The 72,089-nt window shown below is 40.6% G+C and overlaps 1 protein-coding gene and 1 pseudogene across 2 annotated transcripts; both read left to right on the forward strand.

Annotated features, from left to right (window-relative positions):
- The first annotated feature begins 6,988 nt into the window (after positions 1-6,988).
- LOC308564944 (small nuclear ribonucleoprotein-associated protein N pseudogene) lies at positions 6,989-7,695 on the forward strand (annotated as a pseudogene). The gene has a single exon. The product of its transcript is annotated as a small nuclear ribonucleoprotein-associated protein N pseudogene (transcript).
- Positions 7,696-21,647: 13,952 nt separating this feature from the next.
- On the forward strand, positions 21,648-57,401 carry MMP20 (matrix metallopeptidase 20; the record flags this gene model as incomplete). Its single annotated transcript, XM_081153665.1, has 10 exons — positions 21,648-21,770; positions 27,541-27,788; positions 31,444-31,592; positions 33,668-33,793; positions 34,587-34,748; positions 36,562-36,703; positions 44,214-44,350; positions 44,955-45,111; positions 56,150-56,253; positions 57,301-57,401. The coding sequence occupies 10 exons, from the start codon at positions 21,648-21,650 to the stop codon at positions 57,399-57,401; spliced, it is 1,449 nt and encodes a 482-aa protein (XP_081009791.1).
- Positions 57,402-72,089: the final 14,688 nt, after the last annotated feature.

Raw genomic sequence — 72,089 nt, forward strand, 5'->3', positions numbered from 1 at the left:
CTGGAATGCTGCATTGGGGGGTGGGGACTCTGAGGCCATGTCCAGACTAAGAAAGACTTTTGTGAGAAAGTAGTTATGTCTTCCATGAGGACAGTAGGGGAAAGAATTGCAGCCTTCTTGCCTGGCATTGCAGGCTCAGAGCCTCTAAAAGCGTATCCTCGACTCAGGCCCACCTCCAGCACGTCTGGAAAGGCCCCCTGCCTTCCCCTGGCTCCCCGTCTGTAGCTGCTACACTTAATGCCGCAGAAACAGGTTCCATGAAGAGAACGCGGCAGTGATCAAATCAGATCTGAAAGGTGTATACGCTGGATGAGAAAACCACAGTATCCCAAGCTTTTCAAGTTTATCCAAGTGCATAATCTCAGATTACTGAATATGGGCAAAAAAGAGCAGGGAGTCTTCCCGCCCGCAATCCAAGGACTATATTGGGCATCGGTTTCCACTAAATCTGAGGATAATTGTAATACTACTTTCAGGGAGTTTGTGAGAAATAAATGAGACAAAATACATAAAATGCCTAGAATATGACATGGCACATGACAGACCTTTAATAATATTTACCTATTATTATGAGGATGAATAATTTATTATCTTTTATTCCAACAATTTATGTGATTTAAAATTAGGCTATAAAATTAATGATTAATGCAAAGCTCAAGTCAAATCAAAACTACTTTTGAATAATCCTTAAATTATCAAACCTGAGGATTTGGAAGCTCTCTTTGCTTTACAGGTGAGCTCCCTTTACTTAGAGCCAGGGGAGGTCCTGTTTAAATGTGATTGGGGGGAAGGGAGAGCATTGAAGCTGGGTGCATTTAAGAAAGCTGGCTATGCCCCAGTCAGGGAAACTCAGAGGCAACTGCTGCAACATATTTAATTGTCCCTCTTAATATTCAACTTCATTTCCCTAAATAACAAGCTTATGCCTTTATTTCTTGCTTTATCTATTTCATACAGTATCTACTGACTTCTGTCAAAATCGGATTTGGCTCTAGCACACTCCCAATCCTCCTTCCCCTTTCCTCCCTGCACTTCCTTTTACTCATATTACACTTCTTTTTTTACTAAACCAATACTTTACATTTTTGATTATGTAAATATTGTTTACTTCTAAGTCAAAATAGTTACTATGATTCAATCTCCATTTACATACAACTTTCTGTTCTTCCTAAAAAGGGTTCTCTTCCTAAATGTTAGTTATTGCTTTATTTTTCGTCGCTGATTGGATGTGTGCCTATCAATAATTATCCAAATCAAATACTATCCAGCCATTTGATTTAATTTAATTTTTCCTCCCTGAGGGTGAAGCTCTCAGTCCTGACCCAGCAGGTCTCTAGCCTTGCTCAGCTGTTATCCTGAAACTTCCCTTTATTTCTTTCTGTATTGGCTCCCCTGACCCCTGGGTGCCGTGACTTTCTCTTTACTCTTTTACCCTGTCAATTTACTATATCATCCAGTAACTTCCTGAAGGAGGGTACGTGGAAAATAGATTTTTTTGACTGCTTGATTTATATATCTCGATTGATAGACTGGTTGAGCGTAAAAACCTAAGTTAAAGTCATTTTCCCTTAGAATTTTTAAAACATTTCTCCACTGTCTTCTAAAGTCCAGCGTTCTAGCCATTTGAATTCCATCCTGTGACTGTGATCTCTTTTTTCTACCTTTATTTGTTTTGTTGAATTTTGAGGTAATTTGCCTTGATGGGAACCTTTTCACATTTGTTGATCTGGGTAATTAATTGGTGGACCCTTTCAGTCTAAAAATTCTCAGCCTTTAAAAAAGGAAAATGTTTCTATATTGTTTCTTGGATAATTTCTTACTCTGTTTTCACAGTTCTCTCTGGAACTCTTGTTGATTGGATGTTAATTCTCCTGGTGTGGTCTCCAATTTTCTTATCTTTTTTCCTCCAATATTTTTACATTTTTATATATTTATTCTGTTTTCTGGACAATACCCTTCACTTTATTTTCTTTTTAATTAATTTATTTATTTTTAAATATATCTTTATTGATTTCAGAGAGGAAAGGAGAGGGAGAGAGAGATAGAAACATCAATGAGGAGAGAGTCATTGATCGAGCCCGCAACCCGGGCATGTGCCCTGACCGGGAATCGAACCCCGATCGCCTGGATCCCAGGTTGATGCTCAACCGCTGAGCCACGCCAGGCCGGGCCTTCACTTTATTTATTACTTTATTTATTACTGTATTTTTAATAAAATGGACTAATTTGTTTTATCAGTCAGGGTACTTAGTAGGAAGCATGAGAAGCCAACTCTGACTAATTAAATAGAAAGGTAATATACATAAAACATTTGGGTAGCTTATAGAATATATGTGAGACTAAAGAGCAGATTTAGAGGCTACAACAACCAGGAAACCCAATTACTTTATAAGAACTTATTCAGTAGAGAGACTACTTCACCACTGCCAGGCATTGTCACCACAGCTTGCACTACCAATGCCACCAACACCGGATGCTGAATGCTGTCACTAGAATATTTTCCAATTTACCCCTGGAAGCTGGATGTAGCTGCCACCACAACTTCCAGACTCGGCAGAATGGATCTGTGTGGTATCTGAGCCTTCCTGTCACTAGATGCTAATTCCAGGTATGGAGAAGCTGACCATGCCCTAGTTGTAAACAAATGCTTGACATTTTCAGTTTCGATATTAGAGGCTGATTCAACCTCATAAGTAGGGACATCGGTATAGACAAAGATTATTACTGATTTTCAGTGAATCCTGATACATAATCGGGAAACCTCCATCTATGATAAGCTTATAAAGATCCAGACAAAAAGAAAATATGATGACAACTCAGAGACAATAATATGGGAAGTGTTTGCAGTACCCAACATTTACTATGCACAATGCATTTACTATGCATAATGCACGGGGCAAGAAATCTACTATTCCACTCTGTGCAAGGCCCATCAATGGGGGAATGAATAAAAGAAAAATAGAAGTTTTAAAAAACTGAACTGCCTCAGCCTTGGCTGGTGTGGCTCAGTGGTTAGAGCTTCAGCCGGTGCACCGAAGAGTCACAGGTTTGATTCCTGGTCAAGGGCACATAGCTGGGTTGCAGGCTCGTTCCCCAGCCCCTGTCAGGGTGCACGCAGGAGGCAACCCATCGATGTGTCTCTCTCACAATGACGTTTCTCTCTCTCTCCCTCCCTCACCCCTCTCTACCTCCCTTCCACTCTATCAAAAAGCAATGGAAAAATATCCTGGGGTGAAGATTAAAAAACAAAACAAAACTGAACTGACTCGGAGTTGGAAGGTACTTTTATATTTTTTTTATGGGTTGATTTTGAGAGAGAGAGGAAGTGGGACAGAGAAAGAGAGAGAGAATCATGGATGTTGTTGTTCCACTTATTTATGCATTTATTGGTTGATTCTTGTATTTGCCCTGACTGAGGATCAAACCCACAACCTTGGCATATCGGGACAACTCTAACCAACTGAGCTACCCAGCCTGGGCTAGAAGGTACTTTTAAGGTCCAGCCTGGTCTGCTGAATATTTACATTGGCAGGGTACACATTGCCTCCACTCTTCAGCCAGCTCCACAACTTAGATCTTACAGTGAGCTGTTATCTACCCCTTCAGAACTCTTTCCCTCCACTAATTCCATTCCAGCCCTCTGAGGTCACACAGAACAACTTTAAGAACCCTGCAGTTATTCAAACAGAGCTATTATGCGCCTCCACTTGAGTCTTCTTTTTAAATAAGTTTACGTTCCATATATAATATGTTTTGAGTGCCTCTCACCTTTGGTTGCCTCTCTGTAGAGGTTCTAGTTATGACCATTTTGACATGTGGGCTCTAAAACTGGTCACAATGGTTCAGGTGTGTTCTGATCAGTGCTGAGATCAATGATTCATCTGGGCTGACACTTCATCTCCTGCGGGATGGTTGTTCAATCCCAGAACACATGCAAGGCAGGAATCTCTTGTCCCATAAGGCTGATCACTCTAGCTCTAGACAGTGCTTATTTGGAAGGAAGTTCTCAAAGAAACCAAGGAACTCCTGCTCCTCATGCTCCTCACTCAAGATCTTGCTACAGCCCCCAATTTCACTGATTAGGATTAAATCTTGTATAATATTAACTGCAAATATGATGGAAGTGGCATGGCATTCCATCTCATTTGTCCATTTTACCTTATTTATATTTTTCAAATTCATCTAATTTTTTCCCTCCTCAGTTCAGAACGCCACCATCTCTCTATTGGGTTAGTGCTACATCCAGTTGCTGGCATCCCAATGCCTGAGTTTTTCACATGAAGGAAGAGGCCATAGTAAGCCCTCTAAAATATAATTAGCAATGTTATTCCCTTTCTTAAGACCGTTAGTGGTTCTCCATCACTCTAAATCTCCTTAACATGACTTACAAGGCCCAACATGACAAAAACCTATACCCTGCTTCACCTTCGCCCTTTACCCCCCAAGCCTTGTGCCTAATGCCTAAGACATGCTGAACTCCACAGGTTGCCTCAGCATGACCATGTCCTCCTCACCTTTGGGCCTTTGCACTTGCTGTTCTCTTTTCCCGGAGCTCTCTCCCTCTGCCATTCTGTCCTCTTGACCTGTCCTTCTCAAACTTTAGGACACCAGCTAGCTCCCCTCCTCTGGGAAGCCTTCCTGACTCCCCACCTCTAAAGGTTCCCCTCCCATGCTGCTCCCTTGGCATACTGCATGGTACTCCTATCATCACATTTATCAAAAGTCTTTCTCAAGACAGCAGGCCAGGAAGTCCTCAGCCAAATGATCGAAAGTTGGTACAATCTACATGCCTTGAATGGACCAAAGAAAATCAGTCAGACAACCAGCACATACACTATTTTAACCCTAAGAATCCTTCGGCTTTGAAGAGTAGAGAAAAAGGAACAGCCCTGCTCTATAAGACTGAGAGTAGAACAAAATAGGTATGGTGGAAAACCTGGAAATCTGATGGAAACAGACAAAGATTTAAAAATAATGACAAAACATAGTTTGCATTGAAAATGGTGGTATTTGGCAAATCCCAGGAACTGAATCACCAGCTCTCACCGGTCCGTGAATGCTGCAATCTGGAGTGGGCTGGCCTTTTTTAGAAGCCCGTAATCAGCTCTGAGTCTAAAACTAGATGATGGGTGTTGACCTGAGCAGAGAATCAAAAAAAGAGGAAAGAAACAAGGTTATATTACGTCTTTTTGGAAAGGAAGCGCTATGGTGAAAAAATGAAGGGATGGAGTCATTTCTATAGAAGAAAAGTACATGAGCTGAAGAAAAATCAGTCACCAAAATCCCTGCTTGGGAAAGCACTATATCTGTCTTGAAATAAATGCCTTAATTAACCACTCCTGGTCAAAGGTGAGAATCACCTGCATCCCATAGGTTCACGCTCTAGAAACAAGAATTGGTTGCTAAGCTGTTGTGTAGAGGGGAGAAGTGATGAATTTAAAGTTCTGTTTGAAAAGAGAAAGAGATCAGAGACTGAAAACTCCCAGAAGCAGCAAGAAAAGGAAGAGCTGGGGAGAACAGATATATCAGGTGGTTAAATCATAACCCAAAGAGACTTTTAAAAAATATTATTTATTTAAAAAAAATGCTTGGACCTCTATGTTTCCTTCTCTTCTGGTTATTTTAAAGAAAACTATAGGGTAAGCAAATGTGTGCAGAAGTTTAAACTCATGTTTCCTTAAAGACAGAGACTAAAAGACCTTTTGAGACCTTCTCAGTCCTGTGATTCTATGACATTTCATGGAATCAAGAGCATGATTAAAACTGAAGAGCTATAATAAAAACAAACTTTAGGTGTAATTATAATACCCAAAAGTGCCTGCTTCGTCTCTTTTGTTGCTGCTTCTTGTGTTTTTCACCTAAACAGCTTCAAACTGCAAATTAGCACTTTAAAAAAGAAACTGAGTTCTCAAAGGAAAAAAAAAGTAAATACTTCTGAATTTATAACATGATTCTGGTTCTAAGTCAATATTTTTACTGCTGCTATAATTTATTCAATACAATGAATATTTGCTAAAACTGCTCTCTGCAGTTTGCATTCAATCTTATGGGGATGGGGCATCAAAGATGCATCAAATGTGATTGCTTTAAGGAACTCAGTCTAGTTTGAGGGACACAAATACAATAAATAACCCAAATAAGAGGAGATAAGTACAAAAGTGGAGTTATATGAAAATATTACCTAATAAGAAATGATTATTTAAGACATGGAAAAATGCATCCACTGCACATCTTAAACCCTGTGCTTTGTGGTACTATTATATCCTGGTTTCCTTCTTACCAAAACATATCAACTGTGTCAACTTAGCCTTGTGGAGACAAACAACAAAACTATGACAGTAGATGATAATGCCAAATGAGACAAAGAATAAAGCCCTGGACTGGAAGTTGGGGTACGACTCCATAAGGACTACCAGCCGGGTGGGCAGGGTATTTTGCAGTAAGCCAAAGTGTGGCTCCACCGGTCAAGGGGTCAAATAGGGTTAGAAGAGACAAAATACTCCAGAAAGAGCCAACCCGCAGGAGGAGCTCACATCAACTATTTCATTCAGGTGAAGTCAGGCTACGATGAACATCAAGGAGAGGAAAAGAAATCATGAAAGGGCAATTTGCCACTTTCTCAGGCTGGTGTGTGGGAGCAGAGAATGACTCTGGTGTGAGTATGGTCTTGGGGAGCAACAAATGTGATTGCTTTGGATCATTTTAGCCCCACCAGCTAAGTCATGGTGTCATACCCAGCACTGTCAGCTTGACCATCAGCTGTACCTGTGGTGGACTTCCAGGAGGAACGGAGGCAGGCACCCTTACCGAGACACCAAGAGGTGGTTAAAGCTGATTCCAAGTGAAGAACCAGGCTGTTTGGAGCTTCTACCCGAGTTTGCATTGTTTGTAGCAGAACCTATGTCATACCTTTTATCTGTAGCCTTCCCTTAGGTCTTAAGGATTCTGAAACTTTGTTGTGGACGCTGGGTTTGGTGGAACAGCAGTTATGACTGTGGGAAAGAGCAGCAAGACGCTGCAACACATGGACAATAGAATGAGATGTATCTTGTAAGACGGCTGAATCTTCATGGGCACCCTTAAGGCTTTTGACAATCATATGAACTTGATCCTCTGTGACTGTGATGAGTTCAGGAAGATTAAGCCAAAGATTGTGGAGCAGCCAGAGTGTGAAGAAAAGCAGGTTTTCTTCACACTCTGACTGCTCCGCGTGTGGGGAGAACTTGGTGTCCATGACTGTGGAGGTATCTCCCCCCAGAGATACTGGCATTGCTCGTGTACCACTTGCTGGAGCTGCAGAAGGCTCTAGGGTTGACAAGGCCCCTGGCAGAAGAGTACCACTTGGTGTTCCAATTCCCCAGGTTCCCTCTGGATTAGCAAGTCGTGTTTGAGGGGTTGGGGGAACCATCCCAGCAGGTAATGACTCCACAAGGAAGAGGCACTGTAGCAGCTGCTGCAATTGCAGCCACTGGCCCCCAATTCAGTACCTACCAGGTTAGGGGACTCTCCCCACCTGTGGGTTGAGCAACCCCACCTCCAGGCATTTTGACTCCTCCACCCACTGGGTTTCCCCATGCTCAAGGGACACCAACAGGCATGTGCCCCCCAGGAATGAGAGTTCCTCCACTAGGAATTAGAAGTTCACCCAAGAATGAATCTACCAAGACTCTAATCCTAGAGTCTACTGATCCTTAGTGATTAGTGATCCTTAGTCACTTTTTTCCTGCAATGTGCCTTCTGAAACTATGTAGAGTGTTTGCAAGTTTTGTCCCCTCTTTGCTTCACTAATATTCCTAATAAATGCATAGACCAATTAAACTGTAAAAAAAATAGAAAGAAGCTATATACCTTCATTCATAATTAATGATTGATATCTGAAAGACTTTCTGGAGAAAAATAAAAATATTAACAATCTGAAAACACAGCTGAGCTTGCTTTCCTAATTAAAAGTATGCGTTATAATTAGTGTGACAACCCTACACAGAAATCACTCCTGGAACCCTTTCTTTCTCATTTCACTTTTTACTCACTCTTTTAAATAAAAGTTAGGGGGTTGGGGAAGGACTGTGAATTTTAAATGACACATGCTAGACTTTTAAAAAATTCATTGTTCCAAGGAAACAGGAACAACTACTTTAAGAAATAAAAGAATCAAAACCATGAAATAAGAAATCACAAAGGCTGTAACATACAACTCTATGATAACAGGTCAACCAGTTCTGAGGGAAACAAAGCCAACTGCCATGACAACATGAAAGATAATATTAACAAAAATTTCCCTTGAATTTAATCTCCAGAAGAAAGACAAAACAATTCATTGAGTGAGTGCGTATAACTTTAGCTAAAGTCCAAGTAGCCATTGTCTCTACAGTGACTTGAAGAAAAGACCTATCTTACAATAAGTTAATGTGTTCTGAGTGATTGATTTTCTCCTTAGTAATAGAATAATCATGCCTAAGGCCAGAAATTTTGTTTTAAAACAGCAATAAGGGAAATGAGACATGATAAATTCCAAAAACTTCTCACATGATCAGAGCAAGAAAAAGATGACAGATGACTAAAAAAAAGTGAAAAAAAGGCCCTGATGCCCCCAAAGAAGCCAGCACCTGCCCAGGGAGAACCCAGCAGCGCTCTGTAAAGTCAGACTAGAGGCAGAAGGTGATGAGAACCTGCAAGCAGCTTCTTTTTGCTTGCCAGGGGCTCCAGGTTCCCAGGAATGCACATTTTCAGCAGAGCCAAGATCCTATTCTTCATACTAGAGTCAACAGAAGAAGGTAAACATAAACAGGAAAAGTCAAGCAGTTAACACTGAAAGCGCTGGCAGGGTCACAACCTTCAGTGTTTACCCCTCACTCCCAGGCACTTCTGGGCACAGAAGACCCGCCTGTCTTCATCTGCCTCAGGGCTTGCCACTCAGCTCACCATTTAGGCTGTAGGAACACTGGGTTGTAATGTTGTTATGTTCTTCCCAAACCAGGCCATCTCATACTGTCCCGCTTCCTAAAGTGCTGCTACTTTTCTTTTGTCTGGTTCACTGCTGCTCATCCCATCACACTCAGGAAGCCTCTGACCTCTACAATAACCTATGACACCCTATCTCCGCTCTTGACCCCTGGTTCTAATTGCTCTTTTGTGTGACTGTCCTAAAGGACAGAGCTGAGTCATGTTTGCTAAGATATCACTGGTGCCAGGCACGTAGCCCTTTGTTAAGTGAACGAGTAAAAGGATATTTGTAAACTTTAATCAGCTATTCTTTCAACTTTTACTGGCAAAAATTTCCTAAGCAATGTTTAGAGATGGTGGGGCTAACCTGGGGGAGAAAAAAAGGAAATCCACAGCGAGCCCTCTGTTCTCAAAGAGAATGCTTTTTAATTGCGGAGTGGTTGGGTGGGAGTAGGGGAGATAAATTTAGGATATGTTTAAAAGATTGAGAAGGAGAAAAGTATGAAAGAAGAAAAACAGAGCGTACTCTTACAACTACTCATTAAGCTGTTCACATTTGCTTAGTAGTTCTAAGCGTGTTTGAAGGCATTCAAGTCAAAAGGGAGTGATGTGGAGAGGCTTCGCAGATAAATTGTAGCTTATGGTTATAATAATTACTATGTGTGATGTTATAATTCTATGTTACATACAGGTACATAATATATAATGCTATATAATATATAATATGTAATGGTATATGATAATAATAAACATTATCCAGCACTTTCTCCTCTCTGGGGAGACATGGCCTGGAAGAAGTTTCACTCAAAATACGTATTTGGAAGGATAGCCTCCCAGTAGCTGCATGGCTGCTCTAAGCACACAATGCAGTAGGTGCCCACTCTGTAGAGCCTATGGAGACAGAGTCAAGTGGAGATTCCAGGAGACCATTGGATATATCTTAAAAGAAAAATCTTGGTTAAAGATAAACATTTAGGTTTCATCAGCATACACAATATGCGGATCCTGAACAACAGTAATTGATGAAGTTGTTTCCAAAGAGAATGCATAGAAGATGAGAATACATAGACAATACGCAAATAAGATGATTAAAGATGAACCCTGAAGAGAACCAACATTCAAAGGCCTGGGTAAGGAAAAGGAAGGAGCCTGAGGAGCACAGGAACATGGGCAATGGGGTGTAATAAACTAAAATGTTGGGGTGAGACCGCGTTAACTGAGCATGATAATGGTAGATCTCCGTATAAAATGTAGTCATCATTTTCTTGTTTTTATTATCTAACCTAATAAAATTTCTGAGATACTTATAAACTCAGAGAACAAATAAATTCATTATTAAATTTTCTCAATTTGGAATGACTTCTTCTAGGTACATTTAAAATTAGATCACAGTTCTGACAGTTGTCATTTTTATTGGGAATTTTAGAGGTCATCCTTTCTCAATTGGGGCTAGACCAAGGCTAACCTAATATTTAGCCTGAAAATTTGGCACCCTTTCAAATTTATAATCTTTCAATATTTCTTCAATACTTATTTAAAGGAGATAAGAAAAAAACACACCCATGTTTTCTATGAATAAATATCATCTCTTTTATGTATAAAATGAGATTCATCACAGCACTTAATCACAGAACTTACTTATTTGGACTCATCTTTTATTTCAGTTTTCCCCTACATAATTAAGGAAAGCTAGAGTTAATTTGCGTGGATATGGTTTTACAGATTGTTTGTAATATTTTTTTTATTTTTATTTTTTCTGGCTTGAGTACTGTCAAAATAGTTTCTGTTTTTCTAGAGTGTTTTTATTCTCCTTGGTTGAAACAACAACTTAATTTACAACTAACTTTTACATTCTTTCACTAATTCCCCAGAGCAACACTGGGAAGTAGGTCCTATTGTGCGAGTCTGAGTCCTGTCTTCCAGCATAGCAAAGGGATCCTGAATTATTTTAGGTGACCATTTTTTAAATGCTTATTTTTAAAAAATATTTCATTTTGAAGCAGTTTTAAACTTACAGAGAGGTTGCAAGAATACTAAAAAGAACTCACCCAGAGACCTCATTCAGGTTTTGCCAAATGTGCTAGTAATGGTCCTTCAAAAATCCCGTGTGGCACCTGATTGCCACAACCCTTTAGTTTTTGTCAACCTGGGTGAGCTCATCAGTCTTTCCTTCACTTTCACGACCTTAACATTTTTTAACATTATAAGTGGCTCTTTTACAGAACTTCTCTTGATTTGGGTTTGTCTGATGTGGCCTCATAAACAGGCTCAGGCCCGGCCGGGCGTGGCTCAGCTGTTGAGCATCGACCTAGGACCCAGGCGATCGGGGTTCGATTCCGGGTCAGGATACATGCCCGGGTTGTGGGCCCTATCAATGACTCTCTCATCATTGATGTTTCTATCTCTTTCTCTCCCTCTCCTTTCCTCTCTCTGAAATCAATAAAAGATTTAAAAAAATAAAAATAAAAAAATAAACAGGCTCAGATTACGTACTTTTTGGCCAGAATATTACAGAAATTTTGTTCTTTTCTTGGCAACCTGTTGGGTGGCACAGGAAACTTACTTATTCCGTTACATGGGGTGGTAACTTTTTGTTTTATCTTCACTCAAGGTTATATATTTTATTACTTCTAGAGAAAGAGGAAGGAGAGAGAGGCGTGAGAGAGAAACATTGACCAGTTGTCTCCCATGTGCCCTGATGGGACCCGACCCGTAACCTAGGTAGGAGCCTGGCCAGGAATCAAACCCGCAACCTTTTGGTGTACGGGAGGAGCCACCCAGCCAGGACGGTGGTAACTTTTGTCCTTGTTAATAATACGTATTTTGTGGGATTATACTTTGTAACTATGTAAAAATCCCTTTCTCCACCCACTTTCACACACGAGTTTTAGAAGCCCTTGATGTTTCTTGCCTGGATCAATGATCACAAAAATGGTTAGTTTCTAAAGCCATCGCTCTTTTTGCATTTATTTATTAGTTGGCTTTCTAGTAAAAGGAAGAGCTTTCTCTTCTCCCGGTGTTTGTTTATTTGTTCATTTATATCAATATGGACTCATGGGCTCCTCTTTTCTTCAGAAGACTATAACCCATTACTATCAGTATGTATTCTGATGCGCCGAATGTCCCGGGTTAGCCCGGAGAAGGCTCCAACAGCAGGCTTGTGTCCTTTTGACCTGCCTCCATCATTATTCGGTGACTTCCTCACTACCTGGCACCACGAGGTATTCCAGGTTCGCCTTTCAATTTCCCTCCTGCAGCTCTACAAACTGCCTTTTCCAAGGAGCCTGGCTCCTTTGAGTGGTGGTGGCCGCCAAAACCTGGGTGCAGGGTGTGCGTGTTGGGCCTCTGTTCCCAGGCCCTTTCGCCCTTTCATTGGGCACTCACAGGAAATATGTATATATACAAGCCCATGCACACATGCCCATTTGGCTCCATATTTATTTCTGTATATATGAGTTTACACCAATACCCTCATTCCCATTCTCTCAAGGGTCATTGTAGTTTGCCTCCTGTCCCAGCCTGTCCCTCTGTTTCCTGAAGGTGAGGAACCTGGCTCCTGTAACCTCAGTCCTCTCTATGTGGCCAGTCTCTTGATCCTGCCAGGCTGGTGCCTCTCACTGCATGTCATACCTATGTCCTGACCCCTGCTAGGGGCTGCCTTCCCCAGGTTACCATCCCCGTTTGGCCCTGCTTAAGGGCCTTTTGAGAGGAGGAATGGAGGGAGAGAGAGAGGGAAGGAGAGGAGGGGGGAAGAGAGAAAACTCTAGAGGAAAAAATGGAGACTTCAAAAGAAACTGCTGGGCAAACTATCAACTTCCAGAAATTGCTGATTCCTACACCGGAATAGGTCTATAATTTAGTGAATTGACTCACTAAAACGATTAGGCAAGTGGAATGTAATCTAATGAGACCTTTGACATCCCAACCTTACACACGCAGCTGTTAACACATATACTGCCCAACCTCAAAAGCCCACATTGGCCATCATTGCATTATAGGCCTGAGATTTTACAAGAATAAACAAAATGCTAACTATGTTGACACCACACTTGTCTTTCACAGTCCATGATCTAAGATAAACACAGTCGTTAGCCCTCGGCCCGGACTTCCTGCACCCCATCCCTCGGTGACCCCCCCCACCTCCATCCTCACGCCCCTCCAAGCTACGCCTAAATGCAAACCCAGTCGTGTCATCCCGGGGAAGAAACCCTCCAGTGGTTTCCCGTCACAAACCGTTAATGTCTAGCTGCCTGGCACAAAAGGTTCCCGTGACGTTGCCTAGTCCACCCCTCTCTGGGCCCTTTAAATGAACTCCGCAAGCCCTCAGTAGCCCTTGTTGCTGCTGTGGCTGCTCCAGGCTCGCCCTGTGCCACTCTGCTCGCCTCTGCCTCCTTTGCGTTGCCAGCCGCATTCCAGCGCTGTGCCCCCGGACCTCGGTTCAGGCCTGCCCCTTGGATCTGCAGCTTGGGTTAGAGCGCTCTCCTCTCCCAGCTGTCACCGTGGGCCCTTTCACCCAGCGAATGGCTCCCGGCCTCTGCCTTCCTGTGCAGTCATCGGAACTGTGGGTGAGAGGTGCCCTCCAACAGGCAGGTCTCTGCCCACCTTTCTGCCCCATCTCCTCGTGCTGCCAACTCACCCTGTGCGTAAAAATACCTTCAATTTCCTAAGAACAGATGCGTTTTAACATTTTTCTACTGCATAATCTCCTCGGCTTGGGATTCCTCCTCCCCCTTTCCCTTCACCATCCCTCCTCACCTCACCCATCTTGCTGGTGAACTGGCTCTAACTCCTTGGGCAACCAACACTCCACTACAGCCCCAGCCTGTGGAAAGCACCCCCCTTCCCACTCATTCTCAACAGCCCGGCAGAAACTGGCTTTCCCTCTTCTGCCCTCATTTGGACCCTTAAGTACTTTTATTATTGTACCAATTACACTGTAAGATATATTCAGTTTACTGGAGACTGTAAGACCGTGGTAGGCAGGGACAGGTTTTTATTTGCCTTTGTAGCTAGAACACTAAGCCTAGGACCAGCATAGAGAATAAATGCAAGAGCTTTGGACTGAGTACATGGGTGCAGCCGGGCAAACAGAGGCAGAAGTGAAATAGGTCACTGGGTCCGTCATGTAGGTCTTCTGTTTTCTCATACAACTTAAAGGATACACTGAAATAGTCTTTCAAGATTTCACTTAATGTTTTTTAAAGCGTATGTTAGCATTAAAGGAAAACTTGCAAGAATGGTTAGGTATAAGGTCTTACCACCTTAACACTACTGTTTTCCGTTCTTTAGATTTCCTTCCAACTCTTTTGCCTGTATGTACATATTTTTCTTTAGCAGACATAGAACCAAAATGGTCCAAATTTGTATTTTGATTTTTGGAGGGGTTAAAATGGTTCCCTTAATATTTTATGCATTGCTATTTTATTTCTCGTGACTAAATTATGTAACATAGAGTTGTCATAACTTAGGTAACCACTTCCTTATCTTTAGACATTTAGGTTGTTTCCAAGATTTTTGCTGTTATAACTAAGCATAAAATAAACATTTTTGCTTTTATTCTTTTAAGTGTTTTCTTTTAAATCATTCTTTTAAAGTTCTTAGGAATAAAATGTGGCCCAAAATGTAATTCTCAATATGGTTCTTGGTATGTATTATATAATTTGTTTTTAGAAAGTTTCTACCAATTTGCAATGTAAAGGCATATTTTTTGTCTCAAGGAGTCAGTTATTTTTATAGAAGATCTTACTCCAAGTTCTCAATCTTATTGCAGTAGTAAATTTTGAGCTCATGGAGTGTAAGAACAGCGTCTCGTACATTTGTAGTCTAAAAAATAATTGATGCTCAATAAATACTTATTGAATATGTTAATGTATATAGGTATTTTCATATATACAGAGAGAGACTATATAGATAGAGACATATAAAATTTTTAAAAATCATCTAATCTAACTTCTCCACGTATGCCGTGAACCCAAGCAGACTGGCAGAGCCCCATACAACTCAATCCCTTCTAAACGCATGGTCCTCTAGCCTGTGGTCAAAGACTTCCAAAGGCAACTTGACAAACTTCTTTAATAGCTTGTTTTAATGCTAAAAATTGCTAATACAAGTGGTTATTTCTTTCCTTCTGTCTAACCAAAATCATCCAGGATTCAGGGTAAATCTGTTCCCTCCCCTCCCCTCCCCTCCCCTCCCCTCCCCTCCCCTCCCCTCCCCTCCCCTCCCCTCCCCTCCCCTCCCCTCCCCTCCCCTCCCCTCCCCTCCCCTCCCCTCCCCTCCCCTCTCCTCTCCTCCTCTTCTCTCCACTCTTTCTTTTTCTGTGTGCTTGGTGAAGATAACAAATAAGTTAACTTCTGAATAAGAGTTTGCCAGGCCCTCTCCAAGCTTCTAACTCTTATTTTCTGTATGAGATTCTGAGGGTAGTCTTTGGTTTCAAATATACTATCCCATTTTTATTCCATCTGATTCTAGCATATTTGTTCTGCTAGATGCCGGAGCCAGCCGGCAGGCGAACGAGGACCTGATTGAGGGGGTGAGGATTAGAAAAGAAAGAAAAAGACAAAAGGATGGGATCGGGAGGGCCACAACCAAGGCAGAGCTAAGTTAAGCTGAGTCAGGCTGAGGCCCCGAGTTTATTGATTACAAGCCTTTTATAGTGCAACCAAACAATACCCCAAGCAGTGAAACAATGCCCCAAAGCAGTGACCTTTACATATTCCATTCCTGCACGTCCACACCCGTTTACCGAAACTGGATGTCTCCAGGTGCAACCATAAATCTCTTATGCAAGGCTTCCATTTCCCGAAAGCAATGGTCAATCTTTAAACTACGCTACAGGGGGTAGAGGTGCTAGCTCAACCGACCCACCCTGCGGGTCAACGTGCCAGAGATTTCTCTCTAAGGTGGCGCTAGGGTCGGCGAGCCCCTGGAGAGACTCCAGGGCAGCACCCTACCAGGGAGACTATTCATGAGGGGCAGCCAGCCGGCTCCCCACAGCTAGACATTCAGAATATCAATTAATGTTATTCTCTAGTCTTAATAAAAATGTCTAAACTTTAAAAAATATCATTACAAAATAGAGTACGATATGATTTACAAGTTAAATAAATGAACACTTTTTTAAAAGTCAGGCATTCAAAGTGGGGTATATCTTCTGGAGACGTTTGAAAGAAAGAACATAGTAAGGGAGGGTTTGGGCTAGAAAGCCAGCTGGTGGCTGATGCTAGAGGCCTGCCTTACTGGGAGGCATCCTTCCAGATTGTGAGTAAACTCCTTGGGAATCCAGAAATGCAATCATTTATGAAAACTAAATTGAAATTTAGCTTTGAAATTGAGATTGAAATATAGAAGCAGAATAACAACTGCACCATTGGCAATAAGAAATATCATCTCCGGTCAGGCAACTTGGGCAGTCTGGTTGGCTCATCTTCATTGGAGGCAAGACTCACAGGCATGTTAGGGAGCTGCCTGGCACGTGAAGTCAGCCAAGTGGTCTGTCTGCCAGCCAGCCAGCTAGAGGTCCAGTGTCCCCTATGGCACTGCTCTGCATAAGCACCAAAGTATGTACGCTTCCTGTGACTGTCAAGAACACAGACTTTGAATTCTAACAGATCTGGGTTTAAATCTTGGAGCCACCACTTAATATCTGTGTGTACATCAACAAATCTTTACCTTCCCTAAGCCCAAGTTTCTTCACTTGAAAAATGAGATGTCTTAAAGTTGTGTGGAAAATGCACCTAAGGTGCTTGGCTGACTTGCTGGTAGATAATAAGGGCTTAATAAAAGTTTGACACCTTAGGGTAATGCTACACACCTTTGATTCATTACATGGGTTGATTTAAAATTTATCCCTCTGAGGACAATCTTGTTTTCCTTATTCTTAGCTTTAATTATTCAATCACTAACTTATTCATGCATTCATATATTCAACAACTCTTTATTGAAAACTTATTTTGAGCCAGACACTGTCCTGTGTGCTAAAGATACTGCTGTGAACAGAATAGAGTCCTTATCATTATAAAGCCTAGCAGTGAAAGACAGGCAACAAACACATAAATAACATATAGTATGTCGATGTGTACATTTAATGATGTAATGCTTTATTTTTTCCACAACTGTTATTTTAATCAATGGTCAAGTCAATAAGCAATGATATCTTAGAAGAAAATGTCATATACTCACTTTCATTAATCCATCACAATATTTCTAGGAACAAATTATGGTGAAAAACCATTATGAAGCCTCTCATTTATGAACTGAACTGAGCATTAAGGAATCATTAGCCATTTTAATCCTCTCAACGGCCTTCTGAGATAATCACATAAGATATCATGAGCTAATACTCCATGTACAAAGCAGGAGATGGTTAAGGTTTCACAAATTGTGGTGGACATTTCTGGGTTTGGTTTTAATTTGTTCTTTGGTTGCCCAGCACCAATTTCCTCTCAATGGGAATGTCTCCCAGAGAGAAAACTGGTGGTCTCTACAGCATGCATCCTACCTCCTAGTATGGAGGCCAGGTTTGGAGGTCCTTCTGCTTCTTGCCCCTGGATATCCGGGTGAGGGCGCATGACCCAGACCCAACCAACAGACTCTCCCACTGAAGATTCTGAATGCTGAGGGAGTGAAACAAAGACAATTAGAAACAATAGCTTAGTGGCAATGGCCTGGACTGTCCAGCTGCAATGTTATCCAGTGGTCAGAGGCAAGAGCTCTAGCAATAAATCACTCCTTGGCTTTGGTTTCTACTGCCCTTGGTCCTGCTGCTTTTCCCAGCCTTCTTGTCAATTCTCTGAGCTCTCTAATCTGTTTTAAAAAAGTGTTTTCTCTTAAATTAGCCAGAACTTAATTTTATAGCTTGAAACTTAAGAACACTGACTGATAACACATCTAGAAAGTCGCCAACTCATTATTTGATTCTAGGTCTGTCTAAATACAAAGTCTAGGCCCTTTGTTAGTAAGAAAACAAAGCAGTCAATTATTTATTTAACAAGTATTCCTCAATCCATCACATGCTTAGCAGGTATCATCTCAGAAATCTAAATGTTAAAGATTTAGCTGCTATGGAACTGAATTCATCTAGGATCTAGCAAGAAGTTCTCTGCAGTGAACTTGATTCTAAAGAAGTCTGCAGGATCCCCAAAATGTCATCCTGGCTCAGAGGCTACCAATTTCCTGTTTCATGTGTATTTTTTTATTATCCAATTTTTTACAGATAATATGCTTCCTAAAGTTTTCTGTGACATGGTCTCTCATTTTATGTCCTGTAGTCACTGACTTGCTTTGATAGGATCTTTTTAGGTTGGAATGATTTAGATTTAAATTTTATGCGAAAATAATAGAAAGGAAGCGGACTTTGCTTTTCTGTGAAGAGAAAAATACCAAGAAAAGAAACACTTAGTGAGAAATTTCCGGTTTGAGTTTGTTCCTTCTTTTTGGAAAAGCTTAAGGATGTTGCCTAGTACTGGCCTTGAGCTAAAATTTATTCGCACTAATATTTAAGTGACTTATGAACATAAATAGCTATTCTCTTCAGTTTTGCATTTAATAATTGAAGTGTCATACGTGGGAATATTTGGATCGACTACATTCATGCATTAGAAGAGTGGATACTGAAACCTATTAGAAATAGCTATACCATACCTTATAGACAGTTATTTACCTCAATCTGCTTTCAAAAGTGGAATTTAGCATACTCTTCAGAGTTCTGGATATGAGGCTATCTTTTCTCTATTGGCCCCAGAGTTTCTTACAGTCATTTCTTCCACTCAAACGCTCCTCTCCCTGTCTGCTTTTGCACTGGGGTCATTACCATGAGTTGAAACAATGGTTTGGGGAGGAAACAAGGGAACAAGATGACCAAGTGGAGAAAAGTTTGAAAGATTCAGTCCTTGCTCTTCGATTTTGGCAGCTGCTATCAAGGTATATTTAACACTGCAGAAGACAGGAAAGCATATAAATGCAAATTTTGAAAGATTATTTTAATATTATGTTACTTTCCTCAGACCGAAAGGTGACCATGAGTATGTGTTTATACATCACTCATTCATTTCTAAAACAAACTCAATTGTGACTTTTGTATCACTTTGTTTTCAAGAAGCTTACAATTTAGTGAGTAGATCTCTGGTTTTCTTTCTTTTTTTCTTCTGAAAATCATGTGTTTTGTATCTCAGAGTACATGACGGCAATGATGTTCACATGTACAGCAAACTCTTGTTGAGAACCTGGGGTATTCACTAGACCCCATACATCAGCTATAACTCCACCATTTTCTCTTTCACACAGGAAAGTGTATCAGAATGCAACAGCAAGAGCAAGAGAGAGACAGAGGGAGAGAGAAAGAGATCATTAGGGGAATAACCTTGAATCTGGTCTAAGTATGAAGGTCATTCACATACTTTTGTTAGTGGTGGGAAAATGGCACTAGGTATTAACCTTGGTTCAACAATCTTAGTTCTTGAGTTCTGGCTAAGAATTCAGAGTCAAGACGCAAACTATAAGAGAAAGTTTATTTAGAAAGTCACAGAGGTAGAAGAAGTGAGCTGTAGAAGAAATGGGCTCTGGAAATAAATTACAGCAAAAGAGGGGCCCTTGGAGCTTAGGGGAGAAAGGGAAGGAGGGAGGGAGGGAGGGAGGGAGGGAGGGAGGGAGGGAGGGAGGGAGGGAGGGAGGGAGGGAGGGAGGGAGCGTGTGCTCGGGTTGGGGAAGGCTCAGGCTGTGATCCATAGAGAGAGACTCACACTGAGGGCTTTTATCTGGAGGCCTTAGGGCACAGTCCTAATAGAACATTCATCGGTTTTCCAGCTGTGCCCCCTCGTGGTATCCATTGATTGGTCAGCACCAGGGTGTCATTAATCAATGCAGCTGGTCCTGATGTCAGCCATGGTTTCTGCCTGGTTTTGCTGCTTCTCTGAGCCTGGAGCTAAAACACATCTGAAGCCTAGATGCCATCTCCAGGGGTTAATGCTTAAGGGAGTGGTTGTGCAAGGGTTTATAGTTTTGGCCTTTGCTGGGCACCCAGGCTCTCCACCCTGGTGACCCTTTGCATATGGCCCATCGTTCCTGCTCTGCTTCTGCCTTTCTAACTGCCTACTACACTTTCCCAGCTTAACAAGTATTAGTAATAAATTATTTGCAACAAACTTCACAAATGACTTCCAAAACCAGGTGTGTCACCACTAAAAAATACTGCTCTGGATGATAAGGGCAGTGTTGAATGCTTTCTGTGACTGGAATGTTCTTGGCACTTTTTATACATTTTTTCACTTCATCCCAGATCCCACAGTTTTATTTACTGAACTAACCCAATGGTTTTCCAACTTTAGCATGCATCAGAATTACCTGGAGGACTTGTTAAAACATAGCTTACTGGGCCCAATTCCCAGAGTTTCTGATTCAGTAAGTCTGGGTGGGGACTGAGAATTTCTATTTCCAACAAGTTCCCAGGAACCACACTTTGAGAATTGTTGATGGAGTCATCCATTCAAAAAATATTTTTTAAAAGCCTACCAGGTGCCTGACACTAAAGTAAAAAGATAAATTAAACATTCTAATATAAAAGCTAATGTCTACTGAGCATTCTGCTAAGGGCTTTGCTATGACCTGATTTACTCCTTCATGACAATTCTAGAAAGTAGGTATCTTTCCTCCCATTTTACAGAAGAAAATATCGCAACTATAAGAGATTAAGTAACCTGCTCAAAGTCATATGGGCAGCTTTCTGAACTAGAATTTGAACACATGTCTATTGGATGCCAAGTGGTACCAGAAGACAGCATGCTATATGCTATGCTATCCCTGTAACACTGAGGGGCTTAAACACAGTATTATTGTCAGTGTTTTGCAGATTTAAAACAAAAAAACTGATGTTCAGAGAGGTTAAATTACTTGCCCAAAGTTACATAGTTAGGAAGTATCTGAAACAAAATATAATGTCAGTTTGTCTGGTGCCAAAGTGCTTTTTCCACCATAAACACCATTTCTCCTTGATCTGTCTCTAGATCAAGATCAGTCTTAACCAGAGCCAGGAAAATAATATGATCCCCAGTTAACCAAAGTGAGCAGAGAATAGGCAGTCCTGTCTAATGTCTTGGTTAACTGAGAGATCTCTTGTGTTAGCTTTCTAACAGTTATCAGTTCACTTTCCACCCTGTCCGCACAGTGTAAAGTAATGTTTCCCAGATGATTCAGGATCATCATACCCACAACCATCATTATGACCAGCATTCGTTACTGAGAAACACGAAAGTGGGTGCAGACGATTGGACTGAATGTGTAGGGAGCCCAGAATTACTGCGGACAAATTCAATTCTATTCTAATCACTTACTTTTTCTAGCATCAGAATGGGAAAAGGCCCCCAAACTGAGGCTAATCAAATGATTCGGTTTAGCTGGGTTCTAATTAATCAAGTTTACCCCAATTTTTGTTTCAGTAGCTGACAAAATTCGTGAAAAGTGACTGCTTATCTCCTTTTGTGACTTGGTAAATTGCAACGAATAAAGCTTTCCCTGACTCCTGTGTGCTGTGGTGCTGACCCGTCATCAGGGAGAGGAATGGGCTGTATAATTAGCTTTTGAGACATGAATCATCCCTGCTCTGAGGGTCCAGACCTGTTTGACTCTATAAAAGCAGCTCAAGGTGGAAGTGCAAACGTGCACTGTCTGCCGTCCCGAGGCTGGTGTAATTACCCGGCCACCCTGAGGAGATGAAGGTGCTCCCTGCCTCCGGCCTCGCTCTCCTCCTCACGGCTTTGAACTTCTCCACCGCTGCCCCCTCCCTATTTGCAGCCACCCCCAGGACCTCGAGGAACAACTACCACCTCGCCCAGGTTTGTGAATCTTTGCAGAATTCCCTCTTCCTTCTCTTCCCCCGGAAAACTAAAAGGGTATAATAAGAAAATAAGAAAAAAAATCTGTTATTGTTTTAAAATCATCTTATAAGTCCATTGACATCTAATAGGTACTATCTCCTGGGCAACTAAGACTGACATCTGTGCACACAGGTGTACATGGTGCATGACTAAATGAATAAATGAGTAATTATTTACCTAGGGATCTTGCTTCTTAGAGAATTTGAGGTGGCTTGCAGAAATATACGCAATACAAATAGACCAAAGAAGTATTTGAGGAATAATGTAGAGGAAAATAAAGGCAGAAAAATGAAAATTGAGGTGTAAGATTGGCCCTTAGTGCTAAGCTTCCTGGCAGCCCGCTTGTATTCAGGGAAAACTTGCTCAAAATCTAAAGTGAGCCAAGTTTTTCCTGGGTGCCTACCTGCTTCTCATTTGAGAGCCTTCCCTCTCTAAAGTGTATTCCCCAAGCAACTTATTTACTTTCATTTTCTGTAATTCCCTTTTTAAAATCTCTCCCAAATGACTGTTAGAAGGGAACTGATACAATTATTCATATTAGGATTTTTGCAAAGGCTACTCAAAGTGATTCAAAGTGATTCAATGTACAGGGTGGACTAAAGTAGGTTTACAGTTGTTCGTATAGAAAAAGGCATCCAGGTTATGGTTATTATAATAGCTTTTTAACTCAAAAGAATGTTACAATGCAACTGTAAACCTACTTTTGCCCACCCCCGTATTTTGGCTTCTAAGTGTTTTTTGCATTTAATAGGAAGGTGGCAATCTTTAACCTGAAAGAGCAAGTCTCCAATGATGGAACTTCCATCGTTAATGAAAGGTGTGTGGATGAGATGTTTTTGCACCAGGGCCTCTCTTTTAAGAGTCTGGCAAAGTGGTAGCACATCTGTGACTAGCATCCGTGCCTCGGGCGCTTTCCAACCCTCCAGGCTATGCCTGTGTCAGCTTCCGAAGCTGTGCTGAAGAGCTGATTTTCACTTCCATAGACCTCAGCTTGTCCCTACCAACTATTTACACCGCTCGTCCATTCCAGTTGGTCAGTCCCCTGCCACACCCGTCATGAAACATTTTGAATATCAATGAGCCCCTCACTTAAAATGTAGAGTGAACTCCAAGTACAGGCCTGTTGAATTAAACTTCCTTTGACTTGAGCCCACTTTTAGATGAATTAAATTCAAAATAACATATCTCAAATCCTGGGGTCTATTTTACATTGTATTTCACTGGTGCCACCAGTTTTGCCCCACCCAGCCTCATGCTGCTCTGGTTCAGAAACTACGGAGGCTTTGTGACCTCCAGGAGGAGCGTCGTGCTGTGGCCAGAGCTGACCTGAGTGGAGGAAGACCATGACTCTAGAGCAGGTTCAGACAAACTGTGGTCGTCGGAAATACCAGCCACGCCTATTCGCTTACATATCATATATTACTCTTTTGTACCACAGTGAAGTATGGCAAAACCAAAAATATTAACTTTCAGCCCTTTCCAGAAAAAATTAACTGACCCCTGAGCAGGCTGCACAGGAAGAAGGCTAGAAAGTTTTGGGGAAAGCTATCCTTTCGGGAGCATTTGGAAAGAATTCAGTGGCCTTGGAGTGTTGGGGATCTCTAGTGATCCCTTACTTCTTTCTTTTCTCCAAAATAAGTCAGCTCTCGCCAGTTTTCCTTACCACACACCCTCAGAAAGACCTTCGACCAAGGACCAAGAAAACCTGTCAACACCTTGCCACTTGGCAAACGGCACCTTCTCCCTGCCACAGCCCCAGTCATCAGCTCTGGGCAAAAACAGGTATCACTTTAGTAGACTAGAATGATCTGGGCAAACCTCTAACGTGGGTCCCAGTGACTAAGAAAATTAATGTCCCACCTTCTAGTGTATAGAATCATATAACAATTTTGGCAGCCTTAAAATACAACACATAAAACAGCATGAAAACAGGCAGTGTAAGTTCATTTATTCAACAATTATTTATTAACTGCTTACTGTGTGCTGTGTGCTATGTGCCAGAGGGGGTGGGAAGGTGCTGGAAGGAGATAAACAACAAGTCAATCGACAAATGTCCTAGATTATTTCAGAAAGTGATAAGTGATATTGGGAGGGGAAAAAATTTAACCAGATGTCCGGGAGTGACTGGGACAGTGGGAGGCATTTTCACCCGGGTAGTCCAGGAAGGCTTCCCTGAGGAAGTGACTTTTGAGATGAACCTGAACTACATGAAAGAGCCAGTCACATGAAGGTCTAGAGACAGAGCTGTCCAGGCGGAGCAAACAGCACATGCAGCAGCCTGCGGGGCGAAGGAGCGTCAGGCTAGGGCGACAGGAGCGGAGAGCCCACAGGAAGAGGGTGGCCGAGTCCCCGAGACACGCAAGGCCAGCAGGTCACCTGGGGCCTGGCGCCCCAGTCAGGATAAGCAGCTTCCCCGCTCTCTTCCTCCCATTTGATCCCTCACTAAGAGAGAACAAATGGTTTCTTGTGCCTGGAAACACGGCCCAGGCAACACTTCCAAACCCCATGCGCTTCTTCTCAAGCCCACAAACAACAACCTGCACTTGAAAAGACGAGCAGCTTTTCAGTTGATTTATTTAGTGTCCACTCATACGCTTTAAATTCTGACTTGCTGATGAGCGTAAAGGCTTCAAAAATGATGGAAAACGAAATGCCTACTTAGTCTTAATCCAGGCTTTCATTCTATTTTATGTTTTTTTTTAAAGACTACTGATATCAATACAACAGTTACAGCAGGTTGTTAAATTGTCCTTAAAATAATATAAAATTTTATGATCACATTATTATGAATTCATAATTAAAGAAAATAAAAAATAAAAACCTTCCAAAAAGGAATTGTTAAATTCGGGTGTCTTTCCTACCATTTTACTTTCTGTGCATAAAGATATTTTTAATCGTTATTATATTTGGTTCCTACCTTTCTCAGTGATTATTATCTCACAAAAAATTTTTACTTTTATACTATTTTCATGAGCGTCATTTTGAAGAGTTACAAATATTCCAGAATACGGGGGTGGGCAAAAGTAGGTTTACAGTTGTGAGTACGCAAAACACAGAGTTAATAAAGCTATTGTAATAATCATAACCTGCATGTCTTTTTCCATATGAACAACTTAAACCTACTTTTGCTCACCCCCTGTATAAGTGAGCTTTAATTTAATGATTTCTTTTGTTGGACACATAAATTATTTCTGCATGAATGATGTTTCTGTGAACATCTCTGTGCATCAGACTAAGCTAAAGGATTCCTTTTTCAGTATAGATTTCCAGAAGTGGAATTAATGACTAAAAGAGTATCCATTTTAAAGTCTTTTGGTACATATAAAAGCATTTTTCACAGTGAGGATCTCATTAGATCCTCACACTGCTGTGGTCCTTAGGGCAGATACCAACCCCATTTTATAGATGGAAAAGCTGAAATCAAAAGAGTTTAAAGGGATTTCCCCACACCTCTTAAAACCTAAGGTTTATCACACAGCATCCAAAGTTCTCAAACATCCTTTCTGTGACTTGGCCAAAGTAGAAAGAGATGTTGAAGAAACTGTATGTTAAACTCCGCCTTGTGTTGAAGTATACTTAGCTCTGAGCTTTAAACTCTTAATTCTCAGGAAGGGCACTAGGAAAGTGCAGTAAATGGGGACTTAGGAGGAGGCGTGGGCCCTTGGCTGGCCGGGACAGACCCTCCAGGACTCCATTGTTTTTATCTATCAGATGTTGAAAGAGAAGTGGAGAGAGGACCACCTGAACCCTAAAACCCTGTGATTTTAACAATGAGGGAGTGGGAAGGGAGGGGGGCAAATGGGACAATTCTGATGAGTGCTGAAATCTTCGACCCAGTGTCACAATCAGATGCTGAGTCAACAGCACGCGGAGTGTTAGAATTAACACACCCGCAATTCTCAGTGCACATCGCTTAGCCTAATTGAACATTTGGCCCTGAAAAATATGCCAGCACCTTGTCAATAACCTTGGCCAGAAAGTTCCCAGAAAGATTTAGGCTCTCAGGACAGCTGGTGATTCTTCAAAGGAAAACACATAGCGGTACAGGCCTACCTCAAGGAACAAGAAAAATTCCAAATAAACAATCTAACCTTACACCTAAAGGAATTAGAAAAAGAAGAACAAACAAAACCCAAAGTGAACAGAGGGAAGAAAAAAATTAAGGTCAGAGCAGAAATGAAAATTTTAAAAAAAGGAACAATAGAAAAGATCGATGAAACCAAGAGCTGGTTCTTTGAAAAGATAAACCAAATTGACAAACCCGTTAGCCAAACTTATCAAGAAAAAAAAGAGAAAGAGCCCAAATAAATAAAATCATAAATGAAAGAACAACTGATACCACAGAAAGACAAAGAATCATTAAAGAACATTACAAACAATTATAGGCAACAAATTCGACAATCTAAAAAAAAAGATACATTTCTAGAAGCATATAACCTTCCAAGACTGAACCAGGAAAACAGAATAACTAAACAGACCAATTTCTAGCAAAGAAATTGTAGCAGTAATCAAACTCCCAACAAATAAAAGTCCAGGCCCAGACGGATTCAAAGGTGAATGCCACCAAACATTTAAAGAAGAATTAACTCATGCCTATCCTTCTTAAACTACTTCAAAACATCGAAGAGGAAAGAATGCTTCCAAACTCATTCTATGAAGACAGCATTGCCCTGGTAGTACATTACCCGAGGTCTAGTATTACTTCACCTGAATATGTAATACCATGTCTAACAAATCCCCTATTGTTAGACATTGAGATTGCAGCCAATGTCTTATTATTTACATATATAAATATGTATATATAACATAAAAATAAAAATATACATAATTTATGTAGAACATAAATAAATATATAGTTAATAGGATATATAAATAAATACTATTTATATATAATAAAAATACTTTATATATAATGTATAAATATAAAGTTTTATAGGTAATAAAAATGTATATATAAATCTTTAGCTGCTCTTTGTTTATTTTCCTGAAGTAATCTGGGTTAACAGTAGGCTCTGATCTTGCAATTACATGACACCGCCTCACTCACTTCACCTAAGCAGCCATAGAAAGGTGTTTTGAATGCTATATGAGAGGTTTAAGCCTTTATGTGCAAATGAAAACTTTATAATGTATGGTTAACTTTACTTGTCTCAAGGGACAAAAGCCTGTCCCAGGAAACTTGCCCATGGAAACAAGTTCAACCCCACATACTAAACACAACTAAACTGACTTAAAGCCTTAGCAGAGAAACAGATTGAGGGCCTTTGTATAAGATGAGAGGTTGGAATATAAAGCCTCTGAGAGTTCAAAACACTGATGTATAAGGAAAATATACCAATAACTGCTTACCAGAGAAATAGGATAGTCTGTTTTGCACACTGGGTACCCACGTCAAAGACAAATAAATGATTCATGGGGGGAAATGTTCATTTTCCTTCCATTCTTTTTCTCTCTTACAATATCTATTCATTACAGGAAAACTATAAAATGCAGGTGGGCACAATGAATAAATAAATAAACTAGAATTGTCACTGCCAAAAGATAATCATCATTAATAATTTGGCACACTGTATATCTTTCTAAGCTTTATCTATGCAAATATACCTAATTTTTTCCATAATAGAAGTATGCTCTACACACTATTTTTCGTGTCCAGAAAATATGACCTGAGCGTGAGTGCTCCCCAGAGACTGCGCTGCAGATGAGTCAGCCTGCCTCTCCATTTCAGGCTTACCTTGACAAGTATTACACCAAGAAAGGAGGGCCCCAGCTTGGTGACATGGTTGCTCGAGGAAGCAATTCCATGGTGAAGAAGATTAAGGAGCTGCAAGCCTTCTTTGGCCTCCAAGTCACGGGGAAGCTGGACCGGTCCACAATGGAGGTGATCAAGAGGCCTCGCTGCGGGGTTCCTGACGTGGCAAACTACCGCCTCTTCCCAGGTGAACCCAAATGGAAAAAAAATACTTTGACATACAGGTAATGAGATCTGAGTCTTTCCAGATTCAGAGAGAAACACCCCCCCTCTCTCTTTCCTTTTCTTTTAAAAAAAAAATCTTCCTTCTGATCTGTATAAATATCATGACTCATCGCAGCCACGAGAAAGAATAAGAACTTTCAAGGCCAATTTTCAGGTAATGACAATGGAGAATTCACTAGAAAATATGATCTCAGGATTATTGCAATGACCGCCTTAGGTATTACAATTTTACCAGTAAGAGACAACACATGTATCTTTAAAGAAAAATAAAATAGTGTTAATAAACTGACAGCATCAACCAGTATTCTTAAGACAACCTGTTCAATCCGAAGAGTATGATAAAACTTACCTATCAAGAAAATGATTGTTTTCATGGATTTAAAAAGTCATTTATTGATGATGTATTAAGTACCTACTATAGGCATTCAGTTTTGGAGATAATGAATGTATACTTTACCCACCGGCCCTTAGCCCCAGGCTCCCCCTCCTCCCACCTGCGGTCCCCCCTCCACCTCCACACTCACTGGTCAACCTCTGGCCTCCTCCTACCAGGAGCAAGGACCCTGTGTAGTCGGAGGTGACGTGCCCAACCAGAACCTACTTCCTCTGGGTGCTCTAGGCCATCCCATAGGAGGCCCTTCCCAGCAGCCTGGTCCCCCTGGGGGCCAGCGGAGGCCTCCCTTGCCACTGGGAGGGATCGTCCGCCTGAGGGTGGGGTTGGAAGCAGGCAGTCCCGGGGGCCTCCTGCCTTCCACACAGAGGCGGCCTTGGAAAAGAAGTGCAGCCCTCATTTGTTTTTTGTGGTTTTTTGCCCCAGGCCTGCAAAAGTAGGGGTTTTCCAGGTAGAAAAGCAGACCCAGCAAATAGCCGCAGGGAGTGGACTGGCCTGGTGTGCGGGGTGGCAGGGCCATGGGCGGTGCAGGCGGTGGAGTGAAGGGGGCAGGAAGGGCAATGGTGGGAAGTGAGCAGCCTGGGGAGCAGCTAGAACATGAGGCTGAGCAGTTTGGACTTTAATCCCAGGGCATCCGAGAGCCAGATGGGGGTCAAGATCAGATTTCACTGTTTGGATGAGCACACCTGGTCTATATCTGGGCGTGGAGAAAGGCTGGACTGTTAATATAGTCCCAGCAGTGCTGAGCTGGACCCGGCTACTAGCAGCTCGCAAGAGCCAATCCTTACGTTTCCTGCAATTTTGCAGCCAGTTGTTAAGTTTCCAAGAATTTTGTGATCTGGTTGCTAAACAAAACCATTATTAAAAATTAAATTGCATGAGCTTACAATTAAATAAATTATATTAAAAACAAAGGTAATCAAAGCATTGCTTTTTAATTATTATACTACATTTATGTTGACGAAGTCATTGACATCTATTCATTTGTATGGTGAAAATGATGTGCCCTTGCTCAGTTCTGCCCAACTTTGGTTCTACGGCGGCTAGTTGGTAGCTTGAAATTAGCCATAATGAGAGTGTTTACAATATGAAAATCTGCAAACCCTACAAATCAAGAATTCTTGTCACAGAGCCAGTTGTTAAACTGTACCAGCACCCAGGTTAGTCTCTGTGGACAAATGAGGGCCCAAAAGAGGCCACTTGTTAGCTGCTATGAGCTTATGAGTCCATAAGGTGGAGCTCTGAACACAATTATTAGTTGGTTTCAGCTTAAGAATCATGCAAAAATCAAACCATTTGTCTCTGTTTGGAAAACAATCCAAAAGAAGGTGAACACACAGTGATTACGAGATGATTAAGAGTAAGCTAGGAAACGTTTATATAAACCCGTGCAATCTCTTCCATCATTTTCTTAAAATAAACTGTATCATAGAATTTTAGTCTGTGGATGTGCACAGCAAAAACAAGGGGCATAGATCAGGATGATTTGAAACTTGGAGAAAAGTAATATTCTTGTGATAAGTTGGGCAGCCCCCAAATGGCCTCATGCACTCTCACTGCCCATCCACTCTTGCTCCTGAACAACTCCCCTGCCCCCTCATGAGAGGCCCAGTACTCTGTCTATATAGTTGCTGGATTCCAGAATAACTTTTTATAACAGAGTTGATTTAAAAAGGCAAAATATATCATAGTGCTTATGGGTACAAGCTTTGAAGTCAGATAGAACTGGGCTAAATCCTGACATCATAAAATGTAGATTATTATTATTAACTCTTACGGTGTTGTGAGGATTGGATGGCATAACACGTTAAAAGGGCTTAGAACAGCATCTAGCCCTTAGTACTTGTTCAAAGAATATTAGCTACTATCACTGTTGCTTATTAATCTCTAGACCTTGGGTCAGGACTTTTCTTGTCTCTTCTGGTGCCCTTGGCTGATTTGTCTATGAAGTGAGGGAATTTCAAGGTACCAACTACACAGAAAGTGAAAAATCACAGATTCTTGTTATGCAGTGGGCTTGGCATATTTTGAAAGCACTAAATTGTCTCTTTAAGGGTCCTTCTGGTTTCCCCCTTCAACATGCAGTTCTTGGCCCCAACCCCTGGAGTCAAAGATCTTTTCCTTTCCTTTCCTTTCCACTGCTGAGTTGAGCTACTTACCATTCCCCTCTGTGAGACACGATCCCTTCCTTTGGGCCCCCAGGATTACCTCCATTGGTTTCTCGCTGATATTGTACCACTTGCATCAGAATAACCTAGAACACTTGCAAAAATTCAGATTTCTGGATCACACCTGTATATTTAAAAATCTCCCTAGGTAGTTACCATGGGTCCTAAAATTTGAGAACTATGAGTAGGCCCTAAAAACTACTAGCTTTTATTCATTAATTCATCTGTTTATCAAGTATATTTGCTAGATGCTTACTATGTGGCAGGCACTGGACTAGGAGCTGGAGAAAGAGAGAAAGCTCAGCCCTGCTCTCAAGGTTGGCTCCTACAGACCCAGCTTCTCACTCTGCATCCGTTATTCCATCCCAACCGAAGGCCCCAAGTGGAAGGCCCTCTCTCCAGCCCTTCCTTCGCATGCTGCCAGGACGCCACCCCCCAGGCTACAGGACAGCGTGTGTTAGTGAACCAGCAACTCTCTCTCTACAACTGTTTGCCCCACCCCCCAAAAAAACCCCACACTTTTCTGCCTGCAGATGTCACTATCACACCAGGACTTGATGAAAGACAAGCTTTTTCAGTTCCAGTGAGCACTTCCTCTTTTAAAATGCATTATTTTAAGAAAAAAATATTACCCCCATGGCCCTGGGGAAATCCTGATGGCTTTTGAATAAGAGTTTGCATAACTTCTAAATTCCACATTTTGATTTCTTACAATTGAAAAATGTTCAACCCCTTATGGGGAAAAGAAATCTCTTCTCATCTAAAAGCCCATTAGGGAAGACAGACTTCTTGGTACTTGTAAAGTTACACAAGGCACTCTCCAAAATTAGCGATGACATCAGAATAGTGAACGCCAGCTCTTTCAGCACCAGGTTATGTCAGCCCTTTCACTTCATTTCTCTTTCTCATTGTTTAATGTGTGTCAGTAATTTAACAAATATGAAAGCAAAATAAGAATTATTGATTGAAGGGGAAAATCTACATTGTAAATTCATGTTCATTATTCAAAATTTTTAATAACAAACAATATAATTCTTGGCCTTGTCACTTAGGAGCATTTACTAAAAGAAAAACTTGTTCCTTTTATTTTCACAGAGTATCCAAATACACATCTTCCATGACTTCCACTGATGTAGACAAGGCAGTAGAGATGGCCTTGCAGGCCTGGAGTAGCGCCGTTCCTCTGAACTTTGTGAGAATAAATTCAGGAGAAGCGGATATCATGATATCTTTTGAAACAGGAGGTACTGTGGTGCTTCTTGGATTTTTGTCTGCTAATCCAGAGGAGAAACGTTCCAATACTTTTCCTTCGACAATATTTAATCAGACTGATCAGCACAGTAGGGTGACGGGCAGAGGCCAAGATCACGGCCAAGTCATGATCTTCATCTGGCCAGAAAATAGAACCAGAGGCGCTCTCAGCATTTCTTGTCATTAGTAGACTGAGCTGCAGAATGGACTCAGTGTAACCAGTTTTTATTGTGATTTTGCCCCATGAGGGACAGATTCTGTCAGATTTAGCTTTCCCTTTGGTTGGGGGGGCCATATGATCTCGTGCATTCCCATAATGATGTTCATTGTTTCATATCTCCTTCCATAGTAGCCAAGAATTTCCCACCTTGAATCCTCACTGAAGGAAATAAATTTTACAGTGGCCCTGACAGTAGGAGAGTGGGGTTGGTCTTGCCCACACTGGCAACGGCTTTGGGAATCTCTAGGCCCGCCTCTAATTTGCCCACTTCTCTGTCCGCCACCCACCCTGGCAAGGCCTGTTGTAGAGGCGTGACTTTGCACAGAGATTGGTGAAGCGCTCTGAGTACTTTCCAGAGAAATCTTCTCTAGTTAGTAGACAAAGGAAAGCCATGAAATTACTTTCTCTTCTTAGCTTCCTAATAGGCAAGGAAAGCGAGTGCCACTTCCTCTTATCCTCCAAGGATAACATATTTCAAGTTAATTTTGATATGATGTCACTGGGAAAAACCATTCTTAGAAGCTGGGAGAGAGACAGTCAAGCAAGTCCTGGGTATACACCCTTTAGAGATAGCTCATGGTGGGTCCTGTTCCTCCTAGAGGACCAAGGCCACCCCAGTAAATAAAGTAGCAAGACAATGTGGCCCAGAACAGCTTTGGGGGCCATGGAGTTAACATCTTTCACGCTTGCGACCTGTCCCCTAAAACACAGGCTAACTAGGAACCGCACTGCCATTTCACTAGGTGCCTCAGGTCACACAACCTGATTAAACTGCACCGAAGCCTGGGAAATGACACACCAGAACTTGGGGTGGGAGTGGGGTGTTGTGTGGGGGTTTTCTGAGGTTTTACTTTATTTTTATTGTTGACACTATTACAGCTGTCCCCATTTTCCCCCCTTTGCCCACCTCCACCCACCCCCTGTCCTCACCTTCCCTCTGGCCATCACCACACTGTCAGTGGGTTATGCATATTTATTGCTTTTTAATAGAGAAGCGTATCCTCACTAAAACCCTGAAAAACTGCGAAACATAGCTTCTGCACCATCGTTCACTTTATTCTTCTGCCTTTTCTATTAAGTCTGTAATGAACTGTTATACAGATAATAAAACAAAAATATGTGAAGTTTTAAAAGTTAGGATTTTATAAACACCTTTATTACTTTCATGAGTTTTACACGTGAAAGTCTATCAAAATTACAGAGCAATTTTTGGCACTTCCTTACATTGTATTGTACTGTATTGCATTGTATTATATTATATTATATTATATTATATTATATTATATTATATTTATTATATTTATTATATTTATTATATTTATTATATTTATTATGTTATATATTATTATATTATATTATATTATATTATATTATATTATATTATATTATATTATATTATATTATATTATATTATATTATATTATATTATATTGTTGTGCTGTACAAACAGAAAGCACACACATGTTCAACTTGCTGTCTTAGCTAAATCAAATGTTAAAAGCTCCTCTCTACCAATGTGTTCACATTTCTATTGGTGGGAGACATGGGCACAATTCACAGTATGCCACATATCAATGAACAGATTCACAATAAAAACAGTAACCGAAGAATATTTTTTATTTTTAAAACTTACTACCTTTGAAATATAACATAGCCCTTTTAATTTCCCAATTGACAGATTACTCATTGACATTGAGCTTCTTGTCATAAAAAAATAAATATTGAAAATCTATTTGTATGAGAAGGGTCAGTGCTATTCAAAAAGTTGTCCATTCCCTGTAATGTTATGTACTCCTCCAAAGTGCTAGAAGGACTAAAAGTTGTTGGCGTTTCTCCCCACTTGTTCAGATCATGGGGATTCCTACCCATTCGATGGGCCTCGCGGGACGCTAGCCCATGCTTTTGCACCTGGAGAAGGCCTGGGAGGAGATACACATTTCGACAATGCCGAGAAGTGGACTATGGGAATGAATGGTATATATGCACAATTCACCATAACCTGGAAAATATTGTACCTTCTTCTGGGCCTCCATCATGAAACCCTGAGGTTCAACGTCCCAGGCCACCCTTTAACTAGGGGGGCTGGCTAGGAAAAACAAGTAAGCCAAAAATCCAAAAGGAACACTGTAAGGGCAAGACCCTCCCTCAGTCGTGCTGTAGACTTGTCTGGCCTCTGGTTCATAGCGTATCATCTCAAGCAGCAGCAATCCCCTCCTCAACACACGGCTCTGTCTCTTCCCCTCCATAGCATTTGTTGTTTCTTACTTGTACTTGGAAACAGGCTACATCCAGGAATGACCTGAGGGAGTCAGTACTCTCGTGAGAAGTGATGGGGATGGGTATAAATTTCCAGAACATCGCGCGTGTCATCTGGAATTCTTCAGTGCGAGACGTGTGGATAAAAAGGAATAGGTTGTAATAGCAAAGAACTAGTAAAGCACTTGTGACCTAAATCTAGATATTACTGCCACTATTATCATTTTGCCACTATTGACTTTTTTATCAACCTACTGAGCCTCACTAACAATGAACAAAATGGACTGATTACATTTTCATCTTTCCCCACCCCCACGCCCTTCCGAGCCAAGGGGGAGACTAAAGTAAGCAAAGCTAAGTGCCAGAATAACCTACCAACTTCTGAATAACCCAGTTATGAAAAGAGAAATGAGTTAACTGTGAGGTGGGTGTCAATTCTCCTGTAGAGAGAAGATACTGAAACTAAAACCCTGTGTTGATGCTGTTTTTTTCTCTCTCTCACATTGTCTAGGTTTCAATTTATTCACCGTTGCTGCTCATGAGTTTGGTCATGCACTGGGCCTGGCCCATTCCACAGACCCTTCGGCACTGATGTACCCGACTTATAAGTACCAGCATCCCTATGGATTTCACCTTCCCAAAGATGACGTGAAAGGGATCCAGGCATTGTACGGTACAATCACTACACTTCTTTGACGACTAACTCTGAAAGTAACAAACACTTAGACTCCAACTTAGAGAAAATATACTTTGCCAGGAGTTACCTGCAGAGGTAAAGATTAAGCTATGCCCTCTTATGAAGAGCTTCTTTACCGGAGATGAATATTGCTTTCTTCTAATATGTACAATTAAATTTTACATCTTTCCTCCAGAGCATATTGTTCCCACAATGACCACAGAAAATACAATCATTTGTTTTTTGAGTGTAGGTCAGGATTTATACCTAGGGAGAAGATGAATGTATTTTATAGTTTATATCTATGGTGTTTTTACCCATTTTCAGACAAGTAACCTTATTTTTCTAAAAACAGCAACTGTGATGATAACACCTACATCACTCAGTTGCACAGATAGTCTGCAGTTTACAAAAATGTGTCATGAGTCATTTTACACCATCCTCATGACCAGCCTGAGGGTATGAAGGGTTTTTTGCATTTGATAGCTGAGAAAGCAGAGGCTCAAAGACAGTAAGTATCCCAAGATACTCAGAATTATCTCAAGGGTTAACATTCCTTCAGACTTAATAAAGGATTACTAGAAACTCTATATCCAACCTCCTTAACAGAAAGACAAATCCATTAATTCATCAGAAGGAATCTTGATACACTGTTAGACCTTGATACTTTTTCTTTAATGGATAAAAGGCAGGAAATTCTAGAAACTGATTTTCCCTTAAGCCTTGGAGCTGGGTTTTCAGTCTTTACTTGTCCCCAGAAGCGATGGCTCAGGCAGCCCCCGCTCATTCCTCTGTCACTGGCAGCTAGTCCCTCAGGAACACAGAGTGGGAGATAAAAATCCCACCAGCAGTTCTCCCAACGAATGGGTCCTTGTTTGACAAGAAGATCCACCAGAAGACGCTTCTCTCTCCCCATTTATTATCTTACGTATATGGCAGGGGATGTAGGGGGTGTGTTGGTGAGAATGATAAACCTTGGATCTTAGTGGCTTAGCGCAATGCACAATAAAATGTGTTTCTTGCTCATGCAAAGACCAGTTCAGATAGTATGACTGTTGGGTACCCCTTATCCAGGTAGTGACACAAATGTACAGGCCTCATCTCGTTTCTATAACCTTTATCTCATGGTGTTTCACTTCTCTCCATGATGGTTCAAACGAGCGGGAAATCATCCTCTACAAGGGAGTTTCTTGGCCTTCGAGTCACTCATATCAGAGATGATGCCTGTAAACAGCAAACACCTTCAGAGCACTTTAGTGCCATAAGAATTCTTGGTCTTCCCTGAGGCTCCTGATAAAACACTATGCACAGTGTAGGACACCCAGCAGTGGCTGAAAATAATATGAAAACATGTAAGAAAGTTATAATCTTATTGAGAACAAAGTATTTCATTACAAAGAAATAATCGGTGGCAACTTCTAAAATACATTTTGAATTTGGAACACCTGTAATTTTCAAAGAAGTTGTCTAATAATAAAATAATAGCTACCATGCTTTGAACATTTACTATGTGCCGAGCACTCTAAGTCCTTGCAGGCATTATCGAATTCTCACAGAAACCTGAGGTAGGTATCATCACTGCACCACCCATTTTACTAACGAGGACACTGAGGCTTTGAGAGGTTAAATTATTTCTCCATTTATCACACAACTTGGTGACTAGTGAAACTGGCTTCAAACCCAGGTCTGCCTGCCATCGACAGCCAGGCTCTTTGTCACCTTGTCAAATACAGTGAAAGTGGGCCCCTGGAGCAGAAGTGTACCGACTCTCAGTTCCAGTGCCGTTTGACCAACTCGCTTTGAATCCTAGGACCTCGGAAAACATTCCCAGGAAAGCCCACTGTGCCAAATGCCCCCCCTCATAATCCATCCAACCCTGACCTCTGTGACTTCAGCTCATCGTTTGATGCGGTGACAATGCTGGGCAAGGAGCTCCTATTCTTCAAGGACAGGTAAGCCCAGAACGTGCCTAAGACAATGCGCTTGTTCAGAAAGCATGAAGAAAATGGTTTATAAACTTTTTTCACTCAACAACATCTTATTTTCTCATATCAATGAATTTTAATTTTTATCTTTATTCTATACATGTATACAGGATGGGGGAAAAGTAGGTTCACAGTTGTGAATAGGCAAAACATTGTTTATTCCTGTATTATTATTTACTAGTCATTGTATTATTTTTCATAGGAACAACTGTAAACCTACTTTTGCCCCACCCTGTTTCCTATTCCAATGAATAGATATATCATTAGTTATTTAACCAAGTCTATACTTATGAACATCTAGATTATTTCTAACTTTTAAAAATTAGGAACAGTTTAAATTAAATCTTTAACAATGGATACGAATCCACTTTTCAAAGGCAATTTAGAGCAGAGCCCCGGAACCCAGGCTTTCACATCAGGCTAAGTTGGTTTAAATTCTGACCGTGCTTCTTACTGATCAGGTGACCCTTGGAAAGTAATGCACCGAACACATAGTGATCACAGTAAATATTTACGAATGGGAATCAAAAATTATGTACAATGGATTGAGGCTTAGAAACATGAGGTATTTTTTATTATTTCTTTTTATTGATTCTTTTTTATTAAGACATTGACTACTGACTTTTTTATTGACTATTACCCAAAGTAAAGGGAAACAGAATTGGTAGGCATTGGTTCAGGAGTGACTGGCAAGAGGCAGAGCAGGAGGAGCCTGGAACACCGTGCCGAGTAACGTGGGCTTAGGCTAAGCGATGACGTCAGATTTCACGTTGCTCAGGCGGGTGCATGTGGTAACCGTCCAGTGACAAAGAAATGAGATGCTAGCGATGGTATAGCATGAAGCGTGTTCTTTTGGCAAATATCAGTGGCTGTGGTAGGGACAAAGGAGACAGTGAAATTAAAGGTCTTATACCTTTCCATGCAACTATAATTGTTTTCTTAAAAAAGCTATATATATATTAAAATATATATACACATATATATTTTAAACCCTTTATCAAGCTATGAGCTTTTAGCAATTACTACTGACTACTTGAAGTAGACTTATCTTTCAACAAAGTTCTTGACTATGAATACTGAGGGTAGTATCAGAATAGAAAGGGAGGCACAGATGCAAGAGACATCTAGAAACGAGTGGCCAGGAGGGATTGTGAGTGGTCCCCTTCTAGCACTGGATTCGCCACAAACTCGCCATAGACCTTGAACCTGTCCTCTCCCATTTTACAGCGAGGTGCCGTCTGATATGAATCGCGACTTCAGTGTATTCAGTCCTTGCTATCTAAACACTTTGTTACCAAACCCTTGCAATGGCCCTGTGAGGTCTGAGCTATTTTCTTCCTGTAAGACACAGAAAGGATAAGCAACTTGCTGGAGAACACGTTGCTAGTGAGGGGTAGGACCAGGACCCACACCCACACTGTCCCAGGGCAGGTCCCAGAGAAAGAATCCCATGACTCTATAGCTCTGATCCCCTACCGGCTGTCACCAAATGTCCCAAAGTGCTTGCTAAGCCTGGACAAAGAACAAAGAATTCTTTCAAGTCCCAGGAACAATGGCAACCTGGGGGCCGTTATGAAAGAGCTCCCAGTCTGTCGCCTCCCACCCACAGGCCTGGAATTCCCCGTCGCGGGCAATCGCCTGTTGATGAGACATTTCAGACTGTGGATGTAATAACCACATTGTTTGTTTCCCAAGCAAGATGGAATGCAGCACCTTTTAAAGTCCCTGTGAGATTGCTACATAGTCTCCACTGTATCTAAAAGTACATCCGTACATTCAGATGTTCTGTTTGGAAAGAAAGAAACTTCAGGTGTAATTAGTTGAAAGTCATATATATTCAATTTATATACAGGGTGTCCTCCCCCCGGAAATGTATACACACTTTAACAGCTGACAGCTCAGTTTTGAAAATGGAATGTATTTTAATAAATGCTGCCTTTATAATTATTCAAAGTGTGTGCATACCTTTTTGGGGACACCCTATATGTTTATTCTTTATAATAGATGGCAAAATATTGAGACTATCCCAGATTGCCTCAGGCACTTAGGAAAGAGGAGAGGTAAATGAATTACAGCCATACCAAAATGATATTTGCATCTTTCAGGTTATTCTGAGTTTTACACATTACCGTTTTAAGGGTCAAAATCAAGAATTTCACAATCAGCTAGAGACCTTAGAAGAATGATAGCATTTTACATATGGAATAAGTATAAGGGTTGATCCTGTCCAAACTCTTTGTTTTAAAGGTAAGAAAGCTAGATCCAGGTCTCCCACCCTAGCAGACCCTCCACAGTAACTATGGTCTTTTGACTCCCTGTCCTGAGTCAATCCTGTCACTGGCTCATATAGAAAAGCTTCTGATTATGCAAGGGAACTACCGACAGAAGCACTTAATGACTTGGATGAATTTAGGCCTTTTGCCCGCATGCCCTTGAGTTAGTAGGAAAGCACTCAGGGCTGCTCCTGGGCTCCTGGGCCCTTGCCGGACGGTGGGCTAAACAGCCACAGAAGGACAATGTTCTTAGACTAAGTTTCCCAAAAGTGTTTGATAGGCTTCTCCACGTTCTGTCTTATTCTCAAAATAGCATTATTTATTACAAAAACATGTCAGTCACTCCTGTCACACTTTGAAAGATGTTATGTGTCTTAGATTAGAATGCACAGAAAGACATTTTTAAGGGTAGGCAAGACCCCAAGGGAACTGAAGAGAAGGGTGAATGAAACAGGCTGTCTGAGGGAGGCACCCCCAGGCCTTGGGCAGTAATTCAGTGAGAACAATGAGGGGAAAAAGTCAAAAGTAGCAGCGTAATTCACATAACTAGGAAAATCAAGATTTGTTGCGTACATGAAGAAAAACTCAGTGTTGGATGTGTTGAATTTCAAGGAATAACAATTCTAGTGGCATTTTATAGAAATAAGCTAGTGCTCAGAGGAGAGTTGAAGGTTTCACGGATTGTAGAATCTCCCACATGGAGACGACAGTTCACGATGTGAAAATAAACCCCACTAATAATAATAATAACTGACATTTTATGATCATTCACAGTGTGCTGTGTGTTATGCTAAGCATTTTACAGATGCCTACTCATTTAATCCACACTGTTATTATCTCTGGCTGGAATTTTAACCTAGGTCTACTTGACATCAGAGGCAGAAGCCCTATAGTGGAGTCCCAAATAAATCAGAGAAAAGAGGCTTTTTTTTTTTTTTTTTTTTAAGTGAATAACAGTGGAAATGCTGCCCGAGGTGACCAGATTGAGAACCGAAGAAGAGGGACTGACTGGCCAGGATAATTAAGGAATGTCGTTCCTATGGAGTAGTGAGGAAGGAAACCAGATTATGTGGCATGAAAGAACACTGGTGGGAGCTAATGTGAGAATCTTGTGATAACAAAGGGAGGTAAATCAATAGCTGGAAGAAGCAGGAGGGTCAAATAATGATTTATCAAGATGGAAAATACCTGGACATATTTGGGGACATGAAAAAGAGCCAGTAGAGAAAAAGAAACGCAACGCACTGTGGGGAGGAGGGACAATAAACTCAGAAATCACTCCTGTTAGATAGTATGTTTGGAATCTAACATTTCCCGGAGTTTCCACGGGCTCGAGGGAAACCTGCACAACTGGAGAGGAAGTCACCCTCCTTCACAGTCTCCCTGGAGATGTGCCTTTTCTATAATGTTGCATCATTGAAAGTCAACAGACAGCACTGTAATGACTTAGTCCTATTCTGTTATGTATTAAGAATTCAGGCAAAGAGGCAGAAGATATACTTAGATTCCTGACTCATTATATCTTCTGAGCTCCCTCCTTCTGGCCGGGAAGGGGGTGCTTTCCATCTTCACAGGTTGTGACTTATAAGTATGGTTCCCCATCGTTTCCTCAGATGGTTATAGACAGGTAATTTAAGTGCACTCTGCACAGCTTCTACTATTTTTAACCCACAGCACCGTCTCAACATGAGTTTTCAGTTTTATGAGCTGTATTTTGCTTGGGCTTGTGAGATGGTGCATGGTTGATTTCCTGGCCTCTAAAGCATTCTGATAAAAGCATACCTGGTTAGTGAACCCCTCAAAATGAACGGCTGCTCAGCCAACGATGTGACAGAAATATTTTATATCAGGGAGTAAACTTAGAAAGAAACTTGGCTCTATTGATAAATCTAAGTTTAACTTTTATATGTCATCAATTGATAAAGTTATAGAGTGAAAACATATCTTTTTAAAGTATCTACAATTTAATTGTAAGACTAGTCCAGAGTTTATCAAATGCTTCAGATGCATTAACTCAGTTGATCCTTTCCAGTATTAGCACAGATATTATTATTGTTCTCGCTCTTATTTGACAGAAGGTACTTGAGCCTCTGAAAAATTAAGTGACTCACATGAGGTCACATATCCTTTGACAAAAGAAGGTTTCAAGCATCCCTTGCTCCCGTCACTGCACCACGTTGCCCAACCTCGGGGCAGGGAAGCAGCAGTTCAGTTGTGAGCATCAAAAAGATAGAAAAAGGACACCTCTTCCCCCTGAAACTGGGGAGCGGGATGACAGGGAAGAACAGAGTAAAGGGGATCAAAGGGTTGAAGAAGATGGACAAATCAGGGTGCCCATTCAGCTCCTGTTGAACTACCTTGACAGTCCAGCAAATCAGAGACGAAGGCCTCTTCTGAAAATGAAGGACTGATGGCATCGGCTGAGGGAGGTGGGGGTAAAGACGGTTGGGTATAACATCAACAACAAAAAGAACAGAGGTTTGACAAACATGGATCAAGTCCCGAGATGTGCCAGGCACTCTGCTAGACTGAGCTTTCAAAGGTGACTAATGCATGGCCCTGCCCCTGAGGAGCTCACGGGACTGGCAGAGAGCTGAGAGGCCCAGGTGAAGGTTACCAGTGATCGAAGCTCAAACTTGATGAATTAGTTGCTATTCTTTAGTAAAAGGGAATGAAAATTTCAGAGACTCTGAAAATCAATGAACAAATAAATCCCGCTCAACCCTCTGGCACTCATTTATTTTGCCAGCAAATATTTATTGAGCCCTGACTATGTGCCAGGTACAGTGTCGGCTCCTGAGAACACAAAGATAAAGGGTGCAGCTAAATATCTAATCTGCAGGTCCACAATATCAATAAATTCCATTGTTTTGTCTTCTTTATCAAAGACCAGATTACAGGCTATTGATATGATCTGTTTATCTGTTTTCATTAGCAGTTTCCACACATCCTGCAGCTGTTCTTTTCCAACAGGCTCACAGATTTTTGCAGGGCAGCTTATATTTTAAATCCATTTAAATGTGTTACTAGAAGGTTACTTACCTAACAGTTTTTTGTCAATTTTAATTAATTTATTATTGTAATCTGTAGTTCTAAGGTTGTAAATCCTCCGAGTATGTGTTCTGTTGCTTTATTAACTACTGGACATATTGTTTCCTCACAGTGTACTAAAAATTTTCATGACTATGAATTCCTTCGGGATTTGTGATACTTTATAATAAGTGATGGGTAGTTTATTTCTATCTTATGCATACAGTGTATATACATTATAATATGTCATCACAGTGTTTAAACCAGGGCTTCTCAACTTCGGTACTACTGATATTTTGTTGCGTTGGGCTTTCCTGTGCATTGTAGGAGGTTTAGGGGCATCCCTGGCTTCCATTAGATTCAATAGCACTGCCCGGCTCCGGTTGAAACACCAAAATTGTCACCAGACATTTCTTCTGGATACCCAAACCTGGGCTCATTTAGTGGTGGTGGAGAAAAAGGAGAAGAGAAAGCAGTCCCTCTTGCCTTCAGAGAAAGCTGGGCCTGACTGGACAAGGGGTCAGGATATAAACAAAATAAAAACAAAGATCGCAGGCTGACAATGAACAAGTAGGTGAGAGACGGTATGTGGTAAAAATCAGGACGGCTGGAGCCTAATTCGGCCTGTCTCCCTGTAACCGCCAGCTGAACTCTGGGCCCAGCAGCCCTCTGAGTCTGTTTTTCATGGGGTAAGGCATATGTTCTAGATAAGGCTGTGATGTGTAGGGCCCGAGGAGAGGTAGGACACCCTAACTGGACTCCTGCCACCTGTGTATGGCCTACGGTGGGTGCCCAGTTAGTGGGTAGTTAAGGCCTACGCAAATAATAACTTTTATAATTATAAAATATAATATGTTTCTAATGCACTTTCCCATGCATTATCTCATTTGATCCTCAGTAATCTCATGGGTTAGGCCAGGTACTACTTGCATTTAAGAGATGATGAAACTGAGGCTTGGAGACATCGGTCAGTTGGAACTCTAGCCTACACCTTCTGAAACACAACGTGCTTTTCCTTCTGCATCATGATGCCACTTAGGAAACACAAAGAAATTTTCTCTCTCCCCAGAATAGCTCTCTTTTAGATTTCATCAACAGCGTAAATTGCCTCATCTGGGATGACTTCACCAAACCCCTACATGCAATAGGGTATCCCTTCTGTGTGTTCCTAGAGCATCCTGAACCTAATGCTTTGTAGAACTGATTACTCTGAATTAGAATGTCCTAATTACTTATCTGTCTACTACTAGACTGCAAGCTCTTTGAGGGCAGGGCCTGTGTCTCATTCAATGTCTCATCTTTGACGTTCCATAAATATCTGTTAAATTGAGTAGGAAAACCCAAGATAAGATTTGAGTTCTTTAAGTCACTACATGGAAAGTTTAATGTCAAAACTTTATTATAGTTTCCCTGTCCACAAATGATTTTCTGTATTGACTCTAGCTTCTATGAAGTCAACTATTCATATTTTATAAAAGTAATTTTATCTGAAAGATCAAAATGGACCACATTTACAATGAAAGTTTGAACCCACAAGCCTCATGTATACTGCCATAATTTTATGGAAATAATATTGGGTAAGTGGATGCATGAGTTGCTAAACTTTAAGTTAATTTGTGTGTTGCCAGATTTTCTGTTAATTAGCCATCAAGGTAAAAAATACAAATGCTTTCAATAGATAAATATATAAACAACATGATCATTTATAATTAACATTTTTGCTGTTTTTACTGGGAATAATTAGCATCTTCCAACCACAAAGTTTGGGTTCATTTATATAATGTTCATAGTACTCACCTGGATCATATTTATCTTTGTGAAACTTTAATTTTTAAAAGATCAGAGTGGGAAAAGGAAATTTGTATCAAATGGTGTTTCAAATAGGAAGGTGCATAGCTTAAATGTGTAAATATTTGATGTCATTTCCTTGCTATGTCCTTCAGTATTTTGACCATCCTTAAATAAATGAAAGAAAGGGGGTTGTAGAGATGCTAAGAGAATGGAAAGGGAGAAGAAACTGTTTACCAAGGTAAAAAAATGTATATTTCCCTTAAAAACAAGGCAAGGCCAAGAGGCTATTAGCATGGCCTCTGAAGTGTGGCTTGCAGTACATTTCCATTCAATTTAGGATGAAATTAACCCTTGACCTTGGTTTCTTCTGGATTGCCCAATAGGATTTTCTGGCGTCGGCAGGTCCACTTGATGGCAGGGATCAGGCCCAGCACCATCACCAGCTCCTTCCCCCAGCTTATGTCCAACGTGGATGCGGCTTACGAAGTGGCTGAGAGGGGCACCGCGTACTTCTTCAAAGGTACCTACAGATTCCCCGAAGGGAGAAATAGCAGGCCGCAGTGCCCGGCGTGTTTGGAACATGTGGCACTGTCAGTGTCTGTTCAGTGATCATGGAGCATGTTTTGGTCATTCCTTCTCCTCAGGTGGGGTATGAAATTCGGCCCCATTTTATTGTACCAATGACAAAATTGATAATGACTATCAAACTGTATTCAGATTCTGACCCTTTACTGAGGCTTCATGCTAGGGGACAGTGTTATGGAGCTAGAAACTTGGATCCTGTCCCCTAGCACCTCCACTCAGAGAGGCATGGCATACCTTCCTGAGAGCCTCCAATTAGCAAAAGACAACATGGAAACCAAGGTGAGGAGAACAGTACCTTTGTTGCTATGCCAGGGTATTTTATTTTACCTTTGTTTTATTTGTGGTTGGGAGATGCCTCCAGGGCAAATTTTAAGCCTTTTATTGAATTGACTATTAGAGGCTTTATCTCCCATTGGATTACAGCCATGGCCAGTATCCCAGAAACTAGTCCCATTTAGGATCCGGCATAGAAATCCTCGTGAATGAAGTGCAGCACTAAGTGGTACAGAGTTTTTGTAAACCTTAATTTCTGTTTTCAGGTCCCCACTACTGGATAACAAGAGGATTCCAAATACAAGGTCCTCCTCGGACTATTTATGACTTTGGGTTTCCAAGGTATGTGCAGCGAATAGATGCTGCCGTCTATCTCAAGGATGCGCAGAAGACCCTTTTCTTTGTGGGAGATGAATACTACAGGTATGGCTCTTCTCCTTTTGACTGTCCAGATGTATTCAATGGGAAGGAAAAAAGTATTTTGCAGACATAGATGCAAGGCAAGTTTGCAATAGGCCCATTGACTCTTCTTGGTCACCGGGGTGCCATTTACTGATGGTTGACACTGTCTTCAAGATATGGAGCCATCCAAATGATAAGTGAAACATTAATTCGATGATACCATTCTTTGGTCTCTAGGACACCAAACATCCTGATCTTCCAATGCACTCATTAACTGGACCCCCAGTGACCTAAAAGAGTGGATGCAGCATCCCCAAATATGTAACTACCCACTGGGAATGCCTGAGGGGAGAACTGGCTCCCTGTTGTGTGAGTACCAATGCATTTCAGAATACTCTGCGATTTTGTACAAAATGGGCATGGCTGTGGGGCTCTTTGAAGGAAAGTTCTGCTAAAAGGAAAAGGTCCTCTTCCTAAGTTTTTTAGCCAACCTAGAACACGAAGATTCTTTTTATCCAGAATGAATTATTACTCATTCCCATGCCTGTCTTGCAGGAGGTTATTATAAGCAGAGCTTAATAAGGTGTCATATGTCAGCCAGTCACTGCACACGCAGGGTCACACCTGCTTTCACCTACTGAGTTTCTATCCGTAATTGATTCCTGTTGAATGATGAATACAGCTTTTCACCAAGCGCTGCTTCTGCACACCTCCCCTCTATTCCCAGTTCTCACTTTGGCATTGCTTTTCCCCTCTCAGCTTCAAAAGAGAGAAGCAAACGTACATTCTAAGCAGGTGGCTATGCTTAGGGTTCGGTTGGAAGCAGGAGGGCACACTTTGGTCCAAGGGTTTTTATTTACCAACAAGGCTCCTTCCCCACATGTTCATTTACTTTTATTCCTTCTTTTCCACTTTCTAGCAGGCCCCAATGATCCAGCCAGTTTTTTTTGTTTGTTGTTTTTCTTTACATTACTTCCACCACCTACGGCTAATTTCTCCTGTAGATGTTCTCCCTCGCCTACCAGTAGCAGAGCCGAGGCCACCCGAAGAGTTTCTAGGGGTGCATCAACTCCATCATTCTTTGAGATGGTCTGTTTTCTAAATTTTGTGTAAAGCGATTTGCAAATCTGCACTTCTCCCTTTCCCAGCTCTAAACCACTGTTTCTATACAGACAGGCTGAAGGCATAATTGATGCAAAGTAGAACACAGTTTTCCACATTCTCTCCTTCCTGAGTGCTCCAGGAATACTGGAAATGGATCTTTTTATTTAAGGATTTTATAGTTAGTCACGACAGAGAAATTATAAAAATAAGAAAGATGAATAGAGGTCAAAATCTTGTCTTTTGATCTTAAATTTTAAAAAATGCATTGCCAAGCAACCACGTTTAACCTACATATATTGGGCACTGTACTAGGAACTGACACCAAGGGAGGCATAGAGTTTGCTGTTTAAGAGAGTGGGAGGGAATAAGAGAGTGTTAATCTCAACTCTAAGAGCAAGCAATCACCTGGAACCCTGGATCACCTTTCTGTCTCTGTTTCATCATCTTCAACATGAAGGTAGAAATAATACCTATCTCATAGAGTTGTGGGGATAAATGAAAAACATGTGAAATGCCTGTCATATAACTTCTCATTTCATGTTAGGTGCTATTAATGCCCTCAGCAAGCCTTACAGTTGACAGTAAATATACCGATAAATAATTAACAGCAATTAAAGTGCCCTGGTAGAAGAATGCACAAGGATCAGTGGGGCAAAGCGAAGAGGAAATAGCCAAGAAAGAATTCTTAGGGGAAGCAACGCCTGAGCTTCATCTCGATAGTTGAGTAGGAGTTTCCCGGTCAGGAGGCGGGAGAGGCGGGGGTGGTTTCCAGGCAGAGAGAGCAGGTGAAGCAAAAGCACTGATGTATGAAAGGGCATGTGTGCAGGGGGAAAACCTGAAGAGGTTCACTAAGCCTAGAACATGCGCTGGGATGGGAGATGTGGCCCAAGGTCAAGCAGGGTGGAGATCATGGAGGATCTTTGTTTTGATAGGAAGATCATAGGTCTTATTCTCTAGAGATGAGGGATATCATTAAATGTCTTAAAGGACCCAATAAGATTTGTGTTATAAAAATATCACTCTGTCAGCACTGTGACTACATCTGAGGGGCATAAGAGTGAAAGTCAACTCAACCAGGTAAGCCAGAAAGTAGCAGGAAATATATTGAAAGTGTTCAAAGAAAAACTATTTTTCAAAAATGAAGGCAAAATAAAGACATTCCCAGATATACAAAAACTGAAAGAATTTATTGCTATATATGTGCCTTACAAGAAATACTAAAGGAAGTTTTTCAGGCTGAACATAAATGGCACCAGGCAGTTGTTTAAATCAACAATACAAAAAAAAAAAAGAGTACCAGTAAATGTAATTATGTAATTATATTTATTCTCTTAACTGATTTAAAGGTAACTGTATAAAACAATATGTATATAGTTATATTGTTAGACCTATAAGATATAGAAATATATTTGTCAATAACAGCAGTTGGGTGGGAGAAAAGCTGTATTAGGCTAAGGAAATGACACCAGGTAGTACCTCCAATTCACACCAATGAAAGGAGAGAAGCAGAAATGACAAATGAGAGGTTACAATAACAAATACTACAAATGTATTTGCTCTGTTTTCTTCTCTCAGCTTCTTTAGGAGACACTAAATTATATAAAATAGTAATTACAACAGTATGTTTTGGGGTTGGTAACCCATACAGATGTAATATGTATAGCAATAATACCACAAAGACAGGGGCAGGGAATAGAGTTATGTAAGAGTATGTTTTACTGTCTCACTGGAACTAAGTTAGTAGAAGCAGATTATGGTAAATTTAGTATATGATATGTCCTACAGCAACCACTAGGGAAATAATCTTTTAAAAGTAGTAAAAAATTATGAAAGAAATCAAAATGGTACATTAAAATTTTTTCACTAATGCAAAAAAAAAAAAAAAAAAAAAAGGCACTGAGGAGCATTAGAGGAACCAAAAAGACATGAGGCATGTAGAAAACAAAAAGTAAAATGGCAACTGTAAGTTCAATTACACTACTAATATTAAATGTGAATGGCTCAAACGATCTAATCAAATGGCGGAGTTTATCACACCAGATAAAGAAATAAGATCCAACTATATGCTCTCTATAAGAGACACACTTTAGATTTAAAGATGCAAATAGATTGCAAGTAAAAAGATAGAATATCTATATCATACATATATCATATATATATATATGGTTGCCAACAGCAACTATAAGAAAGCCGAAGAGTGACTATGTTAATATCTGGGAAAACAGACTTTACCATAAAAAAATGTTTCTAGGGATAAAGAGGGACATTTTATAGTGATAAAAGGGTCAATCTACCAGAAAAATATAACAATTATGAACCTGACAACTGGCCCCAAAATGCACAAAGCAAAAACTGACAAAAATAAAGGGAGGAAAGAGCAACTGAATAATAATAGTTGGAAGTTTCAATACCTCACATTCAGTAATAAGTAGAACAACTAGACGTCAGTATCAATAAAGAAAAGAAGACTTGGACAGCACCGTGAACTACCTAGACCTAATATATAAAACATTCAAAGAAGAATTAATAACACTCTGCTCAACAGCAGCAGAATACATATTCTTCCCAGGCGCATATGGACCATTGTCCAGGATGGATGATATGTTAGGCCAGAGCACAAGTCTCAATAATTTAAAACAATTAAAATCATACAAAATATCTTCTCTGATAACAGAGAAATAAAGTTAGAAATCAATACCAGAAGGAAATTTTACAAAAATGTGGAGATTAAATACCGTACTCTTAAACAACCAGAGGATCAAAGAGGAAATCACAAGGGAAATCAGAAAATACAAATGAGTGAAAATGGAAACAAAGCATACAAGAATTTATAGATGCAGCGCAGGCCGTGTTCAAAGGGAAATTTATAGCTATAAAAATGTCTATATTAAACAAGATAAAGGATCTCAAATCAATAACCTAACCTTCACCTTAAGATACCAGAAGAGAAAAGAGCAAATTAAACATAAAGCAAGCAGAAAGAAGGAAACAATAAAAATTGCAGTGGAAGTAACTGAAATAAGTAATATATAAGCAATTTGAGAAAATCAACCAAACAAAAAAAGCTGTTTTTTTTAGAAGATCAACAAAATTGACAAACTTCTCAGTAAATTAACATTTTGAAACAGTGGAAACTCAAATTACTAAATCAGAAATGAAAGAGGGGACATCCCTATCAATCCTATGAAGGACTACTATAAACAATTACATGGCAATAAATTGGATAACATGAAATGGACAAATTTCTAGAAAGATACAAAATGATGAAATTGAGTCAAGAAGAAATAGACAGTCTGAATAGACCTTTGACAAGTGAAGAGATTGAATTCAAAATTAAAAACTATCCACAAAGAAAAGCCCAGGCCCAGATGGCTTAACTGGTGCATTCCATCAAAACATTTAAAGAAGAATTAATACCAATTTTTTGCAAACTCCTCCACAATGCAGAAAAGAATGGAACACTTCCCAACTCATTGCATAAGGGCCAGAATTACCCTGATACCAAAGCCAGATGGAGACATCACAAGAAAATAAAACTTCAGACCAAAATCTATCATGAATATAGGTGCAAAAATCTTCCCAAAATACTATCAAACCAAATCCAGCAACATATATGAAATACTTACCATGTGCAAGTGGGATTTTCCCCAGAGATGCAAGGTGGGTTTAAAATCTGAAAATAAATTAATATGCTATATCATATCAATAGAATTTTAAATATATAATTATCTCAATAGATGCAGAAAAAGCATTTGGAAAAAATCTAAAACTATCACGTGATAAAACACTCAGGAAAGTAGTAATAGCAGAAAACTTTCTCAACCTAATAAAGGGCATTGATGGAAAGCCCACAGCTGATACCATACTCAGTGGTGAAAGACTGGATGCTTTCCTTCTAAAATCAAGACAAAGACAAAAATTTCCACTCTCACCACTTGCATTCAACATTGTACTGGAGATTGTAGCTAGGGCAATTAAGAGAAAATTAATGGAATAAAAGACATCCAGATTGGAAAGAAAGTAAAACTATATTTATTCTCATGTCACATAATTTTTTATGTAGAAAAGCCTAAATAATCCTTTTAAAAAAACTTTCAGAACTAATTAATGAGTTCAGCAAATATGCAGAGTATGAGTTCAATATGCAAAAATCAATTGTGTTTCCATCCACCTCAATGAAGAAATGAAACTGAAGAAACAATTTCACTTACAACAGCATCAAAAAGAAAAATGCTTAGATATAAATTTAACAAAAGAAGTTGAAAACTTATAATCTGAGCATTATAAAACATGGCTTAAAGAAATTAAGCAAGGTCTAAATGGAAAAATATCTCATGTTCATGGATTGGAAACCTTCATATTTTTAAGACGGAGATACTCTCCCAATTGTTTTTACAGGCTCAGCACAGTCCCTATCAAAATACCACTGACTTCTTTGTAAAAACTGTCAAGCTGACCTTAAAATTCATCTGGAAACTCATAAGACCCAGAATCGCCAAATTATCTTGAAAAAGAACAAAGTTGGAGAACTCAAGCTTCCCAATTTCAAAACTTACTCCAAAGCAACAGTAATCAAGACAATGTGATACTAACATAAGGACAGACTTACAGATCAATGGAATAAAATTGACAGACAGCCCAGAAATAAACTCACATCTATGGTCATATCTATGGGCAGTTGATTTTTGACAAGGAGGCTATGGCCATTCAAAGGGGTAAAGAATGTGCTGGTAGGACCCAAGAATACGAATGTCCAGAAGAGAAGGGACACACAGGTCTTAAACTCAGAGAACTCAGGCTGGAGAGATAAACCTGGATTCATCATATAATCAGGTGGTAATTGAGGCCATCGATATTTTTTTCATGTTGTTACAAATTCTTTGTTCCAAATCTTCTTCCTTCATGGGGTTCTGGTTTCTGAACTTTCATCTAGGATGGCACATGGCAGCTTCTCCCTCTTCTCCCTTCCCTCCATTCAGACCCCTCTCCCCTCTGCCCTCTCTGGTGTAGATTACAAAGCCCCTTCCTCCATGAAAGCCACGGGGTTCCTGGTTAGAAGTAAATTAACTTCAAAGGAAGCTACAGTTTTCCATTTCGCTAGAGAAGTTTCCCTGGAGAAATTTCCTGAAAACATATATTTTAGATACCTATCAACAAACTCCCCTTGTTACAATACTTCCTCACTTTAATTTTTATCTATTTTTAAATATATCTTTATTGATTTCAGAGAGAGGAAAGGAGAGGGAGAGAGAGAGAGAAACATCAATGATGAGAGAGTCATTGATCGAGCCCGCAACCCGGGCATGTGCCCTGACCGGGAATCGAACCCCGATCTCCTGGATCCCAGGTCGGTGCTCAACCACTGAGCCACGCCCGGCCGGGCCTCACTTTTTTTTAAAGCATCCGTTAGCAGACACAGCGCCTCAGTCAGTACTTTGAAGGAGGCAGAATGGAGTCAGTCTTGCCACTGACATATGATAGACATCATCACAATCAAAATCCTAACCAATCAGAGTTCTGAGCATAAAATTAAACAACACACAGGCACTTTACCAAAATAGTCCCCAAGTCCTTGTATTATGAAGGTGGAGAGCAGGATCACATATCTCAAAACACCACGTCAGATACCTATGGCACCATGACCTTGCTGGTGAAGTTTAACTGTCAGTAATGATCTATTTACTATCTGTACACATTAATCAATATTAAATGATGAAACAAATGCCCATAAAGGAAATACACTTAGTTATAGGTCAATTAATTTTAGTTGGTATTTATGTAATTAGGTTGGTACTTCTTGTTTAACAGATAGGACCTCAGTGATGAGAAAATACATGCAATTGATTTCAGCAGGTAGCTAGTATACAGGAGAATCACAATAAAAAATCCTGTTCTTTTTTAATATTTAAATTCAGCTAATATGTATTGATTATTTATTATGTGTTAGGAATCAATTTTATCTAACACAGATTCCTAACACATAAACAAGGCTGAGTATATTTTCTCATATTCTTTCATTTTCCCATCTGCTTTCTAAACGATCTTGAGAAATAGGTACTGAGATCTCCATTTAACAGTTAACAACATTAAATCAGAGAGGTTAAGTGATTAGATCAAGGTCGCACAGCCAAATATGGTCCATCTGCGGCTCTATTTCATGTCCTCTGAATCCAAATTCAGAGGTTCTTCCCATTCACCACATATAGTCATTCTTCATTCGTTTCACCATTTATTTATTTACTGTGTATTAGAATACCCATGCCCATGGTTCTTACCTCATTATATAATTTTCTTTTCTTTTACCCTCAGCAAAATCCTCAACATACCAGTAGACCTTTTAAATCTTAATCCCTTTCTTGCTGAATTCTCTGGACTACCTCAGCATTCTCCAGCCCTCCTTTCTCCACCTCTTTTCAACTTTGTCTGCCACTGCAAAATGTTGTCCTGATGAAGTGTGCTTAAAGACTACAAAAAGATTTCTTAGACTCCCAGATCGAATCACAAAATTCACTTAACCTCATACTAGCTGGTCAGAATTAATGGTTTTTGGTGCCAAAATAAACTACAAAATCTTATGGCTTGGACCTGCCCTGAGTACCTACGTGTGCCAGGCTCGTGCATGTGTGTGTGTGTGTGTGTGTGTGGGTATGTGTATGTGTGTGTGTGGGGTGTGTGTGTGTGTGTGTGTGTGTGTGTGTGTGTCTAAATTGTCTCTCATCCAGATGAGGAAGCCAGGGCTCACAGCTCTGAGCAATTTCCCCTGATCACAGAGCCAACAAAGAACAAAGTCAGAATTCAAACCCAGAGCCATCTGCCTGTACATGTTGTGCTCTTTGCTCTGTAACAGAATCTCAAATGTTCATCCACAAACCAAGGGCTAGCTCACCACAAAGTTTCTATAAGTCCACAGCAAAACAAGAACAACAGCCCAATATCATACATGTCGGGAGTGGGATCTGTGTCAGTATAAAGACACATTATTGGCAAGAACCATCTTTTATCCTGAGATTAAGTCCTTCCTATCTTTTTGGTATTAAAGTTTCTTTCCTGTATAATGAAAACAGGTGGTAATTTTTTTGATGGTTTGATGGTAATGTTTTTACTTGGTAAAATAAAAAGTGGGTACCCCATGTTAGTTATATAGGCCCTGTTTACGTAATATCTACATAAAAGGTTCCAATGAAATATTTATATATTATCAGCTAATCTCAAAATGGTGATTTCTGTGTCAGGCTGATACTTGGAAATGGAGTCTGTTGAGAGTAATACTCTTTGGAAAGCAGTTATAGGATAGGAGGCAAGAGGGCAGAGAGGGAGAGGGACTGTTCAATATATAAGTGGTAGAAGAGATGGAGGAAAGAAACAATAATTTCACAGTTTTGCCAAGGCCTTTGCCTAGATTTTTAAAAATATAATTGAGAATTAAGATTTGCAACTGCAAATTGCTTCTCTAAGTTTTCTTCTGAAATTTTATTTGCATATAATATTATTATCACTGTTAACCTCTGAATAGATATAAGTAAGATTTTAGATGTTACCACCACCCACCTCAGTGAACTAAGCAGACAGATAAAAAGAGAAAAATTTCTTTTTGAGATCTTTCTATGGAATTGTCATTATTTTCTCTTTAAAACTTATTTCTGTATTATTTCAACCATGTCCCTATTCTCAAGGAAGATGTTGGCTCTGTCCTTTCTTACTTCCCAGACTTCTCCATCCAATGTAAATATCATACAAGCAGATCCCAACTTGTAATAGGTTTCCCTACAAATATTCTTTAGTAGCCACTTGTCTGGAACTGAGACGCATTTTGCCATTAAACAATATAAACGGTGATTAAGTTCTCAGAATCGCTCATAAACGCACACAAAGGTAAGGAGCTATGATTATAACAGTTCAGCTTCAGGCCCTCTACCAGAGCAGGCGAGAGGGTCAGGGTGTGCAGGGCCTGCCACTCTTTTTCCTGAGCCCAGGGCTCCAGGAGGCAGAGTCCCACGCAGGCTGCTCTCTGTTGCCCTCCCGCTGTGGATCCCTCTGGGCCAAATGCCTCTCAGCGGCCTGGTTTTCTTTTGCATCCCACGCCCCCGGCGTTTTCAGCTTTGCAATGATCTTCTTCATTCCCTACAATTAAAGTTTCCATTTCCTCAGTACACCCGTCTCAGGGAAGCGGGACAAAGCAGAGCAACATCCCAATGAGCAAAGATTAACATGTGAACAGCCCCTACTTCCATTTGTTGTTGTAGTTGTTCATCCTCACGGGGGGGGGATATTTTTTCCATTGACTTTTAGAAAGAGTGGAAGGGAGAGAGAGAAACAAGAAACATCCACGTGAGAGAGACACATGGATCAGTCGCCTCCCACACGCACCCAGACCAGGGCCCCTGGCGTCGAACCTGCAACCCAGGTCCATGCCCTTGGCCTGGAATCAAACTTGCAACCCTTCCGTGCACAGGCCGGCGCTCTAACCACCGAGCCACGCAGGCCGGGGCTGGACTGCCCCTTTAATAAAGGACTCAGATTTCACATTTCAGATTCTGGAATAAGTGAACAAAAGAAATCTGGCTCCTGAGGAAGCCAATGTGCCTGGACTGTTCCTTTTTCTCTCCATTTTCCCCCTAACTCCACTCCCGATACCTTGCAGCCATTCCTTCTAATAATGCACAGGTGCCCCGTCCCCACACATGGTGTTGGCGCAGCTGAAGATGGTGCAATCCAGTAAATGGGTCCCACTTTTATTTGTGCTGCAGCAGAGGTCCTAAAGGCTCTCCTGGGAAGGGAGGTGGGTAAGTTAGCTGTCACTCCGTCCTCAGAGCTCCCTAAAGCAGCTCAGTCGTGGAGTCAGGTTCAGTCTGCCTCGGTTGGCCTTGGCTTCTTCCCCAGTGTTCAACTTCGGCTGCTGTCCTAAGAGATCTGTCCCCGGCCTGAGAATTCATGGCCACAGGACAAGCACATTTCAGGAGAAAGTGAGTGTGATCTGTTGCCACAGGAAACCGCCCAGTGGCTCAGACACTAGGAAAAACTGCCTAACATTTTGGTGGGAGAGGACTTGTCCACCCTGGGAATGTCATCGCTGGGGGCTCTGTGCTGGTGAAGAAGGCGCTTTCTTACACTTTAAATGAAGTCTTCTGAAAGAGGTGCCAGTCTGCTCTGCCCATGTGCTGAGCTCATACAGTGATTCATACGCTGATTCATACAAGTCACCGTCTTTTTTACAAGGCGGCTAATTTTGATCCCAAGAAGATGGATTAACCAATCTTGAGAGTTATCACTGAACGGTGGTTGCTGATCCAGAAAAAGAAACCTAATCTACTGGGTCAGTCATATAATCTTTCCAGAAGACAAAAGCAGTTTAGTTCAAGTAAATTGATCTAAAAGGCGGAGCTCAGTTATTCCAGGTTTTCTTGTTTCTTATCTTGGCCTATTGATCTTTCACATGGCTGTGCATTATTTGCTCAGTCCCACCTCTATGGGTGCATAAGAGGAAGCCCATGAATAAAACCCCTACGAAGGATTTTTCACCTGTTTGGTGAACCGAGAAATTCATACATGGAATGGCGGTGGAGAAAGAGAGAGAAAGAAAAATTACGACAGTCAATAAAGCATGAAAAATATATCTAGAGTTCCTTTCGAAAGGCGATATTTTTTAAATTATGGGGAACCATGTTGCTATAATACATAGAACAACTAGTTCTAAGCAATATATCAGACAGTTTTTTTTAAAGAAATTCTTTAGAGAAAGCTAGTGGTCCCAGAATCTCAGGAACCTGGGAGAGTAGTGAGGGAGAGGGAGAGTGACAGTGAGAAAGAGGGAGAGAGAGAGACTGAGAGAGACAGAGAGGGAGAGAGAGAGAGATTTAAAGTAAGTCACAGGACAGACCTGGCTAAATATGCCTGACCAGCATGATGTCATCTACAGTCAATAAAAACCTCTTTTACGAAATGACACTTCTTCCAGCTATGATGAACGAAAAAGGAAAATGGAAAAAGATTATCCAAAGAACACTGAAGAGGAATTTTCAGGAGTTAATGGACAAATAGATGCTGCTGTGGAATTAAATGGTGAGTGTTTTCACCAAAAACTTTCTTTGTGGAATTGTAACAAGCAATCTGGGCTCTGCTTCAATATACCTGAAAATGGGTTTCCTAATGGGAGTCCTTGAATCTTATCTTCGGTCCTGAGTCCCTTATAAATTTAGTCACCAGATTAACCACTAGAAAGAATAATGATAAAAGGTTTGCCATTGTGATTCTCTCTCTGAGAAAGAAAAGTTTTAAAAGTATAGCTTCAATCTGTTAGCTGTGTTATAAAGTTTACCTGGTCAAAGTTACCATTTTTATCTTTAAAATGTAGATATTCTCAACTTTCCCAATGTCTTTCCCCACTCCATCACTCAACTCCTGAAATTCAACACATAGTTTGGAAAGTTGAATTGAATTGAATTGGGTTGAATAAATTTAATTGAATATTTTGAACCGGTCAGTCAACGCATTCTTTTTAAGAATATAGCACAGAGCTAGACACCTCAGAAATGTAAAGACAGTCCCAGAAATAGTCTCTGCTCCGGCAGAATGGTTAACATATTTGGGTAATGCTCCTTCATCCAACACAAGTGAAATTACTAGAAAACAAGACAACCTATAATTTGATATTGAATTGTGTGGTAGTCTTCAAAATAATGGCAAGAGGTGATCTGAGAAAGAAAAGATCAGAGCCGGCCTTTGTAGTTGGAGATTTCATGGTAGTACTTCCGCCCGGTTTAAAGAATGGCTAGAGGTTAGGCTAGGGAAAGGAAAGGGGAGGGACTTCCTGGAGGGGAAGAGCCTGAGCAGAAGCACTAAGCATCATTGAACTTGACCCACTGATGACCCCAAGGAGAAGGCTGGACCCCGGCTGAAAGAGAGAAAAAGATGGGAGATGATTGAGAAGTTGGAGGTATCAGGTTCTAGGGCTCAGTGAGAACTGGGCAGAGGACTGGCTAACTGCCACCTGGCACATTCCTCATTCCCCTCTGGTGCCACCTCAAGAAAACAACAGTTACGAATCCTCCCATTTATAAATCTGCAAGTCCTTTTCAGTAACCGCGATTTCAACTTTGTCTCTTTTAGGCAACATTTACTTCTTTTCGGGACCCAAAGCATACAAGTATGACATAGAGAAAGAAGATGTGGTTAGTGTGCTGAAGTCTAGTTCCTGGGTTGGTTGCTAATAGGAAGGTTAGTCTTTCCTAAGACATGGAGAAGACGGCAAGCAGCTGGTAACTGGTCTGAGGACTAAAGTGGAAGTTAGGGTAGAGGTTCTTCCCATGGCCTTCGATTCTAAGGGCAACTTAGAGCTCATTGAAAATCATATGCTTCCAAATTTTTTTCATAGTTGTGGATTCATAATTTTAATCCAAATGAGAAATTCCTATGTGGCCAACTTCACACAAAATCAGAATCAGCACAGTGTACTCTTCAGTTAGACACCCACTAATTTTTTTTCTTACGTAATATGCTGAAGCACATCGATAACTTTGGATTTTATTTCCAAGAAGAGCCTACTTGTGGATTCCCTGGCATGTGTTATAATTTTTTTGATAGGAAATGTCCTGACCATGCAAATTATAATAATTCTTCACAAGTAGTGGCTTTTGCGGCCTTAGCATTTGTTATGATGAATATAAATTTGTCCTTCTGTACTTTAAACATATCACAAACAAAATACTGTGTAAGTTCTGTTTCTCATTGCTTGTTTGTTTATTTGTTTAACTATGGGTACTCACTGGTCTTTGAAGTAGGTTAGGCAGGAGAACCTATTCAAGTGGATTTTCATATGAGGCAAGGGATATGTATTTTGCAACAGGAAAACTTTTAACAAAAGCCAATTTAAATGTTGTATAAGAACAATTTCTCTTTTCACTTAATATTTACTAGCTTCTATCACATTTTACTTGGCCACGAATTCTGTATACCTATAAAAAACTCAAACCTTGAGATAGTGTTGTGAGTATACAGACCCGGAATAAGTAATAGTGGTTCACTCTATTTCCTGCTTCCTGACAATAAAATACCCTCAGTGAAACCCACTAAGTGAGGCTCTTATGAACAGTTTTTCATTTAAGGGAGTTCATCTTATGTTTCAGTTTTTCTTACTTCAAGCTAAACCTTTTTTTCCCCTACCTAGTCATTAATACAGATAAAATACAGCTGCCTCTTTCTTATGCTATTTTTTGAAAAAATCTTACCCTCTAGAATGTAAGGATTCTAAAGCATGTTAGTGGTTCTGAAATTAGATGATAAAATGCATTTAATATACTTCAGAGACTGCCTGGAACCTCTGCAGTGTTCAACAGATGTTAGCTGTTATTGTTACCATCACTCATTCATTTGTTTCATACACTCACTAAAACACTTAGTATCAGGAAGGTATGGGGCAGTTATTCAAGGTTACTCTCAGTTTTCCATTGGGTTTCCTTTATTGAAAGTGGTTATTTACAGCCTACATGTTGAATCTTTGTTGAAGAAAAGTCTAGTGTGCTTGTTTTCCAGCATCCACTGCCTTTATAGAGTCAGAAAAGTCACTTTTGCAAAACCATCAGCTGAAAAGAACTTCTTAATATCAATAAACAAGGAGGGAATATGGCCTGGCACGTCCTCAAAGGCTAAACTAGAGTTACCACATATACATAGCCCGGCAATCCCAGTCCTAAATGCATACCTATGAGAAATGAAAACATGTCCACACAAAAATGTGCACACAAACGTTCATAGCAGCATTAGCCATAATAGCCAACACGTGGAAATATGTCCATCAAATGATGAATGGACTTTTTAATGTGGTAAATTCATAAAATAGAATATTATGCAACAATAAAAAAGAATTAATACATATTACAACATGGATAAATCCTGAAAACATTACACTAAGTGAAAGAAGCCAGACACAAAGGCCATATATTGTATGATTCTATTTATATGAAATGTTCAGAATAGGAAAATCTATGGAAACAGAAAGCTGACTAGTGCATGTCAGGAGCTGGGGGAGAGGGAATGGGAGGTGACGGCTAATGAGAATGGGTTCTTTGTGGGGGGAGTGAAAATGTTCTAGGAGTGATGGTGATGGTTGCACAACTCTGTGAATACATTAAAAGCCATTAAATTGTACATTTTAAATGGATGCACTGTATGGTATGTGAATTAATCTCAATAAACCTGTTGTCTTCCTTGTGTCCAGTGCCAGCCCAGGAACATGCACATTTTAGACACCTCACTAAATAAAATGTTACTGAAAACAAAAAAGCATGTGCTCTGAGGCCTGGCTGAGTTGAATTCAAATCCCAGATCTCCTATTTTTAACTGTGTGATATTGGTCAATTCCCTAATCCCTGGCTCAATCTTCCCCTTTGTAATATTAGAATAAGAATAGTTCTTATCTCCTAGGGATAGTTAGACTTAAATACAGTGATGGGCAAAAGTAGGTTTACAGTTGTTCATATGGAAAATAATACATTGATTAACAAATAATAAAAGAATAAACTCTGTGTTTCATGCACTCACAACTCTAAACCTACTTTTGCCCCACCCTGTATGAGTCAAAACATGCAAAGCTCTTAGATAGTCCCTACAAGGGGTTCTGTAATTGTTTTCAAAGCAATTAGAATTAATTTTGTTTTAAGATATTTTAGAGGATTTGTATATATCCCTTGAGACAGCCAAAGACGTGATGAGCTGTAGCACCACAAGGATTGATAATCAGTGACCTAAATTCCCCCCCCCCCAAATTCCAAATTAAGTTAATAATCAAATAATATACTGACTGTGGTTAATCCCCCCAAAATCATTCTTACAAATCATCATTTCTTTTTTGGCTCCCAGATATAGTTGCATATATTTTGGAAAGATGTAGTCCTCTTAATGAATAAAAAAATAGTGATTATGTTTGTGACAAAACTCAATCAGAACATTTATACGCTCATTTGAAACTATTTTGTGCAGAAATAATTTACAACACAGATTCCTCACTTGGCTTCAGAGTAACTGAGTGCAAAAATGTTTTGTGAAATAACAGTTTTGGGCACAGAGTGGTTGAACTGCTCCTTTGGGGATCAAGGTTTGCATTCTGATGACCTCTATATATTGTCCTATTAACCTCAGTGATGACTATTTATAGGTGGCCCAGAAGCACTTGGAAAACACCAGAGAGGTTAATGGAGGAATGTATTCACCTGGGTGGGGAGCTTCCTTAACAACTCAACGTTAAATTTTCTGTGCTGGAACCAAGCTCACTTCCATTTAGCCTGGTGTCAAATGGCAGAGCCAACTTTGTCTGCCAGGTCCCCTGTTGTGTTCTCAGGTGTTTATTTTGAAGCCCCTTAGACTTCTGTTTCACATAGCAGATGGCAAACGAACTATGCAGTCTTTTATTTGGAATTCTGTGTGATATATTTTTAAATTATCACATGATCTTCAAGTGCTCTCATTTATATGTTATCCAGGTGTTTTCTCTTTATTCCTGTTTGTAGTCATTTTCTTCTACAGGCAATGATACTGAAGGTTCTTTGTGAATATTTATGGTAAAATTACCCAATGAAGTGCCATTTGAGAAGAAATACATAATGCTGACCAACAGGTTGTGGTTTTAGACTCCCTATGAAGTATAGGAAGGCCTAGGCCAAAGATTTTCTGCATTTCTCCCATATAGGCCTGAGTAAAAGGAAGAAACAGCATCTTCTGATCACCTTTCATCTCCTGAGTCTGTCTTTAGCCCCATTACCGTCCCCAAGTGGCTTATCAACATGACCAGACTAAAGTGCATCCTATTACACTTAAAATGCCATGATCCCTAATCCCTGTCTTGCTCCCACCACCTGGACTTGAAACTTCAATAGAAGCAGAATTGGAAAACTTATTGGTAAATAAATTGTAGTAGGAACCTAGTGAATGAATTTGGGGTCCAAAAGAGGACCCCTCTTTAACGCACATATCCTCATTTTAATCTCTTCTCCATTTATCTTATCCAACATTCTTTCCCTGAATTCAGCATATCATTTTAAATGGTCAGGGATGAAATGCACCTTTTGTTGCACAATGCACCACGTTGTTCAGAGAAGATAGGAGTGATCAGAATAGAAAAGGACTGGAGGAAGTCAAGAAGAAAACGGTTGCAAAAGGCCACTTAAGAAATGGAAAATTAACCCCTGCCAGGCCGGGCTCAGTGGTTGAGCATTGACCTAGGATCCAGGAGATCAAGGTTTGATTCCCAGTCAGGGCACATGCCGGGGTTTCAGGTTCAATCCCCAGTTGGGAGCATGCAGGAGGCAGCCAATCACTGAGTCATCATTGATGTTTCTATCTCTCTCTCCCTCTCCCTTCCTCTCTCTGAAATCAATGAAGTTATATGAAAAAAAAAAAAGAAATGTAACATTTAAATCCATTTTAGATCATCTTCAGTGGGGGAAAAGCTCCCAAAAATGTCTATATAAATAGCAATTTGTTTATTCTTGGAAAATCCCAGGCCTTTAATGCAATGATAAATAATGTAAGCTTTTGAGGCTGGATAGTAAATGTGTTTACAGCTGCCTTTATAAAGGATGGGGTATCAAAAGTCCTATTAGAGCACATTCCACGTGAATTGAAGAATGCCCAATGATTGTAGTGTCACTGCTAAATTTTAGACATATTTCCATTAATGAATTGGCAATTTCTGGAAGTTGATATTATCAACTGTTTCTTTTGAAAGACTTCACCTCTTCCCTAAAATAGTTTTATCTCCACAAATAATTCAACTTTTTTGAGGAATCTATGTACCCAATCAGATCTACCCTCGGCATGCATTTTTAATTTATTAAAAAAATTTATTAAGCATTGACTTTATGTCAGCACCAACCTAGGCTCAGCAGCTCTCTGGCGTGAATTTCTACCCTCAAGGAGCTTACATTCTAAGGAAGAGACATTCGATGTGAATAAATAGATCTAGATACAAGGAAAGACATAGGGAAGAATATACTGAGTCGGGGATGCTTATGTGGGTAAAGGGAAGGAAGGTGTCTCTGGGTTTCGTGAAGAGGCGGCAGTAAGTGTGAGACCTCAAGGTAGGAAGGACTTGGGCATATCTGAGACGCAGCAGGGAGGTCAGTATGGCTGGAGGCAGTGAGGGAAGAGAGGGTGGAAAGAGGTGAGGTCAGAGAGGAAGCCGCCAAACCACAGCGAGCCTGTGGCCACCGAAGGGGATCAGATCTCATGCTAATGAGATAAGAAGGGGTTTTGAGCAGGTGGGTACCATGATCCCCCTTAGGTTTTAAAGGGTCACCCTGGCTGCTGGCTGGCGTGCAGCTTGTAAAACCGCAGTGATGGGTGCAAAGACCAGGCAGTGGCATTTTCAGGGTAGAGATGATGGCACGGACCAAGGAACCATCCAGGAAAATGCTAAGAGTGGTCAGTCTGAGGAAAATTCTCCAGGAAAAGCCAACAAGATTAGCTCCTAAAATGCACATGGGATTTAAGAAAAACAGGGGAGTCAAGAATGACTCCAAGGTCTTTGGCCTAAACAAGTGAGAGAATGGAGGTGACGTGAGGACTAGAGGGGGAGCAGGTGCGCGAGAGCTGGAAACCAAGGGTGCAATCATGAATTTGTTGGGTTTGAGTTGCCTATTAGACATCCAAGGGGAGATGTTCAATTAGGTAGGCAAATATATAAACTTGAGTTCAAGGAAGAATTCGGAGCTAGAGATAGAAACGCTAGAGTCATAGTCCTTATATTGTTATTTGCAACCTTTTGAGCCCTACCCCCCGTAGACTACATGGAAATTGGGGCAAAAATGGGTTATAAAAGAATTAGAAAGCAGATAAAAATAATCTCAAGTTTTTAATCACTATTCAGCATTCAATCTACTAATCCATTCCTTTCCTCTCCAAGAACACGGTTTAATTTTCAACAAGAGTTTTTGAAGTTTTGAAGGATTTTTTTCTTGGTTTTTCATTTCTTAGTACAAAAATTAAAAAACATATCACAAACGAAAATATGAAATCTTAAGGATTGCTCATCTAGAAAAAAAGTTGTTGGTAGGCTGGGAACTTATTAAATAGAGTAAAAGAACTTCCAAGATTTTTTTTTTAAAACCCATTTTGATCTTACAGTGAAAACGCCTGTGTAAGCTCACCAAGCCTTTCAGAGAAAGTGACTAGCAAGGTCTCTACCATGTTCATCTGTTTGCCTGAAAACTGGAGTCTCTGTGCCTGTACCTGAGGGTCAAGGCCTTTCCCAGTACCCAAATCTATGTTTAAGACGACAGTTATGCCTGGAACCTCAGTCCGGCCACTCGGTGGAGCTTGCATCAAAAGGGCCAGTCTTGCTCTCCAGTGGGCCAGTATACCAAGAGCAAGGGTGAATTTCAGATAGGTATTCCCTTTCCTGCCTGACCCAATGTGTGCAACCAGGCCTCTGCCTCAGTTTCCTTTTCTAGTAGACAAATTTCTCACCCTGCTATGAGCCCTAGACCACTTGCCTGGTGTCCCAGAATTATATTCAGCACCATACAATTTTAATAAACATTGCATACTAATCTGCTTTGAGACCCATAATAACCCTGAGAGGTATTACTATTGCTTCCACAGTTACACAGATAAGACTAGACATCCACATGAACATGTACGGAGAAGAAAATAAATGCTAATGAATTGCCAAGTGAGTGGCATCGACCACACATCTTACAGGAGCCCAAATAAGGGGAAATGTGGGAAGAGAGAAGAGGAAAGGAATATTGGATTTTCCTTCCTACAAATGAACTTGAAGTTGAATTCTGTTATTTTCATAACATTAATACTCTAAGTGGTTAGGTTGAACTCCCAGGACTTAAACCTTTCCATAAACAAAATCAGATTGTCTCCCTCCCTCTCTCTCTCTCTCTCTCTCTCTCCCCTTTCCTCTTTCCTTCCCTCCCTCTCTCCTTCTCTTTCTCTTTTTGCTAATTACAAGTTGATCACAAAAATATTTCCATAAGGTTCAGCCAGCTCAAATTTAGTTTGAAAGCCTGAAACCTAAATAGGTTACATACATATGAAAGGAAGATCTACTACATTGGAAGCAGGCTTCAGACTACTGCAGAAAGTAAAGACTGTTCTGAAAGGTAAATCACATGAAAAACTCTAACAACCTGTTTCTGGATCATTCAATGTTTCTGTATGTCCTCAAAACATCCCCAATGCTCCCTCTTTATCAGCATGGGGAAGGGGGGAGGGGAATGATTTATTTTCTTTCTTCATTCACTTATTTATTTACAAGAAAAAATAACACCCATAACTAAAGCCTTTCCAGAAACCAAAGATACTGGCTGTAGGATGCTTTTACATTCTGGGGAAGTCGGTCTAGGTCTATGGCCTTTGTTTACATAAATTCTTTCCTAGTCCCACTACTGTGGGGATGAGCTGCCCCTCTGATCTCAGGGAAATGCAGCCTAAGCCTAACTCAAACGCCTCATAACTAGTTCTGGGAGTCCTCAGAGGGTCTCCAGTGCATGATCATAAATTATTGCTCTCCTATTATCTCATCAGACAATTTCTGGAGATGTCCCCTGTTGCTGTCAACACTGATGGCAAGCCACTGCAGTGTGTCCCTATTCCCCATTCCAGATCCCCTAGACTGCTCACGCCTTGATCCCATTCCACACTGCAACTGGGCTCCCGACGGGGAACACTAGCCCAGCTTCCTGAATTTCTCCCAATGTTTGCAGTTGCCAGTGTTCAGGTCTTGAACACATTTATCACTGTTTCATACATATGACCCTGCTGCAAATGGTATTTTTTTTGTATTCTAATGTCCAATTATTCATTTTTAGTATATAGATATACAACTGATTTTTGTATATTGGGCTTGGATTCTGTGACATTGTTAAATTTACTTATTACTTATGGCAGCTTTTTTATAAATTTCTTAAGATTTTCTACATAGACAGTTATGTTTATGTAGAGATAATTTTACTATTTTTTTCCTGGTCTTGATGCCTTGGACCTCCACTACAATGCTGACTAAAAGTGAGGAGAGCCTTGTGCCTATTCTTGCCTTGTGCCCATTCTTACAGGCAGGCAGCCAGTCTTTCACCATTGAGCGTGATGTTAACTGTACATTAATTGTAGAGGCTCTTTGTCAAATCAAGGAATTTGTCTTCTATTATCATGAATGGGTATCGAATTCTGTCAAATGATTGTCTGCATATTGAAATGACTAAATAGCCTGGCCAGGCGTGGCTCAGCGGCTGAGCATTGACCTAGGATCCAGCCGATCCGGTTTTGATTCCCGGTCAGGGCACATGCCCGGGTTGCGGGCTAGACAGCTGATCAATGACTCTCTCATCATTGATGTTTCTATCTCTCTCTCTCTCCCCCTCCTTTCCTCTCTCTGAAATTAATAAAGATACGTATATATTTAAAAAAAAAAAAAAGAAATGACTACATAGGCTTTTAAAATTCTTCTATTTATTTTTATCATAAATTAAATAAAATAATTTTCAAATATGAAACTGACCTTTCACTCATTCCTGGAATAAACCCCACTAATTCCTGATGTATTAACTTCCTCTTTTTTATTTTTTTGAAGGGTTTATTTTGCTATTTTGCTTCATATACTTGCGTCTATGTACATAAGGGATATTAGCCTGAGATTTTCTTTTCTTGTGTTTGTCTGGTTTTGATATCAGGTTAACGCTGGTCTCGTAAAATGAGTTGGGAAGCATTTCCTTCTCTTCTGTTACATAAAAGAGTTTGTCCTCAATGGTTGGTATTATTTTTCTTTAAATGTTTAATAGAATTTACCAGTGAAGCAACCTCGGCCTGGCATTTCTTTGTGGAAAGGTTTTAAGTATAAATTCAATTAATTCACATAATGCTGTTCAGATTTCTATTTTCCCTGTGTCTGTTTTAGAAAGTATATCTTCCAAAGATACTGTCCATTTCCAAGAAGTTGTTGAATCCATTGGCATAAAGTTTTTAAATAACATTTCCTTATGATCCATTTAATGTATATAATAAATATATATGGTCCCTTCTTTTGTTCCAGAAATTGCTGAGTTGTATTTTATTCCTTTTTTCTTAATCAATTGCTAATTATTTGTTATTTTTATTTTCAAACAAATTTTATTTTCATTGATTTTTCTCAACGGCATGTCCATTTTCTCTTTTATTGATCTTCCGCTCTTACCTGGGCTATTTTCGTACTTCTACTTACTTTGAGTTTAATTTGCTTTTCTGTTTTATCTGAATCAGGCCCCTTTTCACACCTTCATATTGCTTCTCTCATCCCTTCTCTATTTTTCTCTTGATCAATCTCTCTAGATATTTGTTTCTTTGGAAGCAACAAGATATTTATTTCTTTATAAGTTTTTTCCCCTATTTCTTTGATTTCTGCTTGATCTCTAGTATCTTCCCTCTTCTTTGTTCTTTGGGTTTATTTTGTTGGTTTTGGGGGGTTTGGTTTTTTTTTAGGTTTTTTTACTTCTTAAAGTGGACACATTAACTTTGAGACATCCTTGTTTTCTAATATAAGCACTTAAGGCTATAAATGTTCCTGTTTTTATTCAATCTGTAAGTTTTAAGCTGCAGTATTTTCATTATTGTCAAGATCAGAGTATTTTAAAATGAACTTTTTTTTTTTTCTTTGACCCATGAGTAGTAGTAAAGTGTCCAAATGTCTGGCAAGATTTTCAATGAATGTTTTTGTACTGACTTCTAATTTAATTGCGTTGTAGTCTGAGAATGCAGTCTTAATGATAAATGTTTTTAAAATTTTGCCAAAACTTACTTTTTAACTTGTCTTTGGACTTAATACATGATCCAATTTTGGGTAGGTGCTCTCTGTGTTTTCAGATGTAGGTTTTTAGTACGTGGACCTTCTTTTGGACGTCTTGCTGTCCCCAGATGTCTCACTAATTTCCTCTGAGCTCACATCATCAGTGTCCCTGGCTCGGGGAAGAATGAAGGCCCACAGCTTAGTTTGTGCCATCTGGCCGAGTTTAGGGAGTTGGAAAGAAGTGAAGCACCTTAGGGCAGGAGGCTTGATAATGAAGTCTGGACTCAACCACTATCGTTTTTCATTCTCAGCTGTGGCTCCTCTCTGGGACCCCTTGGAGTTTCAACATCAGGCTCTGAGCACTTCAGGGGGCTGCTGCTAGTCTATAATTTTCTAGTGTCTAGTGTGAGGAGGAGTGAGAGAAAGGATCTTTCAGGAGCTGGTCAAGCTGACTACGTATCTATTATTGACTTCCTATCTTGTGAGCATCCAGCATCAATTCCACATTAATTTAGCCAAAAATATTTATTGAGCAACTATTTGACCCTTGGATTATATCAGCAAACAAAACAAAAGCCCTTGCCCTCATGGAGCTTCCCATGTACCCAAGAAAGACAGGCAAACTGAGGATGCCATCACTAAGGGTCATCTGTAACAGGTGCCTATGTCATATATATTCATATTTATGAATTACCTAAACACAAGTTACACAGGGGATATGAAGACAGGGAGAAGGAGGGAAGAAGTAGAATTGACTGACAATTTCAAAGTTCACCAAAAATTATTTCAGTAAGTCCTAACCATAAAGCATTGCAATTAAGTATAAAAATTCTCCTGAGGAGAGAGCAAAAGAACATTGAGTTAAATTTCACCAAATAAAAACTTAACGAGACTTTAATTCTTCAATGAGTAAGAATGTTCTCAACAGTGAAAACTGTCAAGCCTTTCAATGTGATGCCTGTCATACCAAGAAACCCTACCTAGTGGCCTGGCATCGTGGGACTTACCCTTGTCTATTTGGGGAAGTCAGCCAATTCCTGCCCAAGATTTAATTATTCTTCTCGTAACAGAGCCCCAAATTCCCAAATATGACCATGTGACTAATCATGATGTGCCAAGAACTTCAGGCCAGTGGAGCTCAGGAATTTGAGTATCACAGAGCACCAAACCACATCACTATTAACAAACTGTAGTACAGACAGTTTCCAAGTTATAATTGGGTTGTATTTGAAAACTTTGCTAGTTAATTCTTTAGAACTCAGAACATATTTCTTATAATAATGATCTTATAAGCTAACAAAAGACAAGGGGGGGAGGGGGGTGTATTACCTACCAGGAGAATTGCTGGGTCATAATCTATCCATATGCTCAGCTTTAATATACACCACCAATCATGTTCAAAAGTGGTTGTCCTAATGTACACTCCACCCAGCAGTGTGTGAGTTCCAGTGAATGATCATTTTTATTGCCCATTTGTTATGTGCCAGGCATTATGTAAGTGCTTTACATGTGTTGTTTCATTTAATCTTCACTGCAACTCAGTGAGACTGGTATTACTGTTTTCTCCATTTTCAGGGTAAGTGAACTTGCCTCTGTCGTAGAGCTGAAAAGAGGCAGAATCAGGACTGGAACCCATGTCTGGTGCTCTTAGCCAGTAAGCCTTTCCTGAGAAAGATCTCAGTGTACACAGAACAAACATATGAAAAATACCCACATAGGGTTGCCAGATGGGTGAAAAGAGTGAAGGGATTAAGAAATACACATTGGTAGTTACAAAATAGTCACAGGGATGTAAAGTAAAGCATAGGGAATATAGTCAGTGACACTGTAATAACTATGGATGATGCCAGGTGGGTCCTAGGATTATTAGGGGGATAACTTCATAAATTACATAAATGTCTAACCCCTGGGTTGTACACCTGAAACTATTATAAAATAATATAGAATGTCAACTGTAATTGAAAAATAAACTTTTAAAAAAGAAAAATACTCCTCAGAATACCCTAAAGGAAGAGCTGCACTTAGTCCTGGGCATAAATCACCTGTCAGCTCTGCACAGGGAGAGACCTGAGGCTGCCGGAGCAGACAGGAGGCTTCCAGGTGGAGTTAGCATGGGAAGAAGATTCGAGACTGGGAGGGGGAGGACGGCTTAGGCGAGGCTGGGACGCGGGCCGCAGCGAGTGAGCTCAGAGCTCTGACATTTGGCTCGCTCTGCCATCCGCGTCTGCGGCCTCATGCGCAGGCCGTGTTCTCAGCAGTGAGTGGTCTGATTTTCCTGGAGCTCTTTCCAAAACAACCGACTCCAGGGCTCCAAAGCAAAGAATGATTTTCACCCACATTTCACCTTTCCCAGGGGAGAAAACTCCTGCCCTCCCTTCCTGGAACCGCACCCTTTGTTCTTGGGCTCCTTTGTCGTCTCTGAGCGGGACCTCCTTCCCCTTCCTCATTCCCCGGTGCAGGTCTGCTCGCACCACTCTCTGAATGCCCCGGCCTCTGATGAGCTGAGCCTGGCAGACCTTAGGTAAACCCCTGAGCCTCTGGCAGTCTGGCCACCTTCCCACAGCCCACAGGCGTCTGGGCACCGATCACTGGGTTTTCCCTCTTCAAACTCTTGGGCTCCCTTGAGGGAGGGAAATCCTGGGAAACTCAGTCTGCCTCTTTGAGAACCAAGTCCATCTGGCCTTACTCTCTGCACGGGGACTTCCCTAAGCCAGCTTCGAGCACTGCATTTTAGCTCAAATGTCTCCAAATTTCCACCTCTGAGGTCACAGTTTTCTCTGACATGCAAATACAATAATGAGAGCCCCGGTTTTGCTCAGGGTCACAAGTCATCACCCCAGGCCCCTGCCGCTCACCAAACACCACCACCACTCAGATCCTCTGAGAATTTTCATGGGGGGGGGGGCCTACATTCCCTATCTGCTCTTACTTGTCCCCATCATCTTTTCTCCAAGCTCCTTGTCTGAGCATTGTCATGGCCATCTGTACCTTGTCACCCTTCCTGGGCTTTTGTACTCTTCAGCGTGGGCCCTGTCCCTCTTCCCCAGGCCCCAGGTCATCACATTCACAATGTTGATGTGAGTAGCAGATTCAGTGCAGTTTAAGGGGAAGTTGAGAGCACAGAGGAGGAAACCACTTACAGCTGAATATCAGAGCTCTCTGGTAACATTTCCTGACAAACCTCAACCCGTATCCTCTCCAGACTGTTTCTCTTCTCCAATCTCGCAGCTGCCGTAGTCTCTTCCTCTCCTCTGGCCTGTATTCTCCTTTCCCACTTCCCCAAATTCAGACACCCTTGCACACTTCCCTGGGAGCATCGGGAAAAATAAGAGATTCCTATTACTTTGTCACACAGATCAATTTCGTTTCCTTTACTTCCATTTCCTAGTTCCCGGGCCTGGACTTTCGTAATCAAAATGCCACAAGTGATATTCTCAAAACTGTGCACTCTAGGCTTCCAGCTTCAGCAGCAGCCCAGATCTCTGCATTTATTTTTAACTTCAAAGTTGCCAGTTCAGGTTTTATTAGTTTCATGGTGAAGGCACCTGTGCTCTTCTCTCCCAGGAGTTCGTAGGTGAGAGAGCACCTAACAACGTCATCTCCCCCCCTAACCTGCTCAGAGGTCAGAGCTGGGCTTTCTTCCACCTCTTTTCTGGGTAAAAATTCTTCTCAAGGACATGGCTCAGAGAGAGGACTCAGGTCTCCAATGACAGGCAAAGCTTAACCTAGGGGTTGTCCGTATCAAAGGATGCAGCAAGTCTTCCCTCTGGGGACATCAGGCACCTCTGGATTATGGAGTCAACACAGAGAAGCAGCAAAGACATGGCGTCAAACAATAAGAAACTCTCATCACATATGAAAGAATATTCCAGAGAGAGGCCTGAAACACTTTTCTAACTTCAAGATACATATTTACCTTATGAGGTATTTGGGTTTCATTTCCATGGTCCTGTGAAAGAATTTTTTGTTCCCCTATTCTGTGCCAAGAGTTTAATTCTCAGAGGGTCCTGGGAGGTGGGGTCATTACTCTCACCTAGCAAGCAGTGTAACTGAGGCCCACAAAGGTTAAGATTTTTGCCTAATTTAATACAAATAAGTGCCAGAAGAATGCTTAAAACTTTGTTCTTCAAATTCCATGTCCTTAGCGAATTGTGTTTCTCCAAAATATAGAACATAGTAAGTCAAACATCCCAGTGGTAATCCACCTCTTTGCATTTGCCCCAAGTCCTCCAAAAACTACATCAGAATAGGGGACATTAGGGGCGATGGGACAGCGAAATATGAAGATAGGTTTCTAAGACTGGAGAGGAGATGAAAAACAAATACAGCAGTAAACATGTCAGCCTATGATTATTAAATATATTTTCAGCCTGTTAATTCATAAAGGTACTTGAATTATTAACTTTTCTTTGCAGAAAATCTATTTGCACTGCTCTGCCTCTCCAGGGCAGGGAAAACAGATATTTTTAAAGATAATAAAAAATACTGAAAATTACTAGCTTCAAGAAACCTGTGAAGGAGGGGCAGGATTTCTAACCCAACTGTCATAGCCATGAGTGAGGAGCGTGCCAAATGACAAATGAGAAGAGTCAGGCAGGGCAGGTAGACGGCAGATCCACAGTGAGACCCGCAGTAAGGCAGCCCCGAAGTCTCCCCAACAATCCATGGAAGACCCAAACACAAACAGGATTTTGCAGCTTGAGAGACCTGCCCACATGCTACTGTTGTCTAGATGCTCTCATTATAAGGGGTTCGTGCTTCACTGTTGGGGGGGCTCCAGGTGACATTCTGTCCCACCCTCTCTCATTATCCACCAAGCAGTAAAGTTTAAATAATATGCCTGCAGACTCACAGGTTGTCAAAGTGGAAATCAGAACTCAGACCCAGGCTACATTCCTAGAAACCTAAAGTGGAGAGGCGGGTTGCTAGGTGGGTGGAGGTGAGAGGCACCGTGGCCGTGGTGCAGCAGGAGTTAACAGCTTTAGACGGACCTGTTATCAGTGAGCCTTCTCCCACCTTTACCTTTCTGATGACACACATCTTGAAAATCTGTTTTCCCATCTGTATAAAGGGAATAATAATTATTCCCTTTATATAATTTATTGTGGTGAAAATTAAATGACAAAACCTAGCTAAA

Source organism: Miniopterus schreibersii (assembly GCF_964146895.1).
Source record: "Miniopterus schreibersii genome assembly, chromosome: 12".
In the NCBI taxonomy this organism is placed as follows: Eukaryota; Metazoa; Chordata; class Mammalia; order Chiroptera; family Miniopteridae; genus Miniopterus; species Miniopterus schreibersii.